Here is a 72,089-nt window from a genome sequence, read left to right as displayed (position 1 = left end):
GCTCAGGTTCTGCTTTTTAGAGACCCCAGAAAAGGCAAGCAGTTAAGTAACACTGGCAGCTTGGCAGGTATAAGGGTGACTTCTAATATGATTCTCATATAACCATGCATTTTACTTTGAATACCATATTAATTTTTTGACTTAAAATAATGGTTAGAATAAAAAGTAATTCTATTAACTGTAGAACCATGGAAATACTTATAATTTTGTGCAAAGCACAAATTGATGTATAACCTTAAGTTTCTTACATACTACTATAGCTATAACCTTTTAATATTCAGCCTCATTTTGAAAAGCTAAGCTACTTACATGAATAGGTCTATATCATAATAAAAAATCTTTTCCATGAACATTAGGTCAAAGTAAGCTTTATTTTTCAAGTTTGAATCTTGAATGTACCAGTTCTAAACTGTCCCGTGGATTTTTTTTCTCTTGCTGTTTGTAAATTTTATTGCACAATGCTACTACTTGGGTTTTGCTTTTCACTAGAAAAAAATGTGACTTCCTCCCCAACAGGATGTTTTTTTGTAAGAAATACTTGTAAATTTTGTTTAGTTGGTGTGGTTTTACAAATATGCAGCTGCCATATATATTATCTCATGTAATGCCATTTTAATCTCGATAGCTTGTGTGGTTATTTAAAAATGAGTTTTAAGAGAAATCAAGTAATTTGCATGAGGGACAACATAATACACTGAATTATTACGATTCTGATTCTGTGTTCATCTGAAGGTGAATGATTATAGCCTGAAATGACTAACGTTCCATTGTGGATTGACAAATTTTAATTAAAAATAATACTCTTAATATTACTCAGGAAAAAAGATGAATTACAGGCATACATACGACCATTTCAGGCATACATACGGCCATTTATCCTTCAGCTTACCTATTATCGCATAACAGAAAATAATTTTAAAGCATTTTAATTAAAAGTATACATGATAAGACATTTTCTTTAAAAGATAAAAGCCCATGAATAATATGGGAAACCTTTTCTACATGGTAGTAATAGATTCATTTTTTGGATTACCCTTTGCTCTTGCTTGTCAGTTTGTTAAAACAGGAAAACCTGTTTTCTAGTATTTGTTCTAATGAACAACTTAGCAATTATTTATAAACCTTTCTCCACCAGGTACAAATTCATTCTTGTTCGGGGAAGATGCAGGCTTTAAAGCTGAAGTGATTCTCCTTCAAGTTACAGATGTACAACACTTAAAACAATACTGAAATTCTTCTAGATGTTTAACTCCAGCTGGCACACAGAATTTTGAAACTTCATCTAAACTGGGAGCCATTAGTTAAGACTTCCTGTTACATTTGCTATAAAGCATTTCAACAGATGGATTCCGGAATAGGTTACAGCACTGTGAAAAAAGAAAAATAATTTTCTTCCTTATTAGAGGTAAGAAAGAAACCTCATCTAACAAAGTTATTTACAAACTTTTGTGATTACATGTATGAAGCAAAATGTTTAATTGGTTCTACCTTTTCTCTTTCCCCAGCTCCCTGTACAATTCTAAAATTTGGTAATCCATAATATCTGGTCTATTTCCTTCATTTCTGGGAAGCTTATTCTTTTGATGTGTTTAGTTTTTTTTTTCCTGATAAAAATTTGAGCATCTAGATAACTGAGAACCTTTTTCAGGTTTTTTAAAAAATTATTTTCAGCTGGGCGTGGTGGCGCACGCATTCGGGAGGCTGAGACCGGAGGATTGAGGTTCACGGATAGTCTGAGTTATTTAGTGAGGCCCTCCGCAACTTCATGAGACCTTGTTTCAAAATTAATAATAATAATAATAATGAAAAATTAGGGATAGGGGTGTAGCTCAGCAGTAGAATGCCCCTGGGTTCCATCCCCAGACCCGAAAAAAAAAATTACCATTACTTTAACTGTTTATCTGTTTTCCTATATCCACCCATCCACCCACCCACCATATAACACATCATTCCTGCATCATTTTTCAGGCATAAGTACACTATGGTCTTACATACACACAGAATTTTTTTTTCTGGATAACTAATTTCCTTTTCAATAAAATATTGCATTTTAGACAACTTGGCCACAGTTGCTTCCCTGAAAACTACACATGATTTTTATAACTGATTTTATACAAAATTAAAGATATAAACTGGATGGTTTATATGCTATGGCACCTTTAATTTATGTGTAATATTTCCATCAACTCATAATTTTCTCTGTCCTTACAGTCAGTTCTCATCTGCTTGGTATTTTACTATAATAGAAAACCACAGAAACAAGTATATTGTTCCTACAGTATAATTATATTTTTCCATAGTATTTATGAAATAGACTGATCTGCAGTGAGCCTTAAGGGCTTTTACCACTTACATTTTTCTAGCCTGCTGTGCCAGAGTTCAGACATGAAGATTAGCATTTACCTTTTGCCTAGAGGCTTGAAAGCCAAACCTTACTAGACTACACCCACACTTTTCTCCTACCATGAGCATACAGTTAGAGAAATAAATAAAGCCTGACTTATAATAACCAATCATGGATTGGCCAGATCCCTTTCTGGCCAATGGCCTGAGGCATGATCATGCAAGCAAAAGTAACAAACATATATACAAGTACTTTCTGCCTGGGTTCTGAGAGGTATGTATGTTCCTATATGGTCACTGTGTTAGGATGTTGAAGTTCTTGAAGCACGGTAGGCTCCCATGTGTCAATTCTCAGGCTTCTGGGGTGCTATATGGCCTTCTGCAGTGCTTTGGTCATCTATGATGAGTATGGTGGCAGTGGTGATTCAAGGGTCATATAGCTGAGAAAGTCAGCATGTCTCAAGAACGGAATGCCCCCAAAGTACCAAGAAATCTGATAATATGGGTGATAAGCCTGGCCCTTTCACTTACTAGCTGATCACTGGCAAGGAAGAAAACTTAACATTATTAAGTGTCTAATGCATATATCAAGTACATTCTAGTGACCACATTTTTTACCAATGAGGAAACAGACTAAGAGAAAATCAAAGATTGCTTTAAAATCCACAGCCAGGAAGTAAAGGAATTATGCTATGCAAAACCATGGCTGTCTGACCCTAGCTAGGCCCATGTTCTTTTTATTTCAGCAAATACCTCTCTGCAACTCTTAATTTCTCTGGCTTGTAACTTTTCTGTGAAACAGGCATGTTTATTATGAGGGTCAATTAAGTATTTTGAATGATCTAGTACCCTAACCTCATTCAAGATCACCTGTTTTCAAATAGCTCTAACTGTTCTTATGACAAGCCACAGTGAATGGGACAGTCTAGTGGCACACAGCTCACAGTAGTGTGGGACATTGCTTGATCATTCCCTTGTTTTGAACATCACAGTTCCATTGTTGTAGCCCACTGTCAATTTTTCCTCAGCTATATTATACTGTTAATTTAAACTCAGCTTACAGTCAACTAAAACTTTCAGTTTTTTCAACAAATGTTGTTTAGCCATGACTTGCGAATCTTAGGTTCAAGTTATCTTTTTAGCTGAAGTCTCACTTCCTTGTTATTGAACAGTTAAAGAGAAACAGCTGTTTTTAGATGACAATGCTCATAGCTCTAAGGGGAATTAGGAATTTCCACCATATATGTGGGGCAAAGACAAATGAACAGGATAGATATCTGAATGTAAGTCAAAGGAGAAGAGTAACCTATAGGAATGAAGGAAGAGAAATGCTGATAAGCATGTTTGTAATTAAAATTTAAACCTGACCTAGATTGGCAAGACCTAAAATGGCTGTTTCATATACAACCAAGTGTTACTTGGGTTTATTTTCTCATAGCACCTAGCACAATGTCTTCCACAAAAAAAGTCAGAGATGAGTGATGCTCTATCTTTGCCACAGTACATGTTACTTACTATGCCCAAGATAACACAATGAAAAACAAACCCATTCTTTGTCATGAAACCACATCATAATAGCTCAAAAATTACCAGCTGAGGAAATACCCATTCTGCCTGCTATAATTATTCAACCTCACATGAAATATTTTCTCTCCCTCCCTATATGGTCCTTTTTGATTTGTTTTGTTTTGTTTGGTACTGGAACCTAGGAGCTTTTCTACCTCTGGGCTATTCTCCCAGACCTATTTTATACACCTTATTTGGAAACTGGGTCTCACTAAGTTGCTGAGAGCCTCACTAAGTAGCTGAGGCTGGCTTTGACCCTGTGCAATCCTCCTGTCTCAGCCTCCCAAGGGCTGGGATTACAAGTATGAGCCACCACTCCTGGCCCTATATGGTCCTTTAAAAGGAATAATTTAAAAGGGATTTTTTTCTTTTTTTTTTTTTATCCCTCATAGCCTAATTGGGCTTTCTACCATAAGCATAAGTTGTTTTTCAAAAGAACAGAAGGAGGAAAGGATAAGGGGAAAAAATAATAGAAGTACTACCAATCAAGGCTAAACGCATAGTCTTCCAAATTTTAAGTGATATTTCAATTTAAGAAGCAATGATAGATATTAAAGGTTTATAATATAAAAGTTGTTAAAAGAACTCAACTCTCACCTTACAGGAAACAACTGAGGAAAACATCCTTGTGTTTTTGTATTTATAAATTTCTGGATCTCAAGCACTTGTTTCAAAAGATGTCCTTTGGAAGGTTTGTCAATTTTTGTTAAAACGATCTATAAGAAAACAAAATTTTAAGCATTAAAACATTTCTTAATTTATAGTTGTGCATATTTTAACTACAAGTTTTCAGTTACAACTAGGAATTCATGCAGATTTCCTAAGCTCTCTGTACCTATTTCCTCATTTATAAAATAAAAAACAATACCCTATAAAGAAGTTGTTCTTATGATTAAATAAGTTAATGTGTACAAGGTATAAAGTGTATACTACCTATTTTCTAATTTAAAATGCCTCAGTTGTTTCATATGACCACACTATATCTTTTGGTTTAAGATATATAAACAAAGCTGGGCCTGGTGGCACACACCTGTAATACTACTTGGGAGGCTGAAACAGGATTGCAGGTTTGAAGCAAGTCTCAGCAACTTAGTGAGACTGCCAGCAACTTGGTAAGTGACCTTGTTTCTAAAACTAAAAGGCTGGAGTGTAGCTCAGCTACCAGTAAAATGCCACTGGGTTCAATTCCTAGCACCACAAAAGAAAAAAAGAAAAAAAATATGAGTATTATTAGGTTGATCCATATAAAAAACTGCCAACTTAGTCATTTTGACCTATTAAAAAGATCTAGCCTAAACTGGGTGTGGTGGTGCACGCTTGTAATCCCAGTACTTGGGGAGGCTGAGACAGGAGAACCGCAGGTTTGTGGCCAGCCTCAGCTACTTAGTGAGGCCCTCTGCAACTTAGTGAGACCCTGCTTCAAAATAAAGAAAAAAACATAGGGCTGGGTGTGTAGCTCAGAGGTTCAATCCCCAGTACTGTAAAAAAAAAAAAAAAAAAAAGATTTAGCCTTATAAATAATACTGTAAAGGAAAAATTAGGAATTAGGTTATTTGTAAGTTATATCTACTATACTTATAGTCCAGGTAAATCTAGAATTCTATTTGTTTAAATACAACTCCATAATGGACAGAGGTTAAAGCATGAATGATTGGTGGATCAATTAAAAAGTAAAATCTTGATCCATCAGGTTTTCCTGGGAGTTTCTCTAAAATTAAATTTCATCATGAATCATTTACACTTTTAATTATAAAAGTTGCTAATGGAAGAGTGAGAAGTAAAAAGTGTATGGTTTCTAATGACCAATGAATCACCTCAAATCAAATAGTCTTTCTTTATAAAGGCAAATATACTGATATATATACACACACACACACACACACATACATATTTTTTAAGGTGGTGCTGAGGATTGAACTCAGGTGTTCTGATATTTAAAAGAGATATAATTTGTCTATCCCAATTCCTTTCCCAAATATTTTTAGTTTAAATGGTGGAAGATATATGATTAGTATCTATCATAATAAATTCAGGACATCATTACTTAATAAAACTAGTTTGACAATGTTTAGGCATTACTATGAAGATTACCATATTTTGATGCCTTCGATGTTATTCTTTTGCAAACTTCAAGAATACAACAAAAAGGCCTGATCAAACATGGTTTGATTTGCATTAAGCTCCATGGTTACGTTTAGTGTTCTTCTGACATTTTTTAGAAACTAAATTAAAGTCGTTAGTTAAGTCTAATTATAGTAACTTTAAAAGTTCCATTTTTATCTGGAAGTATTACAAAATTAATGTGGGTACTAACCTATTAATCTGTATTTTATTATAGGTCAAATGATACAAAGAACACTAGTAACAGTTTCAAAAGAAATCTGTTTCTTTAAAAATATAAAAATCAGCGGGGCATGGTGGTGCACGCTTTTAATCCCAGTACTTGGGAGGCTGAAACAGGTGGATCACGTAGGTTCAAAGCCAGCCCCAGCTACTTCTCAGCAACTTAGTGAGACCCTGTTTCCAAATAAAACATAAAATAAAAAAGGTCTGGAAGTATAGCCCAGAGGTAGAAAGCCTCTGGGTTCTACCCCCAGTACCACCACCAAAAATGAAAAATAAAATAAATAAATAAATAAATAAATCCTACTTGAGTGTTCTGGAGCCTGCTATGTTCTTGGAATCATTTTTAAATTCAAATTAGGGTCACAATTTTCAGTTACACATATAGACATACACACATACACACACTTTTTTTGTGGTGCTGAGGATTGAACCCAGGAACATTCTACTTCTGAGCTACACCCCAGCCCAATTTTTTATTCTTTAATTTGAAATAGGGTCTCACTAAGTGCAGAGGGCCTCACTAAGTACCTGAGGCTTTCCACAAACCTGGGATCTTCCTGTCTCAGCCTCCCAAGTACTGGGATTACAAGTGTTCACCACCATGCCCGGCTTATTTATATTTTGTAATTATTATCTGTTAAAGAGCTACTAACATGTTTTGGACAAATGTTCATATTTTCATTTAAAAAGACTTAATAAATAGCTTAAAAAACTTTGAATATAATTTTAAAAACTTAAAACTGAGAGAAGGAAAAGAAAAGTGTACTTTCCTTGATCTTCTCAGGAGGCAAGATCTGCTCACTGACTAAAACATGTGTGCACTCATTCACACACACACACACACACACACACACACCTTACTGGTGTTCCACCTGCAGTCATGAGTAAAAAGAAACACTTACCACATAAGGTAATGCAAATTCTTCACACATTTCTATGGCAATATTGTCATTTTTTGTAATTCCAATAGCACTATCCACTAATAAAAATGTTCTCTTCAAACTGTAAGAATGTAGAAAAGATTAATATAAGATGTACTCATTCATCTCTCCTCTGACCCACCCTTACTGTACTAAGAAATTTTCATTTGAATACTTTCAATCTAAAATTTAAAAACTTCTTTAGGCAAAAGAAATTCTCCATTCACCAGAAGTTCATCCTCCAGTATAACAGGTCTCAATAATTTTTTTTTTTTTTTTTTTTTTTTTTTTTTTGGTGGTACTGGGGTTCCTGGAAGCCCTTCTATCTCCGGGCTACACTCCCAGACCTATTTTTACATTTTTATTTGGAAACAGGGTCTCCTAAGCCAGCGCGCGCGGCTAGCTTCAAACCTGCGCGATCCTCCTGTCTCTGCCTCCTAAGCGCGGGGATTACAAGCGTGCGCCACCACGCCCGGCTCAATAAGTCAATTTTTTAAACATCAATTTTTTCAATAACCATGTAATTGTACCTAAGTCTGATTGAGGCCTAATACAAAGATAAGTGAGCCCCTTCCTTTAAGACCTTAATCTGTAGTACAAGAAAGAGACACAAATCCAATTCTATGTTATAAAAATATTTAACTTTTTAAATGTTGCTTTGAGACTAACAAATAATAGAAACCAGACAAATTAAAATTTTGCATTTTATTTCATAAATAGTTCATCTTTATTTTTGTGTAAAGCTATAAAAGCAAAACAAACACCCCCCCCCCCAATTTGTGTTGCTGGAGATTGAACCCACATGCTACACAAGTATCTACCACAGAGCTGTACCCTCAGTCTTAAGCCAATTTTTATACTTCAAAACCTTAACATTAATTTTCTCTATATTGTACAATTCTTAAAACATAGAGCTATCACTTGACTATCTATAGAGACGAAAAAAGTAAAAACATTTTCAGAGGATGTGATGGCTGAGGTATTTTATGATCAGAAATTATCAAAGCTTACATAAATCTGGTGAATATCACATTAACCAACAATTTTCATTTTCAAAATTAGATGCCTAAAAGTTTGGTTTAAAAAAAGTAGTTAAGTAACTCTGCTAGAGTACTCTTTATAGTTTCAGTTTAGGAAAACATTTGAAGTTAGGGTACAATCATCTATAGGCAGAAGTCAAACACACAGTACATAGCTTGTTCCTAATTACTGAATTACAGAATATTATGAGAGTAAAATGGACCTTTCAAAATAAGTCATCTGATAAAACTGAAATGTTCACTATGTGTAGAATACTTTATTTGATAAAAATGTGCTTTGAGGTTAAATGTATAACTACTATAAGAAAATTTTTTCTTACTTCCTTCGTTCTTTTAGATAGGTCTCTACCATGTCAACAAAGTCTTCAGGTGCTCTATAGCCATAACCTGGCATGTCCACCAATGTTAAATATTTTCCAACTTTGAAAAAATTCATTTTCTTTGTGTGCCCCTGATAAAATGAGAAAAATAAAAGCTGACTTAAAATGTATCCTTTACATACTTTGTGACCTGAAATGTCTTTTATTCAATCTATAAACATTTACTAAAAGCCTCAGAATACAGAATTCAATCTTTGATATTCTGATGATGTCTCAGAAAAGAACACAGAGGGAAGTAACTGGAGTAAGCTTAGATCATGCTATGTTTCCCCTCCAATTCCTTTTTCTTAAAGTAGAATCTATATTACTTAAGAACTTAAGTTCCATATCAGAAATACATAGGCAAAATATTTTGAAATCTTTCCTATTTCATTCTCTGTGAAAAAGTAACTCTGTTCTAAGCTGTGTGAGTGCCATAGTCATTATTTTCAGATGAATGTATCCACTTTAAAGAGAAATGGATTACAGCACTCATAAGTTAAAATGTTTGCTATTTAGGTTTTTATAGCACCCAGATCCAAAGCCCAAAGTTTATTATCCTCAGACTGCTGTTTCCCTAAAATAAAGATGTCTTACATGTTTTATGATATGGGCTTTAGTGCACTGATTAAACATTTTTTTATTTGTATGTTTGTTTGTAGTACTGAGGATTGAACCCAAGAGCTTTCTATTCCTGAACTACACCCCCAGTCTGACTTTATTTTTTATTTTTGAAACAGGTCTCACTAAATTGCCAAAGCTGGCCTTGAACCTGTAATCTTCCTGTCTCAGCCTTCTAAGTACTGGGATTACAGGCATGTGCCACCTGGCTTAATTAAAATTTTTTAAAAAGTCGGTACAATGCTATAATTATAGAATATATGAGCAACTAAAATTGATGTAAAGATAATAAATGTGGTATATTTATGCTTTTGTGTCCAATGCAACATTTATCAATAGAAAAGGAAAGATACTTAAAAAGTAGTCATTTGTTTAGATCTTAGAACAAATATTATCAAAAGAAATATTTTTATAAATGATTAAGTTTCCAGCAGCATATTTCCATCCATCCACTAGAAAATGATTTTAGAAGTACACATTGGAAATGTAAAGAATAAATTTCATACATATCCTCTTACACGGGAAAGGAATTCGCCTACCTACAGTGATAGTTTAGCTGGTTTAGTTGGTCAGGTGGGGAAGGAATGAAGTTGGGATGGTGAAGGAATGGCAAGAATCTTTAGTGATGAAGCCAAAGAATCAATTACATAAAGTAGGGAGCAAAAGACTAGTGGAGTCTCATGGAAGGGCTCCAACCCAATCAAAGGGGTTGGGGGCAGTGAGTATTAGTGTTGGAAAGGTTTTTGGTTTTCTTGTGGTGCTAAGGATTGAACCCAGGGGCATTCTACCCCTGAGCTATACCTCCAGCCCTTTTTATTATTTTATTTGGAAACAGTTTCTCACTACATTATTAAGAGCTTTGCTACACTGCCAAAGCTGGCTTCAAACCTGCAATCCTCCTGTCTCAGCCTTTCAGGTACTAGAATTACAGGCATAATACACCCATGCCTGGCAGATGGAGAGGTTTTACATGAGTAGATGCTAAGGTAAGGGGAAGTGGGGAGTGAGTTTTGAGAAGTACTAAGGTAAGGGGAAGTGGGAGTGAATTCTTAGATGTTGGTGAATCTGCTTCATTTTGAGAAGGAAGAAGAAAATGACAAACTATGACAGCTTAATGGTTGTAATAATAAGCACATAATGTACCACTGGTAAACACAATATGTCTGACTGATGTATGTGTAAGAATGTGTGTTTTATGTATGCAAGTTAGTAAGGTATAAAAGATTATAGGAAAAAGAAAGAAAAACTTTAAACCTGTTTTCCCTAAAAATCACTCTAGATGATCTCTCTATAAAAGAAAATATAGAATAACAATAAAACACTTTACTTGGTAACTCTTTGGAAGATTTTGACAAAGGACACTTTCCTCAAGACACTTGCAACACTACTAAAATTAATCCAGCCATACTTCGGTTTTTTCAGGGAATATATAGGCATTAATGAAATGTCTTGCTTTATTATTTGTTTGAAGAAAATCTTTGCTCTAGGGACTTAGCAATTATGAGTTCTTATACCTTCCAATATTTATAGTCCAGACATATTTAAAAATGTCAACATACCGGTTTTTTTGAGACTCTGACTTCAACCTCAGGGGCCAGTGAAAATAAAGCCTTTATAAGGGAGGATTTTCCAACATTGCTTTTGCCTATAAAACATACCTTAGAGACAAAGAAAGAGAACTGAGTACAATGAGAACAGAGTACTAATTTACTTATTTATTAATTTGTTGTAAAACTCTGTCAAACTATTCAGTCTTTTTTTTCTTTTTTTTTTTTTTGGTGGTACTGGGGCTGGAACCCAGGGACTTTTCTACCTCCGGGCTATCCTCCCAGACCTATTTTACACTTTATTTGGAAACAGGGTCTTATTAAGTTGCTGAGAGCCTCATTAAGTAGCTGAGGCTGGCTTTAAACCTGTGCGATCCTCCTGTCTCAGCCTCCCAAGTGCTGGGATTACAAGCGTGCACCTCCACGCCTGGCAAACTATTCAGTCTTATCAAGCAATGTAACATGTGGGTTATGTTTACTCAAACTTCACATTCTATATCATACAGTTGTTATTTATTGAATGATTTCAAAGTGCTAGTAGGCAGTGTTCTAAGCACTGAACATCATTATCTTATTGTTTACAACCTCCCAATAAGGGGGGTAATACTATTATTTTACAGATAAGAAAACATAACTGGCCTAAATTACACAGTGAGAGAGTGAAGGAGTTAGGATTTGAATTCAGGACACTTATATCCAGAACCTGCCCCTTTAATTACACTATGCTACTCAGGAATATCTGTAAAATTTATTAAGCATTCCATACTAACAAAAATATTCCATTTTTGAAGTTAAAAATGTATTTCAACAAAACTGGCTCAAAAACACAAGAATGTGTTTGGAGGCACATTTTCTCCCAGAGTACATTCTAACACCATGGCAATTTAAGAGTTTTTATTTCCTCTAGACCTCTTTTGTTTCAATGAAGATTTTCTCCTCTGTAGTGTAGAAAGCAACAAAATATTGTGCATAATAATTCCCAGTACACATGGCTCTGCTTTTTAACATGGTATTGAAAGGTAGCAACTCCAATGAAGTCAGAACCACCCTTTAGGGGACACTTTTTAAATTTGTAAGAACAATCTTAGTTATCAATACAAATGGGGGGCATTTAGTGGGCATGGGCCAAGGGGGCTACATATTCTCTAAAAACTGTAAAACCTTCAAAATGAATTAACCTGAGTCCTGCATAAGTTTCACACGTTCTTGTAAACCCAGTGCAAATATACAGATAAAACTGAATTTTAAGAAATTATAGTACATAAAAGTCTATTAATCATAGCAGTTCTGCATAAGTTAGAAGAACAATTTCAGGGCAATGGTTTAGTTACAGGGCAAAAGAGATCTGAAACACCTTTACCAGACTTAGAACAAAGTACTGTACTATTAAATAGTAGAACATGCATAAATTGCACTCATGGAATTTCAGTAATAAAAGTAGTCTTCACATTATTGCCACCTTTAGATAATAATTATTTCTGCATATAAGAAACTTAGATCTAATGAAAATTACATACTGAGAAGGATCTCATTTATGAAACCTATTCTTCACTGTCTAAATTCTAATTTGTGTCATGTTTTCCCTACCTTATTTAGGAGAAAGACAATAGGACAGAATTAACTTTTTTTTTTTTGGGGGGGGGGTTGCTGGGGACCGAACCCAGGAGTATTGCGACTCACTGTGAATTTTCACTAAATTGCTGAGACTGGTCTTCAACCTGTGATCCTCATGTCTCAGTCTCTCAAGTACTAGGATCGTAGGCGTGTGCCACCACGACCGGCCAGAATTAATTTTTCGAACAATTAGTTCATGTTATAAAACCTCTTAATGTCTTCCATATTCATTATAATAATGAAAACTATATCTGTGTTTTATTTGCTTGTTTGGTGGGTTTGTTTCTGCGGTGCTGAGGATCCAACCCAGAGCTTCAAGTACGCTACACACACACACACACACACACACACACACACACACACACGCTTATTTTAAGTAAAATATGCATCCACACAAGGCTAGAAAACATCTTTCGGGTGAAGCGAATAACAGAGTAAAAAACCCCAATCAGCCGTCAGGGCGCTGTGGGCGGGCTGTGGTCTGGCCTGGGCTTTGACACTTAGTGCGCCGGGACCCGGGCAGCGGCAGCGCTCACCTCGGGCCGGCGGAGGTCCGGGGCGTGGTCTAGACGGACCGCGGAGCTCAGGTACTCGATGCGGTTCCGGGCGGTGGCCGCAAAGACATTCTCTGCCTTCGCGATCTCCTCCAGACTGGGGTCGAAGACGGTCAGGTGAAGGTCGGGCTTCGAGTCCGAGACGAGGTACTGCTCGAGTTCCTGCAGCGGATACACGAGCTTCGTCAGCTGCTTCTTCGGCAGACGCAGTGCCTCTGCGAAAGTCTGGGGCGTGCTGTAGGCTCGGCGCAGGCACCGCAGCACGGCCGCCTGCTCGGAAAGCATTAGCCGACCCAGCCGCAGCCTGGGGGCCGCCATTTTTCTCTCCCAGAAGCCCCGCGCGGGACTGCTCGTCCGGGGTCCGGACTGCGCGTGCGTGAGAATGGCTGCCGCGGTGGTTGCTGGGAATTGTAGTCCCCCCGGTCTCCTTCGCAGGCTCCGAGCTCTTGGGTCCAAACTGCAGGCGTCCCAGGTGTGACCCTCTGGAAAAGCTCAACACCGGTTTTAACGACTGTGTCTTGGACTAGTACTTAACCGTGGGAGTGTGTTTAACGGCTTCCAGAGGTGAAAGACCTATGGCGACGTGGTCCTTGAGTCTCAGGAGAAGATGTGAAGCTCAGGTGTATTACAGCCCATTTTATCGTTACGATTTCTCCCTCTGCCTCCCTCGCCCCACCTCTCTCGGGTGGCTGACAGGTAGCACACGTTCACACCACTAAGCAAAACAGGTTTGGACAAAAGAAAAGAGCTGGTGAAAAATGTGGTTGAAATCACACCTCGCTTTCAGGAAAGGGGGTGTTCATATCTCCGCATTTCTCTAGCGCTGCAGGAAATATCATTACGCTCTACAGATTTCTTACAAAAGAAGAGCCAAATAGCTTGGCACAGATGTTACAGAATTGTTTCATGGCAGTACCATAACAACATCTCATTTCAAAAGTTTCCTCTCAAAACAATTCAGACTGATCAGTGGTGGAATGAGATGGTGAGAGAGGTTTCAGTTTGATGAAATGAGTAACTGAAAGATATTCCTATGTAAAAACCAAAGATTGATGATGATGATGATGATGATGATGATGATGATGATGATGATTGTACTGAGGATAGAACCAGGGGCATTCTGCCTCCAAGCTACATCCTCAGCCCTTTAAAAAAAATTTTTTTTTTTTTTTTAATTTGAAACAGGGTCTCACTGTGTTGCTTAGAGTCTGCTAACTTGCTGAGGCTGCCCTGAGGCTGTGATCCTCCTGTCTCAGCCTCTCAAGAACTGGAATTACAGGTGTGCACCACCATGGCAGGCTAAACAGGGCAGTTCTTCAATAAATATGACACAAAAATTAGTAAACAGAACTGATGACTTTGGGGTTGACCATATAGCAGCTTGCTCCTAGCTAATTTTTAATCCTTGCATTAGGTTCTGAGGTGCCCCTTTATTTTCTTGCTCACTCCCTATTATAAAGCACTTTATTGTATACATACAGAAACCTGGGCTTCATATATTAATGTGTATCTAATATGCCACAAAATGCTTTTCATGTAGAGGCATGGTGGTGTATATCTGTAATCTTGGTACTTGTGAGGCTGAGACAGGAGGATCACAGATTCAAGGCCAGACTTAGCAACTTAGCAAATCTCTTAGGAACTTAGTGACACCATTTTTCAAAGTAAAAAATAAAAGTAGGAGAGGAGTATAGCTCAAAGGTAGAATCCCACTGGGAATTCCATCCCCAGTACAGAAAAAAAATTTCACATGTCTCATCTTATTTGCAAATATTGGATCCCCAGGATTGTAAATAAACCAGAGCATAAAGGTCGTTTGGCACTTCTTAAAGGGGATTTGGAAATGTTCAGGGGTTGACATCATGGTACTCATTTTGTAATCTTTCATGGGCTTGAGACCTAAATCATTTTGGATTTAATTTGGCAGGAAAAATCATTCTGAAATCATTTGACAGGACAGTTTTTGCAATCTAGGACAGCCATCTTTGCTACCTAAATTGCAATAGTAAGATTGGGAAGTCAAACAGATAATTCACTGAAAATAAATATGACCAGGAAAGCCACTTGACTATTTCATCAACTTTTTTCTCTTTCACTCCATTCTTTTAAATCATCTATGTAAACAAGGTATATAAAACATCTGATATCGAGTCAATATATGCTGTGTTTGCCCTGAACACATTTGATCAAATTCTTCCATACTTTCCAGTGCAAGCAGAAGGTCAAAGATGAGACATGCATAATAGTAAGACTTACTATCAAGCATGGGGGACTAAAACTGGGAGGAATCTGTTTAAGGGAACTAACCCCGTGGGAAAGTCACAGTGCAAATCATACACACTACAAGGAATTGCCAAAGTCCAGGGAAGTTAAATCAAAATCAGCATTGAAGGGACTTAAGTCTGGTGGATAGAATGTTGCAATGGGACTCTTGGAACAACCTGAAACTGGTTGTTGGCAGAACTGTGGTTCCTAGTTGTCTATTTGTATAAAGTAGAAACTCAGGCAATAGCTGTAGACTGGGAGTCAGGACTTAGCTTTCTAGATCAGGAACTGGGATAAGATTCAGAATAGGGTTTATTCCAAGGGGATCCATTAGGAAACCATGCTGTCAAATTCACATCTCCAACTTAATATCCAAAACACAATCCCCAGTATGCTCTCATTCTCTCCTGGTCTGCTCTTCTTCCACGTGATTCAGTCATACTTAGGAACATTCTTGTTTTTCTCTTACACCCAACAGTCAATCTGTTAGCAAATCATACTGGTTTTACCTTCAGTAAATTTGGTCCTTCTTAGCAATCCACTACTACCAACCTGACCTAAGCCCCTATTTTCTCTCACCTACATTATTGCAATAGCTTTCAGACTGATCACCCATCTTTTCTTTTTTTCCCCCAATGCAGCAGCAACTATGATCACTTTATTTTTTATTTTTATTTTTATTTTTTTTTTTGTGGTACTGGGGATGGAATCCAGGGGCCTTCTACGTCCAGGCTACACTCCCAGACCTATTTTATATTTTATTTGAAAACAGGGTCTCTTAAGCCAGCTGAGGCTGGCTTTGAACCTGCGTGATCCTCCTGTCTCAGCCTCCCAAGCTCGGGGATTACAAGCGTGTGCCACCACGCCCAGCTAACTATGATCACTTTAAAATGTAAACTAAAACCTCTATACTGGTCGTGGTGGTACACACATGTAATCCCAGTACTGGGAAGCAGAGTCAAGAGAATCTCAGGTTCAGGGACATCTTCAGCAGACTAGTTAGACCTTGTTTCAAAAAAAAAGTAAAATAAGATTTGAATATATATTTGAGTCAGAATGCCCCTGGGTTCAATCTCCAGTACCACAAACAAACAAAGCTCTGACATTTTTCTGTTTCACTCAGAGAAATGCCAAGGTTTTTGCACTAGCTTTATTGACTACCTGATTTTTCTTCTGACCCTACTCTTACTTCTCTGACTTTACTTATTATTATTCTTCCTCATGTTCACTTCTTTCTGGCCATACCCAGCTTCCTTTTTTTTTTTGAACAAAGTAGACAGTCTTCCCTGGAATGTTTTCCCAAGATAGTCACATGACTTCTTCCATTACCATTTAGGGTAGGTTTATGGTTCTCCTGAGGAAAAAAAAGTTCCTTCTATTTTGAGAATTAAGGAGGTAGTTCACTACAAAGTTAACACATTTTATTTTATTTTATTTTTGTGGTACTGAGGGTGGAACCCAGAGGCTTTCTACCTCCAGGCTATACTCCCAGACCTTTTTTCTATTTTATTTGGAAACAGGGTCTCACTAAGTTGTTGAAAGCCTCACTAAGTAGCTGAGGCTGGCTTCGAACCCGTGCGATCCTCCTGTCTCAGCCTCCCAAGCGCGGGGATTACAAGCGTGCGCTACCACGCCCAGCAAGTTAACACATTTAAAAAAGTTGTTATGACTTGCACAGATATTACATACACATTGTTCACAGAGTCAGAGTTTTATTACTTAAATTAATCTGATTTAAGGGCTGCAATTATACTCTGTCAGGTTCAGCTATTAAAAGGAGGAGGAAGATAGAACAATGATGAGGTCTTACCAGTTAGGACAGGATCATCTCAGTTGTCCCTTCCTCTGTAACCAGGGGGTCCAGAATGACCCCATTTTATGTCCCAAAGTCCCATAGGCATCAAATTTAGGGAATCAGTCTAGAACAGTAAGAAGATAAACACTGTAGGCCTAGCGAGGCAGGCAGAATCATGGGCATCAGAGAGGCAGCAAGCATAGCATACACACAGTTGAACTCTCAGCCTACATGCTTGGAATGCCCAGACAGAAGTAAGGGCAAAGACACTAGGAAAACTTATTTCTAGATGTGTGAGAGGTGATAGATAGGTCATGATGTTTGATCTACATATGACTTTTTCCTACCATCACTTTTTCCTCCTTCTTTAAACAACAGTAATGAACATTTATTGAGTGTGTGCTCTATCAGAAAATGATCTGGATGCTCCCCAGCACCCACTTTTAACTATGGTTAAGTTCAGAATTTTAAGTACGGGGAAGACCTAGTCACATTCAAATTGGTACCTCAAACTTCCGTAGAAAGAAAATGGGGAAAAGGAAGAAGGAAGAAGCATTATATGAGAGTGACATTGAAGAACCTTCTATATATAACTTAAATTGCATGAATTGTAATAACTACTGACTGAATAAATGATTTAAATTTAAAATGCCTTTACATTTTCTCAAGTTTTCTATGCAGCATTTTACTTAAAATTTTATATTCTACCTAATGCGCTGACACAAATTTGTGTCACGCATATTTAGAGTGGCATATGACTTTTCTATTTATTCATTAGGGCATAGTTACTACTCTTGAGATTATTTTACCATCACTCAAGAAACAACAGAAATATATCTCCCACGATCTTTGGAAGCATATCAAATAATTGAATTTTATTTATATCTCATATACCTCTAGAGAATACCTCTACAACCAGACTTTTTTTTTTCTCTCAAAAAAAGCTTTTTGAGCTTTTCTTTAATGTGTCTACCATACCAACAGATTTCTCTAAAGAGATCTGGAGATTAAATAACAGACACCACTCATGTGTAGGAGGTTGAGTTCTTAGAATGATTTGGGGTTTGGAGGAGGAGTAAAGATTCACTTCCCTCAAGGTTTTTTTTTTTTTATTAGTAGAAAACCAGTTGCTTTAGGCAATCTTAATTTTTCTTATTAGTAATTATGTATTTGACTTTTCCTTATTAGTGATATTAAAATATTTTGAAATTTTTGTATGGCACTGGGGATGGAAACCTGGGGCATTCTACTTCTGAGTTACACTCCCAGTCCTATTTTTTTTTTATTTTGAAACAAGGTGTCACTAAGTTGAGGAGGACCTCACTAAGTAGCTGAGGCTGTCCACTATTCCCCTGTCTCAGCCTCCCAAAGGAACATTCTTTGCCATATTCAATTTTTGTTTTTTATATTGGTAAAAAAAAACTCAGGTATTTTTAAGCATGGATTCTTATGTTCTTACTAATTCATTAACATTTCAATTTTTATGACTAGTTAGGCAAGTTTATTTTAGTGGGCAATACATTGCAGTGCACCTCTAATTTATATCTCATTACTTTATTGGATATGAGTGATATGCTCTCTGACACCCTGAAAAAAATTAGGCAACATTCCACAGGCAATATATGTTGACATGCGTTTCAATTTTAACTCATTTACAAGTAGAGTGTTTTAGGTGTCCCCAGTAATAGCTCCCAAAGGTGATATACTAGGAGGATTCACAAGGTTCAGCATTATAGTTGTGTTCATGGCTATAATTTAGAATAGCAAAGAGATACAAAGGAAAACTGACCAAGGGAAAAAGTACTCAAGGTGAGATTGGATGAAGCCAGACACAATCTTCCAGAGAAACTGTGCACAGGGTGCACTCGATTCTTCCAGGAACAAGTTGTAATGGGAGAAATATCTGCCAGGAAAGCTCACCTGAGTCCCATAGTCTAGGCTTTTTTAAAATTAATATTTATTGGCGCATTCTAAACATACATGACATTGAGATTCAGAGTGATAGTCATATAAGTACAAAACATTATTTGATCTATTTCCTTCCCCATAAACCCTCATACATGATAGTGAGATTCATAGTAGCACACTCACACATGTCCCTTTCCTTCTCCAATCTCCTTTCCCTCTCCTCTCTCCCCTGATTCCTCTCCCATTTTCATCAGGTCCATTTTCTGTCCTTTCTCATTATCTTCAACACATGAGAGAAAAGAGATGGTCCTAGATTTTTCTGATATCACAGTTATGATTATAAATTGAAAGTCCCCTGGAGAGCTCATGCATTAATGTTCAGAATTCATATTATTAAGTCAAGAGGTTGTAATCCCATCAGTATATAAATCCACTGTAATTGATTTACTAGGTGGTAGCCTGGGCAGAAGGAGTGTGGCTGGAGAAGGTGGGTCCTTGGGGGTGAGGTCTGAGTGACTGTGCTTTTGTCTTAAGCCCCTTGTTTGCTTTCATGATTCCAGCCTCCATAATATGAGAGCACAGCCTTGTTCTCTCCATTGCTGTGCTTCCTGCCACCAGGCCCTGAGATCCCCAGACCCTAACTTGAATGGACTGAACCTGAAATCTCCAAAAACTATGAGCAAATATATAAGTTGTTTACTTAGTTGTTCTGATTTTTGTTTTGTATTTTTGCAGTTTTGGGGATGAAACCCAGGGGAATTCTACCTCTGAGCCCTAATTTTTATTCTTTATTTCGAAATAGGGTCTCACTGAGTTGCAGAGGGCCTTACTAAGTAGCTGAGGCTGTCCGAAAACTGCGATCCTCCTGTCTCAGCCTCCCAAATGCTGGGATTACAAGCATGCTCTACCACGCCTGACTTTAGCAGTAAGAATTTGATCAAGACAGTCAAATGCTTATCATGATGTTCTCAGGTTTCATCTATTTTTCTACAAGTTTCATAATTTTTTTCTCGAAAGGCCAAATAAAACTCTATTGTATACCCCACATTTTCTTTATCCACTCATCCTTTGATAGACACCAAGGTTAGTTCAAGAATTTGGATATTGTAAAAATGTGCAGCTATAAACCTGGTTATGCATGTATCACTATAATATTCTGACTTTGTTATGGAAAGATGCCAGGGAGTGCTATAGCTGGGTCATATGGTGGTTCCATTCCTAGTCTTTGGAAAAGTCTCCATACAGAGATTTCTAGTGTTTGTACTAATATGTAATACCACCAACAGTATATAAGTGTTCCTTTCCCCACACATCCTCACCAGCATTTATTATTGTTCATATTCTTGATAAGTGCCATTCTATTCAGAGATAGAATCTCAGTGTAGTATTAATTTGCATTTTCTTGATTGCTAAAGATGGTGAACATTTTCCCATGTGTGTGTTGGTCATTTGTATTTCTTCTTTTTTCATGTGTAGTACTGGGAAATTTGTGTATGGTACTGGAATATTCGGTAATAGTCTTTCTCTGAAGAGTTTATCTATGCACTTGGTTTTTGCTTCTTGGCCTTAATACCAATTACCCTTAGGTTTGATCTATTAATGTTTTCACAGGTTTTCTGTATGTTCTGATCATGGTCTCTTATGGTATTTTCTTTATTACTAAGTGTTCAGGTTCATATATCCTGTCTTCCAAGCCTGAGTGTCTATTTTCCACATAGCCTAGTCTAGTTTTCATGGGGTGATACTTCCTGTTAAACTTTTTATTTGACTTACTGTGCCTTTCATTTCATTCAGAATTTCGGTTTGGTTCTTTTCCAGAGTTTTGAATTCTTTAATAGTATGTTATTTCACATCCTGTATACTCCCTCTGATTTCATTTTTTAGATAACTTTTTAGATCTTTGTGTACATATTAAAAATAAGAATTCTGAATTCTTCTTCTGAAAATTTTTTCATCTCTATATCAGAAAATTTATTTGTTTGAGGGTTTTTTTTTTTTGTAGTACTGGGGATTTGGAAAGTATGTTTTTTGCTTGTTTGCTCGTGTTTTCAGAGATCTTAGATTTGCCCATCTTTTGAGATAGATTCCTCTTTCTCTTTTTCGTAGGGGTACTTTCACATCAAAGGCCTTTGTCTTTCTGTCTGCTTTATCCTCATTCACAAGAGCAGCTCCACAAACGCCACTCCTTACAGCCCTCCCCCACCAGGCTGCCGGTTACTTCCACTCATGGTATATGTATAACAAATCGAGCCAAGCCACCTCCATAGAATCTTGAGGTCAGACATTTAGCAGCCCCAGGAGAAACTGTAAAATGGTATCACAAAAGCAAGTGAGCAGCGCCATCACATTCCCTCAACTCTTGAAGTTTGTTTTCTACAAAGCAGTCCAGTTAATCTTCCTGCTTCAGCTCCTGGATTTCCTTAGGAAAACCTGTGGAAGGAGCAGCCATGTTACGTGATCCCTGAGTCGAGCACACCCATGCAGCTTCCTTCCTACAAGTCAGAAAAAAAATCAAGTCTAGGGTTTTTTTTTATCAAAGTTTGTAAGTATCTAGTATCTCTTGGACTGGTTATAGTTAGTGAAATTCCAGATTCTCAGAGGAAATCAAGTGTTCAGTGTTGCTATAATTTAATTTGTATTTTAAATGTTCCCCAGGAGTACATGTGTTAAAGACTGTTTTGTTCTCCAGAGAGGCACTATTGGGAGATTATTAAAACCTTAAGAGGTGGGGCCTAGTGGGAGGTCTTTAGGTGACTGGTGCCTGCCCTCTAAGGAAATGGTGGGACTCTGGTCTCTTCCTCTCTTTATTTTTTAAACTGTGTTTTGATTGGTGCATTATAATGATATATTTTCATGAGGCTTACAATGATAGAAATGTTATGCATCTAACACCTGGTGTGTTCCCCTCTGGATCCCGTTCCCCCTCCCTCCATATTACTGAGATCTTACTGAGATTGGTATTGAAAACTTAATATATATACTTAGCATGATTTGAACTGTTTTCTTCATCAAATCTCCTGTCTCTCCAAATCCCCTTTTGCTATTCTATCAGTATACTTCCTCATTTATCTGAAGTCCCTTTTGGTTCCTGATTTCTCTCTAGCTTCTACATATTTGAGAAAATATACAACCCTTCACTTTCTGTGACTAATCTGAGCATCATTCTCTAGCTCCATCCATTTTCCTACAGATGACATAGTTTTGTTTTTCTTTAGGGTTTAGTAAAATTCCATTGCATGCATATACCACAGTTTTGTAATCTTTACTTCCTGGCCACGAGGTGAGTGATTTTGCTTTGTCACAGACTCGTGCCCATGGGGCCAACTGATCATGGACAGAAACCTCTAAAACTATGAGCTGAAATGAAGTTGCTATCTCAGCTATTTGTGGTGGCAATGGAACGACGACTCACATAAGTATAAAGTACATTGTCAATACAAACAGTTCAGGTCCACCAAGTCACTCTCCTCATTTTCCATCAGTGTTGGGAAATGCTGATCTGTCCATTTCTCAGACACCAGCCCCGGGGACAATCTTTAAGCAAGCCTTTGTAATACTATTTGCAGTCCCTCTAGGTTAACTCTTTCTGCACATCAATTTCAAGGTTAAAAACTTAAAAACGAGCTGGGCGTGGTGGCGCACGCTTATAAATAACACCCCCCCCCCCCCCCCGCGCTTGGGAGGCGGAGACAGGAGGATCACGCAGGTTCGAAGCCAGCCCCGCTGGCTTAAGAGACCCTGTTTCCAAATAAAATATAAAAAAAAATAGGTCTGGGAGTGTAGCCCGGAGGTAGAAGGGCTTCCAGGAACCCCAGTACCACCAAAAAAAAAAAAAAAAAAAAAATTAAAAATGAGGTTTCTTACCTGTATTTATTGTGAGAATGTACACTTGTAAGAGAGTTTTATTACCGATTCAGCTGTAAGTGCAAATTATTTCCGTGGAGATATTTGAGAAAAATGAGGCACAGTGATACTAGAATTCTTCATGTTGAGGAAGTTATGATCAAAGCTGCTGCTTCGGCTACCTGTAATGAAGCATCGGTGCGACAGACTGGCTCAATCGGGATGGTCGCTGAGTCCGTTCGCGACCGAATTATCTCAGAAAGGTGGACAAAGGTTTAGATTGTAGTTCTACAGCCACTTATCTGCAGCGATTCTTTCCCTTTTATGAAATAAACTCCTTTAAGTTCCTATTCACGGCGCTAAATGTGGAAATTCTTTTCCGAGAATCTGACATGGATCCATGCTTCTTGTTCAATCGACCACTTTATTCTAGACACAAGATTTTTTATATTTCCCTATTTCCCCATGATTCCCTAGTAGAAAAGTGCAAACACCCAAAATACAATAGTGAGATATACATGTAAATCACCAACCCTGAACAAGACAAAAGTAAGGCCTGTGACATCACAGGTCTTTGTGATTGAAATCAGTTCCAGGGTCCTGCAGGTGGGTCTTGTGTTTTGAGTCAGCCCCTTTGGCCTTGCAGCTGCAGAGGCTTTTAGTGGGCAAATTCCAGAAGAACAAAAGTCACACCCAAAATCACTTGAAGAATCCAGTTTTTAAGAGTTTTCTTTAACCCTTTCGGAACTTTTATTCCTAGGGCTTAGTCCAATGTCCTTCTCTATCTGGCAACCTCCTTTGAGCTGAATGGGGGACGAAGTCTGAGTTTCCAGCTTTCATACGTGTAGTTGGCGTAGGGAAATCCGTGTACATTTATGATGATTTAGAGGATTTTGATGGATGTCTACTGGATTTTGTCTGCAATACCATCTGCTGTCTGAACGCTTCACCCTATTAAACACTTAAGATATATTTTAGTAGACAGGGCCCAAAAAACAACATGAAGTTTTTATTATATGTCTTTTGTTCTGTCGTAACTATTTTAACCAGGTGGTGTCACCCTATCTCCAGGCAGCGCTATCACTAGGTGCAAAGGTTAAGATTCCTTCTAGCCCTTGGCTCTATTGTAATGATTAGAATAAAGGCCAAAGATAGGGAGGAATTCTGCATTTGTAATTGCAGTAGCAGGAATGCTTCCACAGTATCTGAATTCTGACTAGATTTTATTACCATTTGAGCAAAGCCAAGGATGTTTAGAGGCTTAGACAAATTACTAGAAAATTTTCCACGGACTCAGTTTCTCCCACAGTCCTGATCTTACATCACCGGAGCAATTCATGTGGAAAGTTAAAAGAATTATTACCAAAAGAATAATAGTTATGAAAGAATATCTAAGAGTGGGGGAGTACTTTGGCCAGAGGCAACACTTCCCCTCAGGACTCTGCCTACTTTAGGCTTTAGCCAATTTCCTGAGTGGGAAATCTTCACGCAGATGCCGAGGAGGAGGAAGTAATCTTCGCACATCGGGTCTTTTAAGAGCGGTTCAATGAGCACTAGGGCATGAATTGGCAGAGATGGCAGGTTCTTAGCTGACTAAATTAGCCTTTTAGTATTTATCTGGACTTGAGCACAGCTAGGTTACTGAATAGTTTCTCCTACCTACTTGCATGGGGGCATGTGAGTAGCTAAGCCCAGAGTGCAAAGTCAGATGGTCTTCACACTCTGACACAATATGTTTACTGTCTAGACTATTGCACGTTAGAGCCTAGACTCCACTCTTCTCTCCAAGAATCTGTTATTTGCCAAGGTAGGTTATTTCACTATGACAATAGGATCTCACACACTCACATTATGATACCCACAAGCACCTTGAGGGTAAGACAACAAAAAACCATCCTAGAAGTAATCATAGTGAATAGACCTAGAAGACACAGAATTTAAAACATATAAGGTAGATATCCTCAGAGAGATAAGAAAATGAATGACGAACATGAAATAGGATGCTTCTAAAAAGTGCCATTTGGGCTTCTTGGATATAAACTATAGCATTGTTGAAGTAAAGAGTTCAGTGGATGGGTTTAATAGTTAATTTCAAAGTAGTTAAAGAACAAAATAGTGAGCTGGAGGATTCAGTTGTAAAATACTTCAAGGAAATTAGTAAGAGAGAAAAAAAGATGAAAAATAAAAAGGTTAAGGGCTGTAAGGGGAAAAGAAATTTTAATATCAATATTATAGGAATCAGTGAAAATAAATGGAGTAAAATGTTTGAAAAATAGTAAATGAAAAGCTTCTAGAATTAAAAATGTTAGACTTTGGTTTGGAAGGATACAAATAAAAGACTAGATGATAGAAATCTACCACTTAGACATATTAAAGTAACTTTTAAGAGGATCAAAGTCAAAAAGCAAATACTGAAAGCATCCAGAAAGTAAATGCAAGTGACCTCACCTACAAAGAAATATAAGTCTGATTAAATTTTCTGAGTAATTGCAATGGTTGCAAGCAAAGACTAGAGTAGTATTTTTTTAAAGTTTGAAAGAAATGAGTACCGAATTTAGAATTTTTAGATTAAGATTACTTAAACATGAAAAAATAGGGACAAGCATATAAGGCTAGAGTCAATTTGCCACACAACAGTCTTTAACAACACTTTTGAAGAAAATACTCAGGCATCAAAAGAAATAAACCCAGGAAGAAACAATGAAATTTGTGTCATGGGGTGAATAATTTAGCACAGCGGGAAGTGGTGGTGCATGCTTGTAATCTCAGCATTTGGGAGATTGAGACCGGAGGGTCGTGGTTTGCATTCAGCCTAAGCTACTTAGTGAGGTTCTTTGCAACTCGATGAAACCCTGTTTCAAAATAAAGAATAAAAATAGGGCTGGGGGTGTAGCTCGGAGGTAGAATTCCCCTGGGTTCCATCCCCAGTACTGCAAAAATAACAAAAAAAAATAAAACAAAACAAAACAACAACAACAACAACAACAACACACACACACACACACACACACACACACACACACACACACACCTTAGCAAAGTTCATTGTTGACCTAAGCAATGAAACATAATAAGTTCTGATAACCCAGAACTAAAACTCTAGTCTGTACTGATATTACTAAAAAAATGGTCCATGTATCATTTGTCACCCATCTGTATGAGAAAAGGAGATTATATAAGAGTGTAAGTCAATGTGATACTTCTTTTACTGAGAACGTCTTACTAGGGAAAAAAGCAAGCTGAACTAACTTTGTGCTAATGACACAATCGATTTCTGCTCTGGCCCAGGGTGCCTATTTTGGGGGGCCATAAACTGTTATCAAATTGTTTGTGGATAAGTGCCAGTTGATGCGGCACATTTTGAGTAGCATTGGTGTGAATGATAGCATCGTGGGGTGGAGGTATACAAGACCATAGGGACATGAGAATGTGATAAGGTATACACTTTGGTTTTGTGGTGGAGAAAAGATTTAGATATTGATAAACTTTAAAATTTTATAAGAAAAAGTCAGCATAAGGATGAATCTTTTAAAGCTGAGCTATCCACTATAAGGATAAAATAGTATATAGATCTTTTAAAATAGAATAAGAAAATTGAATTCATATAGGAGTAGTAAAAAACAAATAAAGAAAAAGAATGGTCAACAGAACTGGAAATAGGATAGTTGAAATGAGACCTAGAACAACATGATATATGTAAACAATTTAAACTAACCAATAAAGTTAAAAGTGTCATATTGACAAAATACAAGAACAAGTAAGATAACATAATCTCAAGGTTCAAATCTGTAAAATAATTTTATATCCTATCTTTTAGATAAAGTTTAAAATAAAAATACATAGTTTCTTTTTTTTTTTTTTTTGGTACTGGAGAGTGAACCTAGGGGCCATTTTACCTCTGAGTTACACACCCAGTCGTTTGTATTTTGAAACAGGGTCTTGCTGGGTTGCTGAGGGCCTCACTGGGTTGCTGAGACTTGCCTTGGAACTGCATTTCTCCTGGTTTTGTTTTTTATCAACATAAGAATCCTTTCACTTTATTGGTTAGTTAGGTGATTCCCCCCTTACCCCACCCTCTCTCTATATATTTGCATGAGCAGGGACATCCATATTCTTCTGCTCTTGGACATCACTGCTACCGTTTTTAGGCCTTCTCAGGACTGGAGCTGTATCACCAGCTTTCCTGGGCCTCTGGCCTGATGTTGGACTATCATGGGACTCTCATTCTCCAAAATTACATGAGCCAGTCTCTCATAAGTCTCTATCTATCTATATAAATCTTATTTACTGTGCTTCTCTGGAAAGTCCTGACCAATCGAGTTTAAGTATATTTTTTGGTGACATAACTAAGTTCTTCATATTCTATTTTGGTGGTACTGGGGTTCCTGGGAACCCTTCTACCTCCAGCTACACTCCCAGATACCTATTTTTTTAAAATATAGTTTTAATTTGGAAACAGGGTCTCTTAAGCCAGCACGGCTGGCTTCGAACCTGTGCGATCCTCCTGTCCCCACCTCACAAGCACGGGGATTACAAGCGTGCGCCACCACACGCAGTTAAATTCTTCATATTCTAGATTTTAATTCTCTTAGCTACTTCTGGCTTGGACCCACATCATCTGTCTGCTTGTAATGAATATTTTGGGAGAGAAGTTAAAAGGCTACATATATAGTTGGGCACAATGGCATGTGCCTGTAATCCCAGTATTTGGGAGGCCAAGACAGTAGAATTGCAGGTTCAAGGCCAGCCTCAGCAGCTTAGTGAAATCCTCAGCAACTTACAGAGATCCTGTTTCAAAATAAAAACTAAAGGGGATGTGTGGCTCAGTAGTATAATGCCTCTGGGTTTAATCCCCAGTACCAAAAAAAAAAGCATGCTACATACCTTTATTTTATATTTTATCTAAAAGTGAGCTTATAGAACTAGATTTGAACCTTGAGATTCTATTATTTTATTTGTTCAGAAAGTATTTAAGTATGTCACTTTCTCAAAACTAGCTCCTGGCTTGGTGTGGTGGCACACGCTTGTGGTCCCAGTACTTGGGAGGCTGAAACAGGAGGATCATACAGGTTTGAGGCCACTCTCAGCTACTTAGTGAGGCTCTCAGCAGCATAGTGAGACTCTGTTTCCAGATGAAATGTAAAATAGGTCTGGGAGTGTAGCCCAAAGGGAGAAAGCCCTTAGGTTCCATCCCCAGTACACACACACACACACACACACACACACACACACACACACACACTAGCGCGCGCACTAGTTCCCATCTGTATGTTGAGTCTTATTCACCATTTCTGGTACCCCAGTGCAGAGGAGTTGTCATTTGCTTCCAAATAAAACTAAGATAAACATTGAGTTAAATATCTAATGGCATATTCATGGAAAGTTTAACCCCTTGAGTAGTAGGAAGTTTATTTATTTCACTTTTTTCTTGATCTGTTCATGTAGGCAAAGCCAATTTAAGCAGTCATAAAACACACTATTTAAAAAGAGGTCCTTAATTCATGTTGCTGTGGTTTAGACATGGTTCGTCTCTAGAGTTTCATGAGCTTTGAGCTTGGGCTCCAGGGTAGCAAAGTTGAGATGGTAGAGGAAGTAAGTAGGCCAACTCTTGGAAGAGATCAATGCCCATCTCATAGAAGAGAATTAGGTGTTATGGGACTAGACTAATTACCACAGGAGTGAGTTTGGCTTTTTCAATTCATTCTCAGTCTTCCTCTCTTGCCTCTCGCCTGTGCTCCCACCACATGATGCCCACCTTGAGGCCCTCATCAATCACTGATGCTGGCTGCAGGGATTTGGACCTTCAGGACTGTGGCATAAATCCACATTCTTTCTCCCAGAAGAATATCCCAAGACATTCTCACGCTTGGGGTCGTCTTCCTGGATGGGCATTCTGAAGGTAGATATTATCAGAGTGAGTTGCTTTGGAAGACTAAGGCTGCTTGTGAACCCCCTGCCATTGGTTCTTGTTTTGATGAATTAGGGTTTGCTGACCAATTTATGGTACTTACTCATGCCCGGTTCACTTTCACAAGGTTGCTGTGTCACCAGCAGAAGCCCAGTTATAATCAATTTATTTACTCTTAGGACAAAGTCACTAGAAGGGACACCACTTCTTACAAATTTAGTTGCTTTATTATGCTCAGCCAAGTAAAATATAGAAACACTAAGTCATAAAAAGATCTTATCTACTTCCTTTTCTTGATATGGAACATTCAACATCTATATATTTTCAACAGTCTCATAATCCTTACTTCTTCTTTTCCCAAGCTGAGATAATCATAACGGTATTTTTAATAAAATTCCCCTAGAAGCACTTTCAAATCATATTAAACCTCTTCAAAATTATTGGCTGTACTATATATTAAATGAGGGAATTAAATTAAAACACGTAACAAAGGAAGGCCAATAGCAAAAACATAGTCACAGAAACATGACTTAGATGCTAATGTGGCATAAATCATTATTTGGTACTGAATATTGAAGCCAGGGACATGCTACCTCCAAGTCTTACTCCCAGCTCCTTTTATTTTGAACCAAAATCTCACTAAATTGCTGAGGCTGGCTTTGAACCTGTGATTCTTCTGTCTCAGCTTCCCAAGTATTGGGATTACAGATATGTACCACAATGCCTGGCCAATGTGTCATAAATTATTTTAATTAAAAAATCTTACTGTAGGATTTTAGCTTTTAAAGTTCTTACATTTTGAATCTTTATATCTCATTAACATAATCAATGCTGCAAATGACCTAAATAAACAAAAATGTTAGTAGAAGAGATTGAAGAAAAGTTGTGATGAAGTGAAGCAGCTGCCAAACACAAGGGCTCCTTGGCTTCGCTGTGGTCCACACACTTAATGACACAATGATTAATTTTTAATAGCCACACTTTTAAATTTGTAACTTTATTTTTTAAGTTAATTGTATAGAGTAGAGATGATGTGAAACAGTCAAGTTCAGGAAATATTTTAAAGGAGAAATCAAAAAAGACTTGCTGATGCATTGTGAGAAATAAGGGAAAGTAAAAAAAAAATCAAGGGAAAGGACTTCTACATCAGGCGATGGAAGACAAAGAACTTTAGACTAAATAGTAGAAGAAGAGCTAGACATATGATAAAAAAAAATTGCTGGAAGCTATCAGAGAGCTAACGGGGAAATGATAAATTAACTGACTAAGATCCAGAAAAAGAAAGAAATACAGATGGATGAGCCTAGGACTAAAATTATTTTTGCCTGTGGGTGTTTTGCTGTTTGATCTACAAGAGCTGTTTGAAAGATTAGCAGTGTTTTGACAGCCTCTTGTGGTGGAGAATAGTGGGGCAGAGTGGACCAAAATTCTCTCCTCACGCTGACTACATTCTGGTGTTGAGTCACCCAATAGCTCCCCAAAGCTTAGTCCTTAAAGTTGGATTAATGGAATCCCAAATTGCTTATGTATACAGATACCTGGCAGACATAAGTGAAAATCTTTTGCTGAGGAAAATAAAAATCCCATTTTGTCTAATTATTTCTAAATTTTAAATAATTTGAAAAACAATACACAATGCCTGGCACAAGAGGAGATCAGACTTCACACAAAGAACCAATGGAAAAAGGGTCATAAGAGGAAATCTAGATGAAGAAGGAGAAACCATAGATGAGCAGATAAGGAGACCTAACTGAGGGGGATGGAGGGGGGAGAGGAAATTTCCCTAATGTACATGATGTACGTTCGCAAACATACCAAAGTCAATCAGTAAGTCAAACATGAAAAGGAGGGAGGAGAGGGGAATGGGATGGGAATTGGGTGAGGGCTAATTGGGTGATGTGTGCATGTATGCCTTTACCATCTTGTACTTCATTAAGATGTATGACTATAATGCACCAAATAAATAAAAAATAAACAAATAAATAAATAAATAACCAATAAAGGCATACTCACAGAAATTTTAAAATATTCTTTCTTTCCTTTATTTTTATTTATTTATTTTGCTACTGAGGATTGAACCCAGAGGCATTCTACCCCCAGCTATACTCCCACCCTTTTTATTTTATTTATTTTTCATTTAAAACAGGCTATCACCAAGTTGCTGAAAATCTCTCTAAGTTGTTGAGGCTGGCCTTGAACCCGCAATTCTCTTGCCTCAGCATCTCAGGTACTGGTATTACAGGCATGTGTCACCATGCCTTGCTTAAAATATTCTTTTTATGATCCAAGAGACCAAAGACAAAATGTTTTGGTGAAGAACTGGAAATTATAAAAATTACTCGACATTTCTAAAAAGAATTAGGCATTTTAAATCAGAAAAAATACAATAACCACAAACTAAATGGCAGAATTAAAATCTCAACCCAATAACTTCAATTTTGGAAGCCACTAAAGTGTTAATAGTTGCTTTCAAAACTAGAGGGGAAAATTGGAACAGTCTTAAACTCTATATTTAACATATCAGAGTTCAGTCAAGTTACACTACCTACCAGTTATCCCCAGGAAAAATTACATTACATTATATTATAAATGATAGATGGCCTGGCCAGACATGTGATTTGGGGGCAAAAATTTTAAGCTACTGAGATAAAAGTATGAATGTTTGCTATCATACTTTTTAAAAAGTATAAATAAAAATGATAAAAATAAGAATGTTTGCTATTCCCCAGAGAAAGACTCAATGAAATTGAAATAATGATAGATTAATTATGAAATCATATCTCTATGATAGATATGATTTTCCTGTTTTATATTATTTTACTAGGAAGTTATACAGAACTAATTTAATAATACTGTTTGAAGCATTTAAGATAAGCCCACTTGGTTCCAGGTACAATATTTTTTCTTAAATGTTTCGGCTCTTAAATCAGATGATATTTGTTCCTCTTCAGAATGTTTTCCGTTGATGGTAGTTTTATTTAAATTTTTAGTGAAGAAATTGGACTTTTTATATTTTTTTCATCTTATTTCTGTTTTTTTCCCTGGACTTCCCCATTGCCACTCATAAGTAAAAATAGAAAACATCTCAATGGAGAACTACTTAAAGGTTACATTTTCAAGAAAAATTCCCATTATTTTGGTTTCTTGGGAATGAACACAAATGATTGAGAGGAATACCACCGTATTTGAGACCAGAATTAGGGTAGATTATTTACCAGTATTTTTCTATACGGTAGATACTGTGAAGTCATCTGACTCCTTTGGTAAAGAATTTTATTGCTTTGGTATTGAAAATGTTCAAAGAAGCTGGGTATAGTAGCGCATGCTTGTAGCCCCAGGACTTGGGAGGCTGAGACTGGAGAATTGAAGATTTGTGGCCAGCCTCAGCAACTTAAGGAGGCTCTCTGCAACTTAGTGAGATTCTGTTTCTAAATAAAAAATAAAGATCAGGCTGGGGGTGTGGTTGAGAGTTAGAATGTCCCTGGGTTAAGTTTCCAATAACACACACACGTGTCCACAGTTCAGTCCCTTTATGGGTCGGTGGATTGCACCTGTTTATGGATTGTGTGCAGTTTAAGCTCTAGAGCTCTACATGGAGTTAGCTGGGTCAGGTGTGGACCTATTTTACAATTTGACTTTCCTCTCTACCCACATGAGTTTCTGCGTCTTCATTTCCCCACAAGTGATGATCTCAGGTTTTTCCTTAGTAATCATCCTTCACACTAAACTCCATCTCAGAATTTGCTTCCCAGGGTACCAATGACCATGGTCTTCACATTTTCCAGAAACGAGTCATGGCATATTCCATCCATCCATCCATCCATCCATCCATCCATTTGTTTATATTACAGTTTTATTAAATTATCCTGGAAATTCAGAAGATTCATTACTATTTTGTTCAGTAACATTTCTTCAGTGAAGTTTGGGGATATTATGACTTACTAACTTGCTAACTTACTAATGCTTATTAAGCCTTTTTATTTTGGCTACCACATATTTCATTTATCCGCATCACATCATTCTGTCTTTTTTTCTTTCTTTCTTGCATGCCCTGATTTTTAACACGTATCTTTGACAGCCGGTGGAGCAAAGGTTTTGTGTTTCTCTCTTGAGCAATGCCTTTCTTTTGTTCCTTTCTGGCTCTTCTGCTCAATTTCCTGGATCCCCATGCCCAGGTGGCACAGCCAAGAAGTCTGGGGGCTTTAGATTTTTCAGAGATGCATTTACAGGACACTTACATCTTTCTTATACTGATTTTCATGGTACATCCTCGGTGAATTATTATGCTAACAAACTCCTGAGCTCTTAATTGTTTTAAATGTTTGCTCCCCATGAGAAACAAAGATGGGAGCTGGGGTTGGGAGAGTGGGGTTTGAGGATGAAGAGACAAAAACTTTTATCCTACAGAATCTACTTTGTAAACATGATGGTTTTTTTACACCACTCACTTGGTTCTTGAACTACTGATTTCAGCTTGTGATCTGGTCTCGGGCGAGCACATGAGTGTATGTCTATGCAAGCTGCTCTCTCAAATTTCAAATCAGAGGTGTAGAGTTGAAGGACATAGGATTAGCAAACATGAAATGCTTTGCTCTCGTGTGCTCCCATATCACTCTGAGACTTTAGTCAGGACCGTTAGCACTTCTGTGCTTTAGTTTTGGCAGTGCCATTGAGCGGACGTTAAACGATCATCAAGAGTTTTTGATGACATGGGAAAAGGCTCATGTTAATTAAAAGCAAAAAAAGCTATAGACCATGGAACTTGCCTAGTATTACTGGACTAGTAATTACATAGCAGACTTAACCTTAGGTCAGTCTGTTGCCAAAATTTATGGTCTTGCCTGGTTTGGTGGAACAGGCCTTGTAATCCCACTTGCCAGGCAGAGACAAGAAGACCACAGATTTGAGGCTAGCCTCAGCAACTTAGTGAGAGCCTCAGAAACTTAGTGAGACTTTGTTTGAAAATAAAAAATTAAAAAGGGCTGAGGCTGTAGCTTAGAGGTAGAATACTCCTGGATTTAATCCCTACTCTGCCCCCCCTCCTAAAAAACACCCATGGTCTTAAAATAAATATTAAATTTTAAATGACATTTCCTTGCTGTTTTTTCTGATATTTGGTTAAACACTAGACAGCAGAGAAGGTTGCTAAATCCTGTTCATTGTCATAATTATATCCTAAAGTCTTCTGTGCCCTTTTGGACCTTATTTCACTATCTGAATTAAATTAATTCACTAGAACCAAAGCTTGAGAAGGGGAAGAAGAGAAATATATATAGTGAAGTGTTTGGCAAGAAGGAAGATGAAACTGCTAACTTAGAAAAAAATGCATGTTGTTTAATCTTTTTCCTGTTTGCAATATTTTTCCCCTTCCCAGAGAGTTTTGCCTTGGGGTAGAAAATTCTTACCACATAGAATATTTCTTTTTATCTCTCAAATGTAATCTAAGTGTGTATTAACTGTTTTTTAACTGATAACACTAGGCAAAGTTTTCCTGAGAAGTCAGAATTCTAGAAGGCAATGAAAGATGAGTGTTTATATGGTATTTCGTTAAAATGATCAGTCTAAGCAGGGCATGGTGGTGCACACTTGTAATCCCAGAACTTGGGAGGCTGAGACAGGGGGATCGCAAAGGTTCGAAGCCAGCCTCAGCTACTTAGTGAGGCTCTCAGATACTTAGTGAGACACTGTTGCCAAATAAAATATAAAATAGGTTGGGGGTGTAGCCTTGAGGTAGAAAAGCCCCTGGGTTCAATCCCCAGTAACACACACACACACACACACACACACACACACACACAATCAGTCTAACTCTTCAAAGGTAAAAGTGATTGCCCATAAGTACTAAACTGTGCTTTATAAAAATTATTCCCCCAGCCAGATGTACTCTCCTAATATCTGAAACTTATGAATGTACAACCTTCTGTGGCAAAATGAACTTCTCAGATGTGATTGAATCAAAGATCTTAATATGAAGGGATTTGCCTGGATGATCTGAGCGGGCCCAATATATTCACCCAGGGTTTTTAAAGTCGGGCAGCAGGAGATGTGACAGTGGAGTAAAGGTCCAAATCATGAGGCCACAAACCAAAGAACACAGGCACCTCTAGTATCTGGGAAGGGCAAAAAAGAAATTCTCTCTATGAGTCTTCAGAAAAAGTGCAGCCTGCCCAAACCTTGATTTTTAGCTTTGTAAGATCCATTTCAGAGTTCTGATCTTCAGAATAGGGAGATACTAAGTTTGTACTGTGTTAAGCTACTAAATTTATGGGTATTTGTTAGAACAGCATTGGAAAGGCCGTGGTGGCACACGCTTGTAATCCCCACGCTTGGGAGGCAGAGACAGGAGGATCATGCAGGTTTGAAGCCAGCCTTGCTGGCTTAGGAGACCCTGTTTCAATTATATATATATATAATAGGTCTGGGAGTGTAGCCCGGAGGTAGAAGGGTTTCCAGGTACCCTAATACCACCAAAAAAAAAAAAAAAAAAAAAATAGAATTGGAAAACTACTATCTTTATGCTTCTCCCAGAATTGTATGTAGATGCCCATTCACCACAGAAATTTCACCCAAGACATTTCAAGGGGAATTATTTATTCCAGACTTAAATATTAAGGCTCTTGAACCTGGAGAACACGTCTCAAAGTTATGATAATTGGGAAACTTACAGGCATGGCCCCCAAATAGTTAAGGATCCTGCCTGACCTTTTCATGCAAGCTCACACAAATCTGTTTATGTTAAGCGTGTTCAATGCCTTTCTGTAAACTTTATCTGTGCACAGCAGAAGTGGGAGGAGAAGCAGTGAGCTAAAAGATATCTCAATCAATCTGCTTCCTCTGTCTTCGTCAGCGCGTTATACAGGAAATCTAATGCTGTGTCAAGTTCCAGAGAAGAGTTTTTTTTCTCTCCTACTAATCAGGCAAAAACACGTCGAGCTGAAGGGAAGGGCTAGGAGAAAAGAAGTGGCCTGCTGCTGATGGGCTGAGAGGATCCGGTGGCCAGAAGTCAACCACAGGCAGCCTCGCCATGCTCAGAGCTGCCTCTCTACCTGTGAGGAGAAAAAGCGTTGCATGAAGGGCAGAAACAAGAAACCAGAAATGCTCTGTCCCTGGAGAACTTATGACCTAGGGTTGTGCTTGATATCGACTGTCATCTTAGTGGCCGGTAAGTCTGAATCCTTCTTGGAAGTATGACTGCTGAGGGAGCCGGGCTCAGGTCCTCTGGAGCTTTCTTTGCCTTTTCTATGGGACAGTGTGAGCCAGTCACGGTCACAGATAAAGGACATAACTCACAGATTTATTTTACTTTATCATCTTGACTTTCTGCTTCCTCTTATTTGTTTTTCTTTGTATCCTACTACAATATACACATTTCTAGAATTTGTCTCAGTGCTTCTTTTTATCCCCTCCCACCCTCCCCCCCCTTTTTTTACAAGGCGTGCTAAATTAAATGCATACTAGTAGCAATCAAAGACTCTTGGGCTCTTTTTATCTTCGTCTTCCCTTTATAAAACATTTAAATAATTATCCTATCCTCTCTAGGTCTATGTTGTTGACAGTGAAAATTGGGAAGTTTTTTGCTTTCTCTCAGTCTTTATGACTAGGTGCTTTTAAAATATAATGTATGTACAGTTTCGCTGGCACATCTGTATTTATGTGATAGGTGTAGAGGAAACACTTTCTGAATTAGAGGACATACTCCTCAATGTCTGAGTTCCTGTAGGAGTTGAAGAGAACATGGGCTACTGTGGGGGTGTCCTGGTTTCACTACAGAAGGTTGGTAGGAGTTGATGTGGGAGGGAGTTTTCAGGTTTCAGTTTTAGTAGATGGAAAAGATGCAGGGGTATGATATAGTTGGTTTTAAATTTTATAATTTGATAAAAGATTAAATGTATTTTTACCTCATCTAAACGAGTTTGAAATCATTTTTGTCTATCTTCCAGCAAAATAAATCATATTAATCTTATTGGTGAGGACATGTAAAATAACTATCTTCTTCTATTGTACCTTTCTGTTGAGAATTTTTACATACATATTTTTTCTTTGATCTGTACTGTAACCCAGGGAAGTAGGCATGAAAGACATTTCTCCGTTTTACAAAGATAGAAATCAAGGCTTAGAGAGGTGAAATGATTTGTCCAAGGTAAGATGCAATTAGTGTGTATTAGAATCATCTTCCATTATAATTTATGTCAGTAAGTGTTCCAAAACACTCATGTGAGCAGTTTTCCTCAATATTTAACCCTTGGGCATTTCACTAAAAAGCACCATTACTCATACAACACTAAAATAAGTTAAGCCAGCCAGGCATGATGGCGCACACTTGTAATCCCAGCATTTGTGAGGCTGAGACAGGAGGATCTCGGTTCGCGGACAGCCTCAACTACTTAGTGAGGCCCTTTGCAACTCAGAGAGACCCTGTTTAAAAAAGAAAAAAGACTAAAAAATAGGGCCGGGGGTGTAGCTCGGAGGTACAATGCCCCTGGGTTCCATCTCCTGTACCAAAAAAAAAAAAAAAAAAAAAAAAAAAAAGAAGTTAAGCCAATATTTAATGATAAGTTTAATGAACTAGATCTGAATCTTTCACTAGTTGGGGATCTTGTTATAGAAAGTACTAGTGAGGCCCTTCACCACTTAGTGAGACCCTGTTTCAAAATAATAAAAAATAAGGCAGAGAGTATAGCTTAGAGGTCAAATGCCTCTGGGTTCCATCTCCAGACCCACAAAACAAAATAAAACAAAACACAAAACAAAGAAAGTTCTTCTAGAAACCTGCATAGGACCTAATGTAGCATGGGGGAGACAAAGGTGCTGTTTATGCGAAGTTGAATTTACTTTGGGAAAAGGTAAAAAAAAAAAAGCCCAAGATTAAAAATAGTAGATAATTTGAATTTTAAAAGTTGACCAGTATCACCAAAAATAAAAATAAAAGTTGAAAGTTTAATTTTAAAACTATTTCCAGATACAGCTAGAAAAGAGATACTACATACATCAACTCTCTGAAGTCTATTCTTGTATCAAAATGTTTAGGATGAAGATATAAGAAAGCAAATTACACTATATACAATGTTTGGCTTGATGAATTCTTAAAAAATGATTTAGGCTGGGTGTGGTGGTACACACTTAATAATCCCAGTATTTGGGAAGATGAGACAGGAGAATCACAGGTTCAAGACCCGCCTAGCAACTTATCAAGACCCTCAGCAGCCTAGTGAGATTCTCAGCAACTTAGACTCTTTTTTTTTTTTTTTAAGGCACTGGGGATGGAACCCAGGGTCATTCTACCTTTGAGCTGCACCACCAGGCCTTTTTTAAAATTCTCTATTTTGAAACAGGGTCTCAATGCGTCGCAAAGAGATCACTAAGTAGCTGAGGCTGTCTGTGACCCGCAATCCTCCTGTTTCAGCCTCCCAAATGCTGGGATTCCAAGGGTGCTCCACCATGCGTGGTTCTAGTGAGAGCCTCAAAAACAAAAAATAAACAAAGGGCTAGGGGTGTAGTTCAGATATGGAATGCTCTGTGTTCAATCCCCAGTAAAAATAAAAAAAAAATGAATAATGAGGAGAAAACAACTTGGAGCAATGACTTTTCCTCTCTCTGACTAATATATTGCCAGACAGAAATAACTCACCAGGTGCATGCTACATTCAACAAGGAACAAGAGCTAATGGCTTCAATGTAAACCACAGAATTTTTCATTAACTATTTACTTTTTATTCACTTGTTTATACTTTCAAGCAATGCAGTGTTTATTAGAAAATATTTAGTAAGAAAATACCTGAGGGGAATAGTTCCCCACATAGTACCTAGTTCCCTTCCCGTACCCTTCTCCTACCTTGTGCCTTCTCCCTTCTTTTAGCTATATCATCTTTATTTGTGTATTTAAGTTACATTTTCCTATTCCAATGAAAACCATTCCACTTTTTATAAGAGTTACTGAATTTTTGAAAAGGAACTCTGTTTTTCTTCTTGTTAATTATTATCCGTTTATCATCACTTTCCACTAGAGGGCGGGTAGGTAACAAGAAAAGGAGATAAAAATCAAGGTAGGGTTATTGGGTACTTTCAGAAGATTTGCAAGATAAAGAGATTCAAAGCAATTATGAAAAAGAAGGAATTTGTCCTCCTTTGGTTCTGTCTTTTCTAGTCTGTGATAGTTGCAAATTTACATATTATAATAATTTATAGGTGTATTTTCCTTTAAAGATCCATGTTTAAGCAATTAGTAAATACATCAAAAGTCCTTACTAAGAGCACTGAGTGTGTATAGAGCGGTGTGTGCGTACACTAAGTTATTAAAAATCTAGAGAGACAAAGCTAAGATGCAGCCATTGGGAAATATTTAACATCAGTAAATCTTGAAATTGTCATGAACTTGTAAATATCTGAAGAGAGGAGGAATGATGGTGCTTTGGCCTTGCTGAGGGCTTTATGGAGGAGGTGGGTCTCAAGCTGGGCCTTGAATTGTAGGTTCGGGTAGATGGGAAAGGCAAAGAAACAACTTGAGAGGAGAGGATGAGCGACATGGACGAAGGCAAGGAGGTCCAGGGAAAGAAAGAATTGAGCTTCACGGGGCACATTTTGTACGATAGGAAGTAAGACTGGATTTCAAGGGTCTTTGACAGCTAAGCAGAAGAACCTGGGTATTGTGCAGGTACTGAGAGATAGATGGGATTGAGACACCATCTATCATTTTGTGAATGATATTTTCCTATATAATGTAATAGAGTGATCTCTTGAAAGGACAGTGTAGCCGTAGTATCCCACAGAGTAGTATGGCACTAAGCAAAGGGCTTATTTATTTATTATTTTGTGTGTGTGGTGCTGGGGGTGAAACCCAGGGGCTTTCTACCTCTGGGCTATACTCCCAGACCTATTTTATATTTTATTTGGAAACAGGGTCTCACTAAGTTGCTGAGAGCCTCACTAGTAGCTGAGGCTGGCTTCGAACCTGTGCGATCCTCCTGTCTCAGCCTCCCAAGCTCTGGGATTACAAGCGTGTGCCACCACTCCTGGCTCACAAAGGGCTTATTTTGAATCAAGAGTCCAGAGCTTCTAACCGTGGGTTTCTCTTTTGGAAAGTTTCATAATGCTACATTAGTGGCTAAGAGAGATTTGTGGAGAAAGATATTTAATTTAGTGAAGAAAAACAGAGTAGGGAAGTTCCTATAGGTACTTGGAAATACAGCAAAATCCAGGGTTGGCAAGACATTTATAGAGTGGATACACACACACACACACACACACACACTCACACACACACACACACACACACACACACACACTCCACAGAGAGACAAACATAATAGGCACTGGAAATTTTTATATTTGAGACCAAGGAGCCATAGTTAACTCTTTCTTCTCTGTATCAGAGAGCAAGGTCTAAGAAGAGATGGGAAAGAGCACAACATGAGCTATAAACTAAGTGCTTAACCTTAAATTAGAGGAAGAAAACTTTTCTGCAATTGAGGAATGAGTTGAGAAGTTAGAAACAGGAAGGCTAGTAGGTTAAGGATGGCAAAAAGGAGTTGGAAAAAAATTGCCAAATTCTCTATGAGAGTTTTGTGTACAAAATGTTTATTAGCAGAGGGAGAAGTCTGCCTACCATCTTCATCAACTGTTACTCTCATCTGACCCCACAGAGACCTTAGGTTCAAACTAAAGTGGCCTTAGGTCCTGTATAATCAAAATGGCTGACCCTTTCTACCTCCATCTTAGACAATCATTGGATGTGGGCAGTCTCATAAAAGGTCTGACTATGGTCAAAGTAACTGAGGCAATCTCTGAAGATTCTGGCAGCTTCTGCTAACAGTGCTCCTAGTAACAAAGGTGAAGTCATTCCTTGAAGGGGAGTCCGGGTGGCACATACTATATTCCTTCTTAAATTTCCAAGTGTCCTTCTGGTATTATTTCCCTTTAGCCTGAATAATTTCTTTTATCATGTCTAGAAGTGTAAGTCTGCTGGTGGGTAAATATCTTAGTTTTCTTTTATATGAAAAAGTCTTTACCATGTTTGTATTCTTGAAGTGTATTTTGGCTGGATGTAGAATTCTGGATTGCCATTTTTTTTTCTTTCAGTCCTTAAAAATTTTGTTTTAGCTGAGTGTGGGATCAATAGACCTGCAATCCCAGTACTTGGGATTATAGGTTTGTGGCTAGCCTCAGCAATGTATCAAGGCCCTCAACAAATACTTAGTGAGACCTTGTTTCATGAAAAGGTTGTATGTGTCGGGGCGAGGGGTTGTAGCTCAGAACAGAATGCCTGTGAGTTCAATTCCTAGTACCAAAAAAAAAAAAAATTGTTTCTCTATCTCTGATGAGAAGTCAGTTGTCTGTTTACAACATTCTTCCCTGGATATAATCCGTTATTTTCTCTCGTTGGTTTCACATTTTCTCTTTATTCTTTGTATTTATCACCTAAAATGAGTCTATGTGTGGTTATTTTAATCTTTAAGGAATTGCTTAACCTCTTTGACAGTAATTTCCTCATTTGTGAATTGAAGGAGATGTATGATACTATTAAGAATTACAGCCGGGCGTGGTGGCGCACGCTTGTAATCCCTGCGTTTGGGAGACTGAGACAGGAGGATCGTGCAGGTTTGAAGCCAGCCTCAGCTACTTAGTGAGGCTCTCAGCAACTTAGTGAGACCCTGCTTCCAAATAAGATATAAAATAGGCCTGGGAGTATAGCCCGGAGGTAGAAAAGCCCCTGGGTTCTACCCCCAGTACCACACACACACACACACACACAAAAAAAAAAAAAGAATTACAAAGTTTTCAGGTGGAGAGGACTTTAGAAACCTTAAAATTAAATTCTTTGCTTTTATATACAGGCAAATAAAGCCCAGGGGTATTGAAGGAATTGTTAACTGTATCAGTCTATGTTTTAGTGGATGGACTGAGTTTGGAATGCCTTTATGATACCAAATATAGGGAGGGGGAAGATATGACGTGTGTGTGTGTGTGTGTGTGTGTGTGTGTGTGTAAAACAACAATAATTTGATGTGATCTAAGTAGTCAAGAGAAAATAAAGGGTAGTTAGAGGTTTGAGAGTCTTGTTTAAGAAAGATAAGACACAGACAAGATGTGGGTCAGTTGTTCTGTCAGCTAATAACTAAAGGAAGTGTCTGTCATGTGTCAATCACTGTGCATCATACTGAGAATACTCGACTGAGACAGATATAGATCCCACTCTCATGGGGCTTAGTATCTGGTAGGGAAGATAAATATTAAGTACCTTTTTGCAAGTGTATAAGAGAAAATACAGAGGGACATATAAGTGTGTCATTGGTCAGTCTGGCTGGTCTGAGGGGCAGAAAGATTCCCTGAGAAAGGGATGTGTAAAATGAAGATGAATGGAAAGCGCTGGGCTCAAGAGTTGTGGGATGTGCATGCCGGGCAGCTCAGACAGCCCACGTGGAGGTCAGAGGGAGCTGAGCTAAGACCGGAGCGGTGAAACAAGATCAACCATGTAGAAGTCTCATTGAGATCCTGGCAGCTGGGGAGAATGATGAGAGAGGACGCAAAGGAAGAAGAGCCTGGGAGACTCTGGGGGACTAAGGTGCCTAAGGAAATAGGTAGCTTGTAGAGAAGAAACTATAGTAGCAGTGAAGACAGGAAGAGACAGAGAGGGAAATGTACAGGTATCGTGGTGGAAGCTAAGAAGGGGTTTTGGAAGGAGATAGGGATTAATTGTGTTGCCAGCTTAGACATCAAACAGACAGCAATTCTCCAGTGATTAATATGTGTATTCAGAGCTGGGTGTGGTGATGCATGCCTGTAATCCCAGTACTTGGGAGGCTGAGACTAGGATTGCAGGTGCACAGCCAGCCTCTGCGAGTTATCTAGCCCCTCACAGCTTAATGAGACCTTGTTTCAAAATAAAAATAAAATGGTGCTGGGTGTGTAGTTCAGAGGTAGAATGACCTTGGGTTTGATCTCCAGTATTCCCCCCACCAAAAAAAGTGTGCTTAAGAATAGCATTGCGATGATAATGTGCATGTTATAATAAACTATGTGTGTATCCAAAGACGCTGATGGACATTTGAAAGGTAAAATAAGGGGGGTTTCCATATGCTATTTTGGTGGTACTGGGGACAGAACCCTTCTACCTCTGGGCTACACCCAGACCTGTTTTTTTTTGTGTGTGTGTGTGTGGTACTGGGGTTCCTGGAAGCCCTTCTACCTCCAGGCTGCACTCCCAGACCTATTTTATACTTTTTTTTACTTTGTGGAAACAGGGTCTCTTAAGCCAGAGAGGCTGGCTTCGAATCTTTGCGATCCTCCTGTCTCTGCCTCCCAAGCACGGGGATTACAAACGTGAGCCACCACGTCCAGCTCAGACCTGTTTTTTTTATATTTTTTATTTGGGAACAAGGTCTCTTAAGCCAGTGAGGCTGGCTTCGAACCTGCGTAATCCTCCTGTCTCTGCCTCTCAATCGCAGGGATTACAAGCATTCGCCACCATGCCCAGCTTCATACAATATTTTGAAACAATTATATTGGCTGCAAGAATCAATGACAAAGGTGGGGCCAGTCCAAGATTACACCAACAGTTGTTGGGCAGAGGTCCTTGCAGGAGTATTTGCTGTGTAAGATCCCAATGGCCTATTCTACATGACTGTGTCACTTATACAATCATTTATAATTGTTCTTGTTATCAAACATAAACGTAGGATTTCCTCTTACATCACCTCCTGGCTTTGTTTACTTTAGGCCTTCACACAACTCCATTTTAATTCTACCCATCTTCATGCTATTGAAATCTGCCAGGCAGCCCAGGAGCCCAGGCACTGCAGAGAGGCTGCAAGCATAATTGTGAAATGCTGGCGACCTTCAAAACTGCAGTTTGAGTAGAAGGTGTGGGAGTAGTCAGATTGCTAAATTTAGGGAGGGGTGTGTGGGAAGGAAATTGAGGCTGTAAGCACAGACCACTCATTCTAGAAGTTAGGTAGAAAGGGGAGGGGAAAGGATTATAGCTAGAAGGGAAAAGCAACATTTAAAAATAAATTATTTTTCTATCAACATAGAAGAAACTCAGGTGAGTTTGAAGGCTATTACCTGAAAAAATTCAGTGACTCAGAAGAAGCAGGTCTCTAATCTGTGTGTGTCCATGTAGTTTTAGGGTGATTAGTAGTTTTTGGTTTTTTGTTTGAAATTTTTGACATCTTCTAGTGCTACTTTCCCCCAAAGGTTTGTCCATTACATACTATGAGAATATATAGTGATATATACCATCTGTCGCATTGACAATTTTTTGAAAAAATGTCCAAACGGTAAATATTTGTAGATTCCAAATAATGACATCTAGTTATTGTTATTCTTTGAGAAAAATCATTCTGCCTGTCCTTAATTTGCTCCCTCCTATATGTTCCCCAGGGATTACTCTCAACTAGTAATCTTAAAATAGTTGCCACATAGAATCTCCTGTAGAGCCTAAAATGTTATTACATCCCAGTGCAATGGTGCATGCCTGTACCCCAGGACTCAGGAGACTGAGACAGGCAGATCACAGTTTTGAGGTTAGCCTCAGCAATTCAGTGAGGCCCTCAGCAACTTAGTGAGACCCTGCTTTCAAATAAAAAAATAGGGCTGGGGTTTATCTCAGAGGTAGAATGCCTCTGGCCAATCCCCAATAGCTTCCAACAAAAAGAAAAAAGATACTGTGCTATCTCAGGCCTACTTAATCAGGTTTTTTCAGGGTATGGGCATCCGGATTTTTTCCTTCCTTCCTTCCTTCCTTCCTTCCTTCCTTCCTTCCTTCCTTCCTTCCTTCCTCCCTCCCTCCCTCCCTTCCTCCCTCCCTCCCTCCCCCTTCCTCCTGCTCCCTCCCTCCATCCCTCCCTCCCTTCCTTCCTTCCTTCCTTTCTTGTACTAAGGATGGATCCCAGGGGCATCCTATTTCTGAACTACACCCCTGGCCCTAATTTTTTATTTTCTATTTGGAAATAGGGTCTCACAGAAGTTGCGGAGGTCTCTCTATGTAGCTAAGGCTGGCCATGAACCTGTGATCCTTCTGTCTCAGCCTTCCAAGTACTGGGATTACAAGTGTGTGCCACCACACCTGGCTCTGGGTGTTCATAAATCTTTGCAGGTAGTTCTGATGGGAGCCAGGGTTAGGAGCCGTTGTCCAAGGTCTTCCTAATTTCTTTTTAGCTGAACTATTTCTGTTGGGCCTCATGCTCCACAGATGGCTGCTTACCTCCTGATTTTCCCATCATTCAGTGTGGACTGTTTACCATCCCTGGATGCTCTGGCCTCTGAGAGCCGGGGACCTTGCCCAGAGCTCTGCATAGCTGCTTGGACACCAAGGAGCTGCTCCAATACCATTTGTTAACCTGAACTTCCTCAAAATGTCTCACATCCCTGTAATCCTTAACCTTTTTGTTTGTCTCTCAGAGATGAAATACCAATTTTTCAAAAGCAATCCTCTACTTGGCTTTGTGTCCTTCCAGTACCTCTAGGATCCTGTTTTCCTAGTTAGCCACCTGCATTCTTGTAACATCTACACCTTCCTCTTTCTAGCTACAAACACGCTGTCTTCCCACTTTCTGAAATACCGCCCCAATCCCCATAGCTCCAGGTACTGTTCCGTCTCTCTTCCAAGTCTGCCTTGAAGAGATGAAGCCAGTGTTTCAATTCTGCCTTTCTTTTTTTCAAGGTCAGAATTCTTGAAAGACCAAGTCTGTGTTTGTTGATCCTGATCACCGCTGCTTGGCCTCTTTCAGTCTATTTTCCACTCCCACCTCTGTGCTAAAGCTGCTCTCTTACGGATCTTAAAGGTCATTCTTGTTACCAAAGCGTAAAGCTTCTTCGATTGTACTTTCAGATTTCCCCCCGCGTGATTTGATCTCGACTCTTCCTGTCATGGAATCTCCTCCTGCCCCACTCGATGTCACTGCATCTATTTTCTACTTTTCTCCATTGTTTTTGCTCACTGCACTGCCTCCAACAGATGCCTAGTTATAAATGTTTTCAAGACTCTGTGTTTGGCCGTTTCCCTAGTTTCCACATTAGAGACAGCAATTTGGCAGCCTATGGGTTTAGATCTGGCTTGCAGACACTTTTATTTGGCTCAAGTAATGTAATAGTTTTAAAATCCAGAATTAGCGGACAACTAATAATAAAATCGAGAGATTTTACCTAAAAGCAATGACCTAGTGTCCAAAGCTGCTGTGAGGGTTAAGTCAAATCATGCAGATGAAGTACTTAGCACTGGGTTTGCATTTATAAACATCCAAACAATGGCAATGTTTTTATCTTGCAGTCTCAAAGCTTTATCACAAATATTATTTCATAACACTTAATCAGCCCTCTATGGATTGACTTCTTGGTTGTTTTCAGTTTTTGGGGATATAAAATCAATGCTACAATTAATATTTTAGTATACATATCTTTACATATGCAAATATGCATATATATATTTAGTATCTATATGTCCACTGAACACATTATCCCTTGTGATCACTGATATACATTTGTATAGCATCTGCCTTAGGCCAAGGGACAAGTCTCTCTCCATTAACTAGTGTTAGACTATACAATAGTAAATGCTTAAAAAAATGGTATAGCAAGATGACTGGTTTAGTACTGTGTACTAACCAGCTGATACAGGCATTATGATTATATTATCTTGGAAACTAGGATAAAATTCATTATTTGCCATAACTCTCTTTTGCTTTTTAAATTTTATTCATTCAATGACTTCATTATTGAAATCTTGTGTTTTGGTACTTGTTGACTTTCTTAAACACTTCTTATATTTTCTTTTATAAATCATCTGGGTGTTTTTTTTTAAATATTTATGTTGTATCTGAAGAAGAACATTATGGTTACCAGCTAAGTCACCTACTATTATTTAATATTAATAAGGAATATATATTACTTAATATCTTATTGGTTTATTTATTTTTTTCCAGTTTTCATTTAGTTGGATTGCCCATTCCTTTTTCTTTATTGCCATGTGTGTTTTCTGAGAAAATTAGCTTCTGTTTATCATGAATGTTGTGGACATTCTCTGAGGTTTTGTGTGACATTATGTTATGTATTTTTTATCAAAGGAAGTTTAAAATTTTTCCAGAGTCAAATATCTCAATATTTTTGTCTATGGTTTCTGTTTTGTATCAGGTTTAGGCAGATTTCCTATTGAGTGAGTAATTGTCTCAGTTTGCCTGAAGTTTTCTCCTGGTTTTAGCACTGAATGTCCTATATTCCAGGGAACTCCCTCATTCCCAAAGCAAGATGCTATTCATCCTGTTCCCTGTTTAAGATTAAAAAAAAACAAAGTTTTTTCTTCCACTACTTTCATTTTTGTTTTTATATTTAAATCTTTGTTTTATTTTATGGTACTGGGAATTGAACCCAGGGGCATCCTAATTCTGAGCTACACCTCCAGTCCTTTTACTTTTTTTTTTTAAACAGGGTCTTGCTAGGTTGCTGAGGGCCTTGCCAATTTGCTGAGCCTCGTATTGAACATATGATCCTCCTATCTTCCCTCCCAAGTACCAGGACTATAGGCATAACCTGGTATACTAGGCAATTTATTTTAATTTGGTCTGAGGAGTGGCATAGGAATCTGATTTTATTTTTTTCTTCATAGCTAGGTAGTTCTCCTCATATCACTTATCAATTATGTAAATAGCCACTCTTGCTTTTGAGTGCTCACTGGTATTAGATACTAAGATAAAGCAAGTAAGGTAAAAAATTTTAGGAGTAATAAATGAAAAATCCAACGTTAGTCTATTTCCTTATTCTAATTTTGGTGGGGTTTTTTCTTATTTGTCTATGCTAAAACTTTGGGTTTATTGCCCAACTTTTGTTTACTGAACACCTAATTAGATGTTGTATGCTGCTGAGTTGATATATTTAAAAATAAGCCGGGCATGGTGATCCATGCTTGTAATCCCAGCATTTGGGAGGCTGAAAACCAGAGGATTGTGGTTTGCGGACAGACTCAGCTACTTAGTGAGGCCCTCCGCAACTTAGTTAGACCCTGTTTCAAAATAAAGAATAAAAATAGGGCAGGGGGTGTGGCTCGGAGGTCAAATGCTTCTGGGGCCATCCCCAGACCCACTAACTAACTAAATAAATAAATATCAGTTTCATAAGGTATAAGAATATGAAAGCTATGCCATGATCAGTTATTCAAATTGTGTTTACAACATTAAAAATAAAAAGTACTAATTTGTACTTTTTGAATTTCTTTGCATTTATTTTAATTTTCCTTTTTTAACATGGAATATATATTGCAGAATGTACGATATACATAAATTTAAAAGACTAACTATATAGTGAATTTCTGTATAAGTTAAGAAACAGACTATTGCCAGTTCCTCCCTTCAATCCCCCAGCCTCTGCTTTAAAGGCATCCCTTATCTTTTGAGATAACCATTTCCTACTTGTCTTTATATGTATTTATGTAGCCTGAAAATTAAAAATTGTTTTGACATTTTTGGTAGTATGCATAAATGAAATCATATGGTGTATATTTTTTCATGGCTACTTTCACTTCCTCAACACCATGTTTGAGATTTACGTAAGTTTGCAGTTGTAGCTCATTAATATAAATAATTTTTCTCCTAAAATGTCAAATATTTATATAATAGCTCCCTGTAGAAAGTTCTGATACACAAATAATAAGCATGATTGAAAATCAGAAATCTCATGTTTGGTATTTCATTTTCTTTCATTTCCTGAGGCAGAGGTTCATGACAAACCATAAAGCTATGACACATATGAAAGAAAAAGTATTAATTTGAAAACCATGTTATATATAATACTGCTAAAATGGCAAACCCTTATTTTTCTTTTTCCATTCTCTTTCCATAGGAAAACACATTCGTTTCTGGGGGAAAAATTCTGAAATTATTATGTGAGAGTAATATAAAAGCAAGAGCTGAGAATCTCCTCCTCCTCCTCCTCCTCCTCCTCCTCCTCCTCCTTCTCCTCTTCTTCCTCCTTCTCATCCTCCTCCTCTTTTTCTTTTTTTGTCCTGTTCTTTATTCAAACACTAGTATATCCTTTTAGGTACACACATCCTTTGCACATAATATTGCTTATCTTTGGAATGCTTACTTCTTTTTTGCCTGTCATCCGTGATATTTGTATTAGTTACCTATTGCTACATAACAAGTCTGCTCCAAGCAAATGTTTATTATCTTGCAGTGATCCAAGATGAGTGACAGTGTGTGAGGACTGGGCCATAGTCTCTGCATAACCTAATCTCAGGAGTGACATACCTTCACTTCTGCTGTATTCTGTTAAAAAACAGTTAATAGGTCTGGCCCTAACTCAGTGGGAGAGGATTTATTATATACAGAGGCATGAGTATCAGGTGGGAGAACACTGGGCCCCACCAGAGAGGCTGCGGACGTAGATCTCACGCAGATCTCAGTACTGGGGGCAGCAGCTCACCCCATGTTTTCCTTGATTAAACAATTGTGTAATTGTTTGATTAGTTAATGTCTACTACCCCATTAGCTTAAAAGCTCTTTGATATGCCGGGTGTGGTGGCGCACGCTTGTAATCCCCGCACTTGGGAGGCGGAGACAGGAGGATTGCGCTGGCTTAAGAGACCCTGTTTCCCAATTAAAAAAATATAAAATAGGTCTGGGAGTGTAGCCCAGAGGTAGAAGGGTTTCCAGGAACCCCAGTACCACCAAAAACAACAACAACAACAACAACAACAACAACAACAACAACAACTCTTTGATAAATAGGGGTATTGAGTGTCTAGCTATTATAAGTGCTTAATTGAAGATTAATTATATTTCTAGTCTCTCTCCATTCATCCCAAAGCTTTAATATACCTGAGAGGTGGCCACTCAGGTGCTACCTCCCCGAAAAGTGCTAATGAAAAACTGATCATTACAATGATAGCTAAGTAATTTACCTTAGTAATCTCATTTTTGAAATTTATCATAAAATTAAAGCCTAATTTAGAGGAAAATTCAAATAGGTCTCTTATTCCAATCATTGTTTTTGTTTAATACTTGGAAATAACAATTGGGTAAAAATTTGTCTCACTTTCAGTGATTCCTACAGGTTGATGGTGACTTTTAATTATACATCATAAATAAAAGAAACCAGTTCTTAAGTATGAAATCTAGAACCATCAAATGAAAAGTGAAATGATTTTATTTGGTTTTCCTCATAAAATGTCAGGATAGTTTTACAGATTTCAATTTATGTTTATTTGTGTTATATTTTTTTAGAAGTAGTAAATTTATTGCTAACTAACAATAAAGATAAACAATAAAGATTATAACAAACAACCCAGGCATGGTGGCACACACCTATAATCCCAGTACTTGGTAGGGTGAGGTAGTAAATATCAAGTTTGAGACCAGCCTCAGCAAGTTAGTGAGACCCTTAGCAATTTAGTGAGACTGTGTTTTAAAATAAAAAATGAAATAGGTATGGGAGTGTAGCTCAAAGGTAAATGCCCTGGTTTAAATCCATAGCTCAAAAATATTATAATAAGCAGCAAGAATGAACTCAACTTATCTCAGTACCATTATAGAGTCCCCCCTGTCCTATAAAGAAGTATTAATAAAAATGTAACAATAAATATGTTATACAATATAATCTTTTGCAGCTATATGGTTGTCCTATAAAATAATAGCCTTGCCGGGGCTGGTGGCGCAAGCTTGTAATCCCCTCGCTTGGGAGGCGGAAACAGGAGGATCGCACAGGTTCGAAGCCAGACGCGCTGGCTTCAGAGAGCCTGTTTCAAAAAAAAAACAAAAAACAAAAAACAAAAAACATAAAATAGGTCTGGGAGTGTAGCCCGGAGGTAGAAGGGCTTCCAGGAACCCCAGTACCACAAAAAAACAAAACAAAACAAAACAAACAAACAAACAAACAAGCAAATCATAGCCTCATTTGTTTAGTCTACTGTTTTGTTTCAATTTAAAGGTTTTAGTTTGAAAGTAATTTACTGGACCTCTATTGGTTGGTATTCTTCTAAAAGACCTGCAAACAAATGAAAGGACAGGGAATCTTAACTTCCCCTCCTACCTAACATCAGAAATAATAGATGAATATTAACACAATGTTAACTATTTCATACGATGCAGTCCATACTCTATTTTGGTTAATAACAGTTACCGAATGAAGGGCTATTAATGGGAATGGTGAAATTTCAGAAACGCATCTCTGGATTTTTTAGAGTAGAGTACGCAATGCAGCATTTTACAATACACTGTCTACCATCACAAGAAAGTCATGTGGGGTTTCTGAGAGCCCCGAGGTGTCTCTGGAGGGAGCCTCCCTGGAGCCTGGCCTGCACAGTCACGCTGTGCACTGTCTGCTGTGGGGGTGGTGTGTGCTGGCTCAGACACATGACAGTGATGACTTGGGAAAGGAAACTTCTGGTTCTCAAAGTTACTAAGAGGTTTCACTAGTAGTAAAGATCACAAAACATTCTTACTTCTGCTGATGGTTTTTACTTAGATGGAAAAGTGTTGTTTTTTTTAATGTTATTCTCAGTGCCAAGTGTTTTGGTTCTTTTTGTTTGTTTGTTTGTGTGGCTGCATAACCTAACGTTATGTGTGTTAAAACCTGATGTTTTCTTTTTTTTTTTTTTCTTTTGCAGCACTGGAGATGGAACCCAGGGGCACTCTACCTCTGAGCTACACCTCCAGTCCTATGTCTTTAGTCTTTTTTATTTTTTCTGATATTATTTTTACTCTCAACTTTGTGAGAAATAATTTCTAAACAATTTGCTGCATATAATGTAAAAGGTGCAAGCTGATGAGTGCTGACAGTTGTATGCACTTGTGAATCATCACAATGAACATTTCCATCTTTTCCAAAATATGCCTTATGGCTGGGCGTGGTGGTGCACACTTGTAATCCCCGCACTTGGGAGGCTGAGACAGGAGAATCGTGCAGGTTCGAAGCCAGCCTGAGCTGGCTTAAGAGACCCTGTTTCCAAATAAGATATAAAATAGGTTTGGAAGTGTAGCTCAGAGGAAGAAGGCCCCTGGGTTCCATTCCCAGTACCACCACCACCAAAAAAAAAAAAAAAAAAAAAAAAAGCCTTATGTGACTCTGAAATCCATTCCTGCCTTGGCCCCTATGTGCAGGTAACCACTGGTCTGCATTTTTCACTATACACTACTTCTATTTTATATTAGAAGTAGTATTTTTTATGGTATGTAGTGTGTATTCTTTTGGGTCTGCCTTGTTTTATTCAGCACAATGATTTTGAGATTCATCAATGGTGTTTTTCTTTTGACTGTTGATTAGTATCCCATTGTAAGGACAACTCACTTGTCAATGACATTTGGGTTGTTTCTAGTTTGGGACTGTTGTGAAGAAATATTTGTGACTAAAACCAATATGAACATCATGCACAAGTCCTGTGTGAATGTATTTTTCAGTTTCTTAGCTAAATACTTAACTGTTGGAATAGCCAGGTTATATGATAGGCATATGTTTAATTTCCAGAAAATTAAAATTCTCAGTGTGGTTGTAGAATTTTACATCCCCCCTAATGATGTTTGTATTTTTATTGCTCCACTTTCTTGCCAGAATTTATCAGTCATTTTAATTTTAGCAAAGCTTATAGTAATAAAATAATTTCATTGTTTTTACTTTGCATTTTATTTATGGTTACTAATACTGAATATCTTTCCATGTATTTATTGGCCATTTTAGTATCTTTTTTTGTGGTACTGGGGATGGAACACAGGGGCATTCTACCTCTGAGATATACCCCCCAACATTATTTTTTATTCTTTATTTTGAAACAGGGTCTCACTAAGTTGCAGAGGGCCTTATTAAGTAGCTGAGGCAGGCTTCAAATCCACGATTCTCCTGTCTCAGCCTCCTATATGCTGGAATTACAAGCGTGAACCACCATGCCTGGCTTTTACTATCTTTTTATGAGATGTCTGTTCAAATCATTTGCTCAATTTTTAAAGTTAATTTTAAAAATTATTAAAAATGTAACAATTCTTTACCTATACTTCACAGTGGTCTTTGTTAGAGATGTGTATTGCAAATATTTCCCTTTTCTGTGATTTGTCTTTTCATTTTCTTAATGACAGTTTTTCAAGTACAAAAAATTTAATTTCAAATGCATAGTTTATAAAATTTTCTTTTATTGTTTGATATGTTCATATCTTAAGAAATCTGAAAATTGCCAAAGTTACAGAGATTCTCTCATGTTTTCTTCTAGGGGTTTTTTAACAGCTTTAACTTTCTTATTTAAGCCAATAATTCATTTAAAAGTAATTTTTTTTGGTGTGGATATACAGGGTTGAGCTTTATTTTTGTCTGCATGTGATAAGCAGTTGTTCTATTATCAGTTGTTGAAAGACTTTTATTGTTGAAAGACTTTTATTTCTTTTTAAAATTGCCTTAACACCTTTAATTTAAATGAACAGATCATGTAAGTGTGAGTCTGTTTCTGAACTATTGGTTCTGTTCCTTTGATGCGTGTCTGTCCTTTAGCCAATACCACATCATCTTGATTACTGAAGCTTCAGAATGAAGTTTCTTATTGTTATTATTTGCTTTATTCCTGTACAAAATGCATCAGCTAATCTAGGGTGGCATTGCCACGTGAATTTTAGAATTAGCCTCTCAATTTCCACAGAATACTATCATTTCGATTGAAGTTTTGTTGAATTTATAAGCCAATTTGAACATTTAACACTATCAAGCTTTTTCATGCCACAAAAACAAGGTGTTTCGCTCTATTTATACCAACTTAATTTGCGTCAGTGGAACAGGATAGTCTGGAGTAGAATTGCACTTACATGATCTACTGGTTTTATTTATTTATTTATTTATTTATTCATTTATTTATTTGGTGGTACTGGGGCTCCTGGAAGCTCTTTTACTTCCCGGGCTACACTCCCAGACCTATTTTATACTTTTTTTATTTTTGGAAACAGGGTCTCTTAAGCCAGCGCATCTGGCTTCGAACCTGCAAGATTCTTCTGTCTCCTGTCTCGGCCTTCCAAGCGCGGGGGTTACAAGCGTAAGCCACCACACCCGGCGAGCTATTGGTTTTAAATAAAGGTGTTAAGGAGACTTAAAAAAGAAATAAAAAATCTCAGCAAAAATGATTAATCTTGGAAAAATGTTGTACCGTGTTCAGTGTACATGCCTTGCCCGTCTTTTGTTAAATTTCTATTTTGTTTTGCTTTCATACTGTTGCACATTGAATTGATTTTTAAAATTTAACTTTATAATTATATTGGTACAGAAAAATATAACCGAAAGCAAAGAGGGAGCGGATTGGAAGTCGAGGGGAGGCTCGCTGAGTGCTGTGTGCATATATGTCTCTATCATTCTCAATTGATCATGATGTATGATTACAATGCAACAATATGACATAAAATAAAATAAAAACAAGCCAATAAAAAGAAATGAATATTGTAAGACATTAAAGAAAGAAAATATATTTAATATTTATGTAGTGACTTGGGTGAATTAAATTAGTTCTAGGAGTTATTTTTATAGATCCCTGACAGTCATATCTGCATGTAGGGACAGTTTTATGTCTTTGTTTTTTATCTACGTCTTTTCTTTTTTCTCCTTGCTTTGTTGCAATTACTAGGAGCTCCAGTGCAATATTGCAAAGAAGTATTAAGAACAGATACTCTTGCTTTGCTCCTGATTTTGGAAGGAAATACTTTATTGAGGTGTATCATTGTAGAATTTTCACAGATACCCCTGAGCAGTCTAAGGAAGTCTCCTTCCATTCTTTGGTATTTTAAAAATTTATGAATGAGTGTTGGATTTTGTCAAATGCCTTTTATAATCAACTAAAAGTACGGTTTTCTCTTTTGTTTTTGAATATGATGAATTTCATTGAATTTTTTTTTAGTATTCAATCAACCTGAATTCCTGGGATTAACCTTATTTAGTAATCCTATATTATTTAAATAGTGCTAGATTTTATTTGCTAATATTTTGTGAAAATTTTTCATGTTATATTTGTGTTACTGGTCTTTTTTTCCTTATATATAATTTGTTCACTTGCTTTTGATAGTACTATCATAAAACAAACTGTGAAATGTGCCCTCCATGTTGATTTTCTGAAAGAATTTGTGTGTAAAATTGGCATTGCTTCTTCCTTAAATATTTACTCAGTGTATCCATTTTGATGGGACAATTTTTATCAACAAATTTAATTTTTTAATTCTGTTTATTATTCATTTCATGAATGCCTGTCTATATTAATGGCCCTTCTTTCATTACTGATATTATAGATTTGTATTCTTTTCTTTATTGGTCTGGTTATTGAGTTAATAAATGGTAATCTTTTAAAGAACCAGGTTTTAGTTTTCTTATTTTTAATACTACTTGTTTTATATTTTATTAATTTCCTTTCTTTTATTTATTTCATTCTTTCTCCTTTGTTTTTATCTTCTTTAAAATGTTTCAGATATTCTTCTTTTAGGAATTTTAGACATTTCTTTTTTGTGTGTGTGGTACTGGGGATGGAACCCAAAGGCATTCGTCCTTCCTTCAAGCTATACCCCCAACCCTATTTTTTGTATTCTTTATATTGAAACAAGTTCTCACTAAACGACACCATTTATTCTGATGTGTTTTTGCCTTTTTTTAAAAACCTTGCCAATAACTGCTGTTCAAAAGTTGGATACTAGCATATACCATTAAGAGCTCAATGAAAAAATGTTAATAGGAAGCTGTCTATATCATGAATGCTTAGGAAAATCTTTTTCTCCTCCATAGCAGCCTCCAATGAGCACATCACTACTCTACTTAATTTACTTGCCAGTGCTTGAAAAATCTAATCAAGAGTAACATTTTCTTTCCAACATACTAAATGTATGTAAGCCTCAGAGAAGAAATACTTTGTCTTAAGTGTAAAACAGGAGAGTGGGAAGGGGTACCTGGATCTGAAGCAATAGAATGTCAACAGAAGAAAGCAGGTCAAAAGTTTGTACTGGGGCAAATTATGCAGGGACTTTTGCTTGACTATCAAAAGGTATGTATTCAAGGGACATTCCAAAATACCTAAAGAATGTTGGGGATGGAACCTATGGCCATTCTACCTCTGAGCTATACCCCCAGCCCTTTAAAATTTTTATTTTGAAATAAGGTCTCACTAAGTTGCTGAGTCTGACTTCAAACCTGTGATACTCCTGTTACAGCTTCCCAGTTACTGAGATTATAGGCATGTACCACCATGTCTGACTAATCTGTTTTATTTTAGTTTTTTGAGTTCTTTATATGTGTTGGATAACAATTCTTTGCCATATATATTGCTCGTAAATATTTTCTCCCAGTCTAGAGTTTGTCTTTTCATTTGACCCTATCTTTCAGAGTAGAGATTTTTAATTTTACTGTAGTCCAGCTATTAATTCTTTATTCGTGGATTGTGTCTTTAATTTTATAGCTAAAACATCATCCCCTCAGGACTATTTAGATTTTCTCTTCAGCTGTCTTTTGGGGATAAATTGTTTTGCAAGAATTTTATATTTTGAACTGTGAACCATTTTGAGCAAATTTTTATAAAAGGTATAAGGTCGCCGGGCGTGGTGGCGCACGCTTGTAATCCCCACGCTTGGGAGGCAGAGACAGGAGGATCGCACAGGTTCGAAGCCAGCCGCGCGCTGGCTTAGGAGACCCTGTTTCCAAATAAAAATGTAAAAATAGGCCTGGGAGTGTAGCCCAGAGGTAGAAGGGCTTCCAGGAACCCCAGTACCACAATAAATAAATAAATAAATAAATAAATAAATAAATGGTATAAGGTCTATATCTAGATTTATTTATTTGCACATGGATATTTAGTTATACCAACATCATTTTGTTCACAAGACAAATTAAAGACTCCGTAGTTTTAGCTTTATTCTTTTGCCAAAAATTAGTTGATTATGTATATATGTATATAATGAATAACAAAATAGCCTTAATTCTTCTACCCCTTATATTATTGCTTATTTTTTTTAAAAAAGAAATTACAATACAGCAGTTTTTCAGAAACCAAGTTTGGAGTTGACAAAAACTATTTTGATTGTTAAAAATGCTGTAAACCCGAGGGAAAGAATGAGTGTGGGTTTTAGTAACAAGAAAATTGAAATATTTAAAAATTCTGATTCTCTTCTCTCTGCTTCTGATTTATTTCTTCCTTTTTTTTTCTCAACAAGGTAGAAAAAAACAGGAAAGGAAGAGAGATGGATGAATTCTTTCAGTTATGATTCTAAAATTCTTGAGAAAATGTTTTGCTTTGTCCATCCAGATGAGGTGTCCACATTTGGACCAAATAACTTTAGTGTGTGGCATATGGAGAAAAGAATTTAATCAGACCAGCTCATTTGTGATGTCCACACTAAACCAATTCTCCTGGCTGGGAAAGAAGCCAGAGAAGGGAAGTATGGTTACCTTCTACAAAATAGTTGGCAAAATTTGGCAATTCATGAATGGGTCATCACTCATCAATGTCTTATAAATGTAATTTTTTGTAGTACTAGGGATTGAACCCAGGGACGTTCTACATCTGAGCTCTAAGCTCTACACAAACCCTATTTTATTTTGAAACAGGGTCTTCCTATGTTACTGCATACTCCTGGCCTTGAACCTGTGATCCTCCATCTCCGGCTCTCAAGTACTGGTATTACAGGCATGCACCACTGTACCTAACATAAATAGAATTTTCAAGATGTTAACATACCCCCATCCCCAGATGGCATAACTTGTAACTTTTGCTCTTCAATAATTTGTGTGTAATTTTAGTTATGTTTACCCCATTGCTTATCATGGGTATTAAGACTTTCTGGATAAACTGTGGCTTCTGCTATCAATATATAGAATTGATTTCATTTATACTTTTCTAAATATTTTCTAGATTCAAGTATTTTGTGTATGAATGGAAAGCAGTCAACACAGAACAATTCATCACCTCTCTCAGAAGGTAATGCACTTCCTTACCTACTAATGGCAGCTCGGAGGGATGGAAAGCTGAACTTCGTTAGAAACAGAAGCTGATGACCAGGCTGAAGACCAGACTTAGGACTCATTGAATAACATGGTGATCTGAGTGCTGTGTTTACAGGGTCCCTGAATGACCCAACCTCTAGTTGTTCCCCAGACAAGGAATGTTTCACTGTAAACCTCCATCAAGTTGGAGTGGTGGAGAAAGAATCCTTTGGAGTCTGTTTTAAAGTTTTGCCTCTTTTTCATCTAGTTATGTGATTTTTTTAATAGGGGGGACTGAACCCAGGGGCATTTTACCTCTGAGCTGTAAAATTTAAATTTTTTTAAATTTTAAATTTTTTTCAAAATTTAAAAATTTAAGAAAACTTTGAATTTTGTTAAAATCTGAAAAATATACATTTTTAAAAAAATTTCAAAAAAAAAACTTTCAAAATAAATTTTTTGAAATGGAGTCATTTTCTTTTTTGAAACAGGAGCTAAGTCATGGAGGCTGGCTTCTAACTTGCAATCCTCCTGTATCAGCCTCTCAAGTACCAGGATAACAGGCATATACCACCACACCTTTATTTGGCCATGAAATGTGAGAGCTGAGTACCTAGAAGAAACAAGTGACACAAAACAGAAAAGGAGAGATATTAAATGCAGTTTAGCAAAAACCAGGTTCCTTCACATGAAAAGTTTGCCTCACCACCAGTGCCTTTGCCAATGTTACAGTGATGACATTACTGAGTCTCACCTTTGCTGCAGTTGGGGGTGTGCGGTATGGGGTATGGAATGTGGCAGGTGTTTTGGTTGAGTTAATTACCTCGTAGCAAACCACCATCAGTTATGGATACTTTATGTTGGCTTATGGGAAGCACGAGGTTTTATACTCTATGTTGCAGGATAAAAGGCTTATTTTTGCAAAGATGGGCAAAAGGGGTCAACTTTTATATTTAATTCTGATCAATATGTTGAGTATACAGAAACAAAATCCAAGCAAAGTACACAATCAAACTATTTGAAAGCATGGGTAACTAAAGTGAAGGGAAAGTTATCTAAAGGCTATGTTCGATAATATCACACATTTTCAATTAAATCCCTTTTATGGAAAACTTCTAAAGAAAACAAATCTTGGGTTTCTTTGTTTCTTAACTTATACACCATGCTCCTTTTTGACCAGATATAAGTATTTCTAGATATTTCTTATCACTAGGCTTCATCAGTCTTATTTTTATATAGTCACTAATCTAATGAAATTACAGATTATTCTAAAATGTGCTGATTTCACTGACTCTATTAGTCTTTAAAAATACAAGCCTACAAAATCCCCAGCTAGTTCAACCTGAATTCTATCTGAATTACTTGTAATGAAAGTCCTATATACTTTCCACATTTATGTTTATCTGAACTGTCACCCTTAGGGACAGGCATATAGTTTTGATGTTACTGATATTTTTGTACTCATCAAAACTCAAGGGGAGACAACGACTAATTTTTCCATTGTCTTTCCTGAGGAGCATGAATTATGTAAGTCTAATGCTGCTCACCTCCAACATATTTAGATTTAGAACACTGCCTTTGTCATTTAATCTAGAGCTCTTTATTTTTTTTTAATGTGGAAAATATTGAAAATGGCATACATTCAGACTGTGCTTGGTGCCTCCCCCCTCCCCACTTCCCCTTCCCTCCTCCCAACAATGAGTGTCCAGGTTGACCATGCTACATTCATACTTTCACACATGTTTGGATGTAGCCCCTCCATTAACCAACCTCACCTTCTTCCTCTCCTACCCTTCCATTCTAGCTTTCCCCTCCATTGTCTGGAGTCCCTCTCGTATTACTAATACTCCCTAGTTTGGTCATGTTAGGGAAAACATATGTCCCTTCTCTTTCTATGCTTGGCTGATATCATTTTTCATAATGTTATCCAGGTCCTTCTTGAGTCTAAATATCAAGACTTGACAATTTTATTATTCAATACATTTTGTTTCCCTAGTAATAAATAATACCATGGGAAATTAATTAATATTAGGATTTGGTTTAATATATTATCTATATTTTTAATGTTAGTTTCTTATGTAAGTCTAATATTTCTGGAATACAGTTATTAGCCAAGCAAGGATTCAGTAAAACTTCATGCAATCTGGTGGGGATAACTTGAACACACAAAGACTTTTATCAGCTTTTCTTTTCTTTTCCCTTTTGTGTTTTGTGTATATCCAGTTAACAGCTCACTGTCTGTGCAGATGGGTGCCAAGGCTGTGCTCTGTTGCCCTACTGTCTCATTGACAAAAGCACTGATAATAACGTGGGAAATACGCCTCAGAGACAATCCTGTGTGCAAACTTGCCTACAGCATAGAAAAAAATGAGACCAAAGAAACCAACTGTACTGATGGGAGGATAACCTGGGCCTCCAGACCTGACCAGAGCCCTCACCTTCAGATTGATGCAGTGGCCATCACTCACGATGGGAATTACAGGTGTGAAGTGGTAACAGCTGATGGGAATTTTGCTCACATATATCACGTTCAAGTCTTAGGTAAACAATGCCAAATATTGTGATATTTCTGACCATCATATTTGCGTTTCTCTCAATCCTGTGTCCCGTATGACACGACTGAAGCATTTTCCCTTACATCTCTGCAGTGCGCCCTGAAGTGAGCTTGTTTAGGGGGAAGAACAGAACTGTGGTGTGCAAGGCAGCTGCAGGCAAGCCAGCTGCACAGATATTTTGGACTCCAGAGGGGAACTGTGTCAATGAGAAGGAACGGCTCAGCAATGACACGGTGACAGTGAGGAGCACGTGCCGCTCTCCAGGTAGCAGTGTGTCCACCGTGACCTGCTGGGTCTCCCATCCGACTGGCAACAAGAGTCTATCCGTAGATCTGCTTCCTGGTTAGTAATTATTCCAGTTCTGTGTTTGATTTTTTCCATTATTTCAGAGATGTTAGGTAAAGAAGGAAAACAGAGTATGTAGAGAACTTTTATTCAGGGATGCTTTCTGTAGCCTCCATTTTACCTTCATCCCTTTTCCAAATTATGCATCTATAATTATGGTATGGTGCAGCATGGTTTTACTGCTCTACAAATTGTCTGTGCTCCACTTTTTTAACCCCTTCCTCCCTCCTATCCTCAAAAACCATGTATCTTTTTATTGTCTCTTTAGTTTTGCCTTTTCCAAAATATAAGGTAGTTAAAACTATATATGCAACCTTTTCATGTTGGTTTGTTTCATTTAATTAATACTCATTAGAAAGTCCTCCATGTTTTTTTCATGGCTTCATAGCTCATTTATTTTTATAATTAATAATATTCTATTATTTGGATTTATCTCATTGAATCATATATTTTTGTGTCTGTGGTTACAGGTGCCCAAAGATCAGAAACATTGTATATTAAATACATCATTCCCCCTATTATTATTATCATCATCATTTTGGTCATCGTGGGATCCATTTGGCTTTTGAAAATCAGTGGCTACAGGTATTTGACTGGCAAATGCTTTTCTCTGTTCAGCTTTATTGGACCAGAAGAACCAGAATATAAAATTGACTTACTGTAAGTTAGGATATTAACAGCATTTCTTTCATAATCAAAAAGAATATCTTGAAGATGTTAGATTTGTGCTGCTCTGAACGATGAGAGAGATCTTGCAGGGTGCTTGGGTATGCAGGAATGGTGCATTGGGCTAGTTAGGAAAGAATCTTGGGAGAGACAATACATTTTTTTTAATTTGAGAAAATAATAACAATAATTTCTCTCATGTACCAAGGAGATGGTGTCACCTATATTCTGTTACATCAAATTTCTCTTGCATAATTTTGTTTGATTTTCCAATATCTAAAATTTACTTGTTTGGGGATATTAACCACAAGCAGTTTTCTCCACTCATTTCTAGGAGCTCATTTTTGGTTTATTATAATTTCTATAAAAATGAGTCACAATATTCTCATATAATTTTTTTTTTTAGATTTTCAATCTAAACAATTATTTTTCCTGCATTCATTCCAGATTATTTTATCTTTATAGAAAATGTAAACTGAAAAAAACAGAAACTACTCCAGTTGTTGAGGAGGTAAGAGAAGATTAGAAAAAGAGTTTTTACAAACTTTTAAGATGCATAATCAGAAAATCTAGGATAACTTGTAATTTGTATCAACATTAGTATTTTAACTGAAAAAATTTTATTTTATAATATTAAGTTATTTGTATTTGTTTTATTAACTATCAACTGCTATTTATACATCACCCAAATCCATATTTTTTATTTAATAACTGCATCATAGTCATATAATGTTTGTATTTTTTGGACTGTAATCTTTTGGGAAAAATGAAATGATATTTCTTCCCTCATGAAACTATCTCTAATTCTTTTCTTTCTTTCTTTTTTTTTTTTTTTTGCGGTATTGGAGATGGAACCCAGGGGCATTCTACCTCCAAGCTACACCTCCAGCCCTATTTTTTATTCTTTATTCTGAAACAGGGTCTCAAAGAGTTGCAAAGGGCTTCACTAAGTAGCTGAGGCTATCCAAGAACCACAATCCTCCTGTCTCAGACTCCCAAATGCTGGGATAACAAGCGTGAGCTACCACGCCCGGGTACCATCTCTAAATCTTGACTTATTTCCAGACCATTATCATTTCCCTCTTACCCAAGATGAAAATCTTATGCTGCTCCATAATTTCTTATAACCAGCATCTTACTAGGTGTTCACCTCTTTCCTTTGAAATACTTCTTATGGAACTTCTGCTTTATTTATACTTCCTTCTACTTTATACCATCATCTCACATATGGATATAAATAATCAACACATTTTTTGATAACTTATTAGAACAAAGTTTCGTTCATTTAAGTCCAGGCACAAATTTAGCCACTATTGGTAGATGCTAAAACAGTGGGCACATGTTAGAAACATAGGTAATTTCTGTAATGATTTCTGGTCCTTTTGAATTGATTTTGACTTGGAATTTTCTGTCTTAGGATGAAATGCAGCCCTATGCTAGCTACACAGAGAAGAGCAATCCACTGTATGATACCATAAATAAGGTGAAGACATTGCAGGTGACACAAAGTCAAACTGATAGTCTGGGCCTCCAAACTTTATGAAATCTTGGAATCTAGCACCAGGAAAAATGAATCAAGATACATTGCAATTACTGTGTTGATTTTCTTACAGCTTTTGAATGGAAGACCTATTTTGAAATTATTTTTTCAGAGTTTCTTAGAAACAAAGATGTTCTTATGGACTTGCATTATATTCTTTTACAACAGGAACTATAAAATCTTAGCTGCTATCTGCTAGTTTTTGAAAGAACTGATATTACTACAAAGCACAGCTCATAATAAAATATTCAAATCGTGCAATAGAATAATGAAAACAGAGTTTCCTCAGAAGTAGCTTTTCAGAAGGAACAGTCATCAATAGTTTATGTACTCTTCCAGAACATTTTATGTACATATGACATGTCTACATACCTGTGATTTCTGTATGCATTTATATCTGTTTACATATGTATACATACATCTTTTCATGACAAAAACGGGAAAATAATGTAATGCTACTCTATACTTATATAAAGCTATTAATGTTAATCTTAGAGATCTTTTCATGTATTTAGAAGTGAAACTACCTCATTGTTTTTAATGGCTAAATAAAATTTCATTGTATGATTATATCTTAACTTAATTAACCACAGCCCTAGTAATGGACATTTAGATTGTTTTGTTTATGTTATAAATGATACTAGTAGACTGTTTCCTGTGGGTATATCTCTTTGCATTTGTTTGAGAATATCTGTAAGATAGTTGAGTGGAATTGCAGGGTCATTTGGGTGGGCTGTTTCCCTATTGATAAATGTCAAATTGTATCAATTTACATTTCCTCCAGCAGTGTTTTAATGTCTTTCTCTATACTCTTACTTTGTTATGTGCAAGATTCTCACTTTCTTTGTTCCCATTTTCTCTTTTTATTAACAGCTGGATAATATGATGTAAGATTATAATAAGAATTATACTATGTAATAAAATTAGATTTATATTTTTTGTCATGTTTACAAGAGGGAGAACACACATGGGATGATATTAGATTTTCTGAACTCACCTCTACAGAAGTGGTGATACCTAATCCTAAGTTTTTCAGATGCTATAAAATTGGAGTTGTGTATTCAATTTGATGTATTTATACAATAGCAAACATCTATGAACTACATAAGCAGCTAAGTGTACAAATGGCAAACCTGAGGTATCTACGTGTTAAGAGAATGTCCAAGAATGTGACTCTCCCATCTATTCTTTGGGAGTAAAATATTGGGAACATGTAAATATATAATTATTAATATGAGAATATTTTAGTTATGACAAATTATAAAAACAAAGCCTGTTTGTTCCATAGCAGGGAAACATTGAAATATTTTATTATGATGGGAATTAAAACAAAATCCATTTATTCTTCAATTGTACCTCTGAGGCTTTTAAGACAAGTATTTTGTCTTATTACATTTTTTTCCTAGCAAGCGTCTGAGCAACCTAGAGAGACCTTGTTTCAAACAAACAAACAAACAAACAAACAAACAAACAAACAAACAAACAAACGGGATAGGGACATAGTATGGAGGTAGAATGCTCCTGGGTTCAATCCCCAGTAACACACACACAAACACACACACACACACACACACACACACACACACACACACAATTTTTTCTTCCCTCCAAACATTTTAGTCATCTTAGGGCTTAGCCTTAAACAGATTTTTAGTCTATTATGGATGTAAAGTTAATATAATGAAACTGGCAATCATATTTTCATAAAACCATTTTGATTTGGCCAAAGAAGACCCCAATCCACCTCAACTATTTAGTGAGGCCCTTGAAATCAGTGAGACCCTGTTTCAAAATAAAAGAATAAAAAATAGGGCTGGGGGTATAGTTTGGAGGTAGAATGTCCTTGGGTTCCATCCCTGGTATGGCAAAACAAAACAAAACAAAAAACTCAATCCATTAAGTTTCTGCATATAAATATTACTAAGCAGTGTGTACACTAGACAGCATAATCTTGTCCTTAAAATTTTATTTATTTTTCATCCATACCTTGTTGATGAGGCTCATAGTTAGGCCAATGACTATCCAAATAAATATTACTGAAAAATAAATTAAAATAAATGTATGCTTACATTTTAACTTGATAATGTATAAACAGGTGAAGCAAATGATACCATAAAGACTCCAAGAGGTCAGGAATAATGGCAAATTCCTGTAATCCCAGTACTTGGGTACATGGGAAGCTGAGACAAGAGGATGACAGGTTCTCCGCTAGCCTCGACAACTTAGGGAGGCTCTCAGTAACTTAGTGAAACCCTGTTTCAAAAATAAAGAATAAAATAAGGCTGGGGGTGTAGCTCAGAGGTAAAGCACCCCTGGGTCAACTCCCCAGTTACCACCCCACACACACATAGAAGAAATGACTCCCAAAATAACTTATACATGCTAACTGATACAGGAAATAATTGTATGAAAATTGCTCACTACAGGGTGAAATATGGTTATTGGAATTATGTGGGCAAGTTAAAGAGATGAGAGCAAGAGGGAGGGAGAGAGAGAGAGAGAGAGAGAGAGAGAGAGAGAGAGAGAGAGAGAGAGAGAGGAGAGAGAGAGAGAGAGAAAGAGAGATATTCCTCAAGTCTATAGAGCTACTGAATCAGGAAAAATAGTGATTGGGCCAGGTTCATCAAATCTTCCAGGCATCAGAACCTGAAATGGAATTAGTAGAGATGGGGGTTAATTGGGAGAGGAAGTTTCACCCGGAAAAGATTAAAGGGTGAGGAAGAAGGATAGGGCAGGGCAAGCTTTTAGACCAGGATACTGATCTGAACGAAAGCCACGAGAAGAGGCAGAAAGGATTGAGGAGGGTGAACCTCAGAACATAGTATGAGAATTGTTCAAGTGTTGATAAAACCACTGGGGAACTCTCGAGCAAAAGTATAGTCTTTCATGCAAGGAAAGAATCAAAACCTGATAAACCTTCAAGATCCGTTTATTACCTGGAGCTAGCCAGGAGGAGCACAGCCTCCGCTTAAAAGCTGGAATGGATCCTAAAGGTGCGAAAAAGCTGGTGCTTGCTTTGTGGCCCAGGATATAATCTATTTTAGAGAAGGTTCCATGGGCTGCTGAGAAGAATGTGTGTTCTGTAGTTCCTGGTTGAAATATTCTGTATATTTCTATTAGGTTCATTTGGTTTATAGTTTTCTTTAGTTCTGAAGAGTCTTTACTAATCTTTTGCCTTAAAGATCAATCCAGTGGTGTGAGAGGAATGTTGAAGTCTTCCAATATTGTATTTGGATCTAATTGAGATCTGATGTCCAGGAGGGTTTGTTTTACAAATGTGGCTGCACCCACATTTGGGGCATAAGCATTTACTATCATTATATCTTCTTGGTGGATTGTTTCTTTTCATAAAATGAAGTGCCCTGCTTTGTCTCTTCTGATGTGTTTTAGCTTGAAGTCTGTTTTGTTGGATATTAGCATTGCTACTTCTGCCCGTTTTTGGTCTCCATTAACACGATATATCTTTTTTCTATCCTTTCACTTTCAGTCTGTGAATGTCTTTGGCTGAAAGGTTAGTTTCTTGCAAACAGCATATATTTGGATTATGTTTTTTTTTTTTAAATTCACATTGCCAGTCTATGTCTTTTAATTGCTGAGTTAAGTTCTTTGACATTCAGAGTTATTTTTTTTTCTAATTCAACACCGTTATTTTTTCCATGAAGTTGTTTCTTTTTTTATCAATTTATTTATTTTTTAGTAAATGGCATACATTTAAACTGTACTTGGTGCTCTCTTTCCCCCCTGTTTTCCCTTCCCCCCTCCCAACAATGAATGACCAGGGTAATCAAGTTCAACCTTCTTCTTCTCCTAGCTTTCCATTCAAACTTTGCTGAAATTTCCCTTCCATTCTCTGGAGTCCCTCTGGTATCCCCAATGCTCCCTAGTTTGGGCATATTGGAGGAAACATATGTCCCTTCTCTTTCTCTGTTTGGAACATAATGCTCTCCAGGACTTTCCATCTGCTTACAAATGACATGATTTTGTTCTTCTTTATAGCTGAATAGGATTCCATCATCTGTATTTACCAGATGTATTTACCTAAAAATACATCATCTGTATTTTTAGGTTGATTTTGTATCCTACAACTTTGCTGAATTTGTTAATCAGCTACAGAAGTCTTTTGGTTGAGTTCTTAGGGTCTTCTAAATAAAGGATCATGTCATCTGCAAATAAGGATAATTTTAATTCCTCTCTTCCTATTTGAATTCCTTTGATTTCCTTCTCTGGTCTTATTGCTGTGGCAAGAGTCTCAAGGACTATATTGAAAAGGAGTGGTGATAGTGGGCATCCTTATCTTGTTCCTGATTTTAGGGGAATTCTTGCAGTTTTTCCCCATTCAATATAATGTTGGCTTTGGGTTTGTTGTATATTGCCTTAATGATGTGGAAGTACATTCCTTCTATTCCAGTTTTCTTCAGTGTTTTTAACATAAAAGGTGTTAGATTTTGTCAAATGCTTTTTCAGCATCTATTGCTATGATGATTTGGTTTTTGTTTCTATTTATGTGGTGAATGACATGTACTGATTTCTGTATGTTGAACCAGCCTTGTTTTTCTGGGATGAAACTAACTTGGTCATGGTGTATTATTCTCTTGATGTGGTTTTGAATGCATATGGCTAGTATTTTGTTTAGAGTTTTTGCATCTATGTTCATTAAGGTTATTGGTCTGTAGTTTTCCTTTCTTGAGGTATCTTTATTTGGTTTGGGGATTAATGTGATACTGGCCTCATGGAAGGAATTAGGGAGAGTTCCATCTCTTTTAATTTCCTGGAACAAGTTATGAAGTATTGGTATTAGTTCTTCACTGAAGGTTTTGTAGAATTCAACTGGAAACCCATCTGGGCCTGGGCTTTTCTTTGATGGAAGAATTTTTATCACCATTTATATTTCTTTGTTTGCTATTGGTTGGTTTAGGCTTGCTATGTCCTCTTGGTTTAGTTTAGGTAGCTTAACTGTGCTTAGAAATCTATCAATTTCTTCCATGTTTTCTAGTTTTTTAGAGTATAAATTTTTAAAATAGTTTCTGATAATTCTTTCAATTTCTCCACTATCTATGGTGAGTCTCCTTTTTCATTTCTGATTTTAATAATTTGAGTTGATTCTCTTTTTCTTTTGGTTAGGTTGGCCAGGGGTTTATCAATTCTATTAATCTTTTCAAAGAACCAGTTTTTCATTTTATTGATTCTTTGAATTGTTTTTTTATTCTCTATTTCATTTATTTCATCTCAAATTTTACTAATTTCCTGCCTTCTGCTGGCTTTGGGATTAGACAGTTGCAGTCTTTCTAGGTCCTTGAGTCGTGTCAATAGGTTCTGTACTTGGTGATTCTCTGCCCTTATGTGGGCATTCAATACTATAAACTTTCCTCTTAATACTGCCTTCATAGTGTCCTATAGATTTTGGTAAGTTGTGTCTCTGTTTTCATTTATTTCCATAAATTTCTTTATTTCTTTCCTAATTTCTGCTCTTACCCATTTATCATTCAATAGTGTATCATTCAATCTCCATGTATTTGCATAGTTTCTTTTGAGTTTCCTGTTGTTGATTTCCACTTTCATTCCATTATAGTCTGAAAAGATGTAAAGAAATTTGCTGGTACTTTCTTTGTGTCCCAGGATATGATCTATTTTGGAGAAGGTTCCATGGGCTGATAAGTATGAGTATTCTCTAGTTCCTGGTTGAAATATTCTGTATATGTCTATTAGGTCCATTTGGTTTATAGTTTTCATTAGTTCTAAAGAGTCTTTACTCATCTTTTGCCTTGAAGATCGATCCAGTGGTGTGAGAGGTGTGTTAAAATCTCCCAGAATTATTGTATTTGGGTCTAGTTGAGATCTGATGTCCAGAAGTATTTGTTTTACAAATGTGGCTGCACCCACATTTGGGGCATAAACATTTACTATTGTTATATCATCTTGGTGTATTGTTCCTTTTTTTAAAATTTATTTTTATTGGTGCATTGTAATTATACATCACATTGGAATATAAGACTTGAGAGGATATACAAGCACACATCATCCAATTAGCCCTCATCCAGTTCCCATCCCATTCCCTCCCCCTCCCTCGATCCCATGCTTGTTTGGTGATTAACTTTGATACATATGTTTATGTACTTCCTGCTTTTTAAAGAGGGTCTATCCTCCCCTATTCCATACCCTCTAATTGGTCACCTTAATTGCTTCACTATAGGGCCCTTTCTATAGCTCGACCACTTCCTATTGCCCCTTTCCTCCTAGTTATTGCTAATTAGGGGAAGCATCTGGTTTTAATTTTCTGCGATATTTCTCTGTGCATGCCACGTTGCAAATACTGATCCCACTCTTGACGGCCCCAGATGTGGCCTGGCTACACGGTGGACTGATCCAGACCTTGCTGGCTCAAGCAGCAGCCTTGCCTCATGGGAGGCCCTGGTTCTGGCCTCGCTGGCCCCGACACTGGCCTAACCCCTCAGCTGGCTCCGATACCTGCCTTGGAGGCCCCAGCACTGGCCTTCCTCATGGCAGGCTCCGATTATAGCCGATGGCCCCGGCATTGGCCTAACCCCTTGGCAGGCTCCGATCCAAGCCTCGGAGGCCTCAGTAGCGGCCTTGCTTCATGGAAGGCTCCGATGCCGGCCGCTGGCCCCGGCACTGGCCTAACCCCTCAGCAGGCTTTGATCCCAGCCTCCGAGATCCCGGCACCAGCCCTGCCTCGCGGCAGGCTCTGAATCTGGCCTCGCTGGCCCCAGCACTGGGCTAACCCCTCAGCAGGCTCTGATCCTGGCCTTGGAGGCCTCAATAATGGCCTTGCCTCACAGAAGGCTCCGATGCTGGCCAGTGGCCCTGGCACCAGCCTAACCCCTCAGCAGGCTCTGATCCTGGCCTTGGAGGCCCCAGCACCAACCTTGCCACACGGCAGGCTCCGATCCTGGCCACGCTGGCCCTGGCACCGGCCTAACCCCTCGGCAGACTCTGATCCCGGCCTTGGAGGCCCCAGCACCGGTCTTGCCTTGTGGCAGGCTCCGATTCTGGCCTCACCGGCCCCAGCACCAGCCTAACCCCTCGGCAGGCTCCGATCCCGGCCTCAGAGGCCTCAATAGCGGCCTTGCCTCACGGAAGGCTCCGATGCCGGCCAGTGGCCCTGGCACCAGCCTAACCCCTCAGAAGGTTGTGATCCTGGCCTCGGAGGCCACAGCACCAGCCTTGCCTCACAACAGGCTCCGATCCTGGCCTCGCTGGCCCCAGCACTGGCCTAACCCCTCAGCAGGCTCCAATCCCAGCCTCAGAGGCCTCAATAGCGGCCTTGCCTCACGGAAGGCTCCGATGCCGGCTAGTGGACTGGGCACTGACCAAACCCCTCAGCTGGCTCTGATCCCAGCCTCAGAGGCCCCAGCACTGGCCTTGCCTCGCGGCAGGATCCGATCCCGGCCTTGCTGGCCCCAGCATCGGCCTAACCCCTCAGCAGGCTCCGATCCCGGCCTTGGAGGCCTCAATAATGACCTTGCCTCACGGAAGGCTCCGATGCCAGCTGTTGGCCCCAGTACCGGCCTAACCCCTCAGCAGGCTCCAATCCCGGCCTCGGAGGCCCCAGCACCAGCCTTGCCTTATGGCATGCTCCGATCCCGGCCTCGCTGACCCCAGCACCGGCCTAACCCCTTGGCAGGCTCCAATCCTGGCCTCAGAGGCCTCAATAGCAGCCTTGCCTCACAGAAGGCTCAGATGCTGGCCAGTGGCCCTGGCACCAGCCTAACCCCTCAGCAGGCTCTGATCCTGGCCTCGGAGGCCCCAGCACCGCCCTTGCCTCACGGCAGGCTCCGATCCTGGCCTCACTGGCCCCAGCACTAGCCTAACCCCTTGGCAGGCTCCAATCCCGGCCTCGGAGGCCTCAATAGCAGCCTTGCCTCATGGAAGGCACTGATGCCGGCCTCGCTGGCCCCGACACCGGCCTAACCCCTCAGCAGGCTCCAATCTTGGCCTCAGAGGCCTCAATAGCAGCCTTGCCTCACAGAAGGCTCCGATGCCGGCCAGTGGCTCCAGCACTGGCCTAACCCCTCAGCAGGCTCTGATCCCGGCCTCGGAGGCCCCAGCACCGGCCATGCCTCATGGCAGGGTCCGATCCTGATCACGCTGGCCCTGGCACTGGCCTGACCCTTTGGCAGACTCAGATCCCGGCCTCGGAGGCCCCAGCACCGGCCTTGCCTCGCGGCAGGCTTTGATCCCGGCCTCGCTGGCCCCAGCACTGGCCTAACCCCTCAGCAGGCTCTGATCCCGCCCTCGGAGGCCTCAATAATGGCCTTGCCTCACGGAAGGCTCCGATGCCAGCTGTTGGCCCCAGCACCAGCCTAACCCCTCGGCAGGCTTCGATCCCAGCTTCGAAGGCCCCAGCACCAGCCTTGCCTCACGGCAGGCTCCAATCCCAGCTTTGCTGTGTCTGTCACCGGCCTCACCCCTCGGCAGGCTCTAATCCAAGCACCCTCTTCGCCCAACTATTTGTCCCATGTTCTCGAGGGTGCGTGGTGGTAGCATTCTTCCTCTGGGGTCATTACTTCAAAGGTTCCAGGTGTAATGCATCAGAGCTCTGCCTCCCCTGAGTACTGGCCACTGCCATTGCCACTGCCTCCACCATTTCAAATCTTTCCCAAGCTCTTTTTCCACTCTGAATGTTGTCCAGTCTTCCTAAGCATGTGCGACGGTAGCATTCAACCTTTGGTGTAATTTCTCAAAAAAAAAAAAAAAATAAGGTTGGTAGGCTCCGATTTCTGCTTCTCCTGAATACAAGTCTCCATTGCCAATGCGGAGACCGCTTTCAGCACCGCCCTTCTCCTTGGTCTCCGCTAAAGTCTCTCTCCTTACAGGTGAGTGCCCCGACTCCGCAGCCTCTCGCCACTGCCTCGCAGCGCCCTAGGACTGCAGCCGCCCCAGCACCGTGCAGCCATGAGCCATGACGACCTCGTCCCCTTCACAGGTGTGCCAGAACTACCACCAGGACTCCGAGGCCGCCATCAACTGCTAGATCAACCTGGAGCTCTATGTCTCCTACATGTACCTGTCCATGTCTTACTACTTTGATCGCGATGATGTGGCTTTGAAGAACTTTGCCAAATATTTTCTTCACCAATCCCATGAGGAAAGGGAACATGCCGAGAAACTGATGAAGCTGCAGAACCAGTGAGGTGGTCGAATCTTTCTCCAGGATATCAAGAAACCAGACCGCGATGACTGGGAGAGCAGGCTGAATGCAATGGAATGTGCATTACACCTGGAAAAAAGCATGAACCAGTCACTCCTGGAGCTGCACAAACTGGCCACGGACAAAAATGACTCCCACTTGTGTGACTTCATTGAGACTCATTACCTGAATGAGCAAGTCAAATCCATCAAAGAATTGGGTGGCCACGTAACCAACCTGCACAAGATGGGAGCTCCGGAGTCCGGCATGGCAGAGTATCTCTTTGACAAGCACACCCTGGGAGACA

The 72,089-nt window shown here is 38.2% G+C and overlaps 2 protein-coding genes and 1 pseudogene across 3 annotated transcripts in view; 2 read left to right on the top strand and 1 right to left on the bottom strand.

Annotated features, from left to right (window-relative positions):
- Window positions 1-1,297: 1,297 nt before the first annotated feature.
- On the bottom strand, window positions 1,298-13,228 carry GTPBP8 (GTP binding protein 8; the record flags this gene model as incomplete). Its single annotated transcript, XM_080695687.1, has 6 exons — window positions 1,298-1,367; window positions 4,507-4,625; window positions 7,158-7,257; window positions 8,536-8,666; window positions 10,755-10,853; window positions 12,893-13,228. The coding sequence occupies 6 exons, from the start codon at window positions 13,226-13,228 to the stop codon at window positions 1,298-1,300; spliced, it is 855 nt and encodes a 284-aa protein (XP_080551813.1).
- A 22,496-nt stretch (window positions 13,229-35,724) lies between these two features.
- Window positions 35,725-62,637, top strand: CD200R1 (CD200 receptor 1; the record flags this gene model as incomplete). Its single annotated transcript, XM_080696515.1, has 8 exons — window positions 35,725-35,791; window positions 57,458-57,579; window positions 58,950-59,055; window positions 59,752-60,069; window positions 60,177-60,425; window positions 60,899-61,013; window positions 61,560-61,605; window positions 62,512-62,637. The coding sequence occupies 8 exons, from the start codon at window positions 35,725-35,727 to the stop codon at window positions 62,635-62,637; spliced, it is 1,149 nt and encodes a 382-aa protein (XP_080552641.1).
- Window positions 62,638-71,324: 8,687 nt separating this feature from the next.
- The window catches only part of LOC308263276 (ferritin heavy chain-like), a 782-nt pseudogene continuing 17 nt past the window's right edge, over window positions 71,325-72,089 (top strand). The window contains exon 1 of the transcript in view: window positions 71,325-72,089. This exon is cut by the window's right edge and continues 17 nt beyond it. The product of the transcript in view is annotated as a ferritin heavy chain-like (transcript).

This window comes from Muscardinus avellanarius (genome assembly GCF_963383645.1).
Source record: "Muscardinus avellanarius genome assembly, chromosome: 5".
Classification (NCBI taxonomy): domain Eukaryota; kingdom Metazoa; phylum Chordata; class Mammalia; order Rodentia; family Gliridae; genus Muscardinus; species Muscardinus avellanarius.
This window is presented reverse-complemented; position numbering and strand designations above follow the sequence as displayed.